This window comes from Sciurus vulgaris (assembly GCF_902686455.1).
Source record: "Sciurus vulgaris genome assembly, contig: HiC_scaffold_565_arrow_ctg1, whole genome shotgun sequence".
Classification (NCBI taxonomy): domain Eukaryota; kingdom Metazoa; phylum Chordata; class Mammalia; order Rodentia; family Sciuridae; genus Sciurus; species Sciurus vulgaris.
In genome coordinates this window covers 146495-218583 of record NW_027632460.1, presented here as the reverse complement: position 1 = coordinate 218583, position 72089 = coordinate 146495, and the positions used below count along the sequence as shown (strand labels likewise).

The following is a 72089-nucleotide window of genomic DNA, read 5'->3' as shown; positions in this document are numbered from 1 at the left end:
CTCAATTTGGTTTCTAACATTCTAATAATAACCTCAATGCCACTGGTGAAACTCACTTAATATCCTCACTCTGGCCCCTGACATTGACAAAATATCATCACTGTGGATTCTGACACTCACAAAATACCCTCAGTGTGGGCATGTAATTAACAAAGTGTTCTAACTTGGCCTCTGACACATAAGATCCTCATTTTGACATTTGAACTCATATAATATCCTCACTGTGGCCTATGACACTCACCTAATATTCTCACAGTGGCCTGTTAAATTCATATAATATGTACAATATGATGTCTTACACTTACATAATACTGTCATTTTGTCCTCTGACACTCATGTAATTCCAAGTTCACAGGGTCAATGATGCTCAAATAGTATCCTCACTGGGGACTCTGATTTTCTTATAATATCCTCACTGTGCCTATGACACTCATAATATCCTCAATGTGGCCTCTGATGTTAACATGATATGTTTACTGTTGCCACTGACACTCAAATAATTTCCTCACTGTGACCTCTGACAATTACATATATCCTTACGTGGCCACTAACATCTATATAATAACCCCATGCACCATCTTTATTCTTTCAATTTTTTAATTTGTTCTTTGTTGTTGTACATGACAGTAGAATGCATTTAGTCCTACAATAAAACATGGAGAATAACTACCCATATTTGTGGTTGTACAGGATGTGGTGTTACATGATTATGTATTCATATGTGAACATAGGAAATTGATGTCCATGTCATTCTGTCTTTCCCATTCCAATTCTTTCTCCCTTCCCCCCACTCAACTGTGTGTAATCCGGCGAAGCTCACCCCCACCTGTTGTGAGTCTGCATCCACATGTCAGATAAACTATTTTTCCTTTCATTTGGAGGGATTGGCTTATTTCACTTAGCATGATAGACTCCAGTTTCATCCATTTACATGCAAATGCCATAATATATTTTTATGATAAGTGACATTCCATTGTGTATATGTGCCATAGTTTCATTATCCATACATTTGTTAAAGAGTACCTCAGTTGGTTCCATATCTTATCTATTGGCAATTGAGTTGCTGTAAATATTGATGTGGCTGCATCACTATAGTATGCTGATCTTAAAGTTTCTGTGTATATGCCAAGTAATGGGTTAACTGTGTCAAATAGTGGTTCCATTCCAATTTTCTGTGGAATCTCATACTGTTTTCTAGAGTGGTTTCACCAAATACTCTTACCATGCCTCTGACCCTCACATAATAACCTTACATGACCTTTGAAAATAATATAATATCCTAACATGTCTTCTGAATCTCATATAATATTGTCACTCTGGCCTCTGACCCTCACGTCGCACCTTCACTTTTACTGCTGAAACTTACATAATATACTTACTTTGAACTCTGAACCTCAGATAATATGAACACTGTGGCAACTGCCACTCAAATTTCTGGGACCTCTGACACTTGTAAAATACCCTCACTTTGAATTAATATACTCAAAATATACGCTCACTCTAACCTCTGATACCCACATAATACTCTTTGTCTGCTGAAACTTCCATAATACCCTCACTGTAGTATCTGATATTAATACAATATCCTCATTGTGGCCACTGAAACTCATCTAATTACCTCACTATAGTCTTTGACAATCACATAATATCATCACTTTTACCACTGACACTTACATAATATTCTGACTGTGACAAATGTCCCTCACTAAATATCTTCCCTAAGTCCTTTGACACTCACATAATAACCTCACTGTGATCTCTAACAATCACATACTCAGACATAATACCCTCATTGTGACCTCTGACATTCACATAATGTCCTCGATGTGGTATTGACACTGCCATAATATCTTCGTTGTGACTTCGGACAATCACATAGTATCCTCTTTATGTCCTTTGACACTCAAAAAATACATGATGTCCTCTGACAAGAACATAATACCATCATATTGGACTCTGACACTCATATTTTGCTCATGGTGACCTCTGTAAGTCACATAATACCTGCAGTATGACGTGAGACACTAACATCATGCCCACAATTTGGCCTCTGTGATTGAAATAATGTTCTTACTGTGGCCTCTGAAACTCATGTAATATTCTCGCTGGGTCTCTGAAATTCATAATAAATTTGATATTGTCTCTGAAACTCTCATAATGTCCTCACTGTGACCTCTGAAACTAATACTATCCTGTGATCACTGAAACTGTTATACTACCCTCACTTTGGACTCTGGCACTCACATAATGTACTCAGTGTCAATTCTGATACATAATATCTACACTATAACCTCTGACACTCATATAATACACACCCTATCATCCCTGACACAAACATAATATCCTCCATGTGTCCTCTGAAATTAATATATATTTACATCACCTCTGAATCTCAATTAATACCCTCACTGTAACATCTGACACTCACATGATATCTTCACTTCATCTCTGACATTCATATAATAATTTTCTTGTGGCCACTCATATACTATCCTCACTGTACATAACAATGACAAAATATACTCTCTGTAGTCTCTGACATTCACATAATACCCTCATTGTGACCTCAGAATTTACATAATATCATCACTGTGACCCTTTACACTTACATAATACCCTGGCTGTGGTATCTGATATTAATACAATATCCTCATAATGCATATTTCCATAATGCATTCACATAGCCACTGACATTCACATAATAGCATCAATATGACCCTTGACACTCACATAATTCCCTCACTGTGAGCAAAGACACAGAAACTGACATATTTCACCCACTGTGAACTCTGGCCCTCAAAAAGTATCCTCATTGTGACCCATCACTCATAAAATATACTAAATGTGACCTCTAACAGTAACATATCCTTACTCATATAATACCCTCATTGTGACCTATGACACTCACATACTATCCTCACTATGGTCCCTGATGTTGACATTCTGTGAAATTCACAGAATATCCTCACTATGCCCTCTGATTCTCTCATAATATACTCAGATTGGCCTCTGAGATTGACAAAATATCCTGATACTCATATATTATCATCGCATTGACCTCTGATAGTTACATAATATCCTCATGTGTACTCTGATATTTAAAGAATATCCTAAGACCTCTGACACTCATATAATACCCTAACTATTCCCTTTGAAACTTACATAATATCCTCACTTGGCCTGTAACACTAACATAATATCCTCACATTGCCTCTGACTTTCATTTAAGAAACTCTGCGTGGCTTTTTACATTTACATAATACCTTCACTGACATCTGAAATTCACATAATATTCTACTGACAACTCACACTCACATAATAACCTCAATATGACCTATGAAACTCACATTGTTTCCTATGACCTCTGAAACTCATTATTCTCACTGTATTCTTTGATATAATACACTCACTGTGGCCGCTGACACTTTCACAGTACCCACACTGTGACTATAGACATAGATAATACCCTCATTGTGTCCTGGGCACCATGGAGAGGATGGTGGCTCCACATTCCAGGATGGCAGCAAAGATGGAGACAGAATCAGGGGAAGCCCTGGCACACTACAAGATGGCATTCCTATGCTGGCAGGAACTCACAGCTGCATAGATACCAACTCTTGTTTTTTCCCATTTTGAAAATTGTAGCCACCCTAGTGAGTAAAAAGATGTTTCTCATTTTTGTCTGTCATTTCGCTCTCTCTCTCCCTCTCTCCCTCTTTTTCTCTATTTCTCTCTCTCTCTCTCTCTTTGGCTTTATTTTTAATTGTTTTTGTTTATTTTTTGCACTGCAAAATGAACCAGGGAGGGTTGAACACTGAGGGACATCTTCATCCCTTTCTCTCTCTCCTCTCTCTCTCTTTTTTTTTTTTTTTTTTTTTTGCTTTGGGACATGGTCTCACATAATAGTTTGGCATACAGCATGTGCTCCACATGCCTGGTTGCTACAACAGATTTTGGATGACTAGAGCACAGGTATTTTTACACTAAAAGGTACAGTATACCTCAAGTAGAAGTTAAATAAGATATTTTTAAGAATAAAATGAAGAATGAAAGAAGATATATGTTTACAAATGAGATACAAAATCATGAAACTATAAAAATTAATAGAGGTAAGTTAAAACTGATGCAGATGTACAATAAAATTATACATATATTCATACTAGTGATGTAGATTACTTTCACTGACATCTGGACAAATTATTTAATAAATATTTTTTTCAGAGGTACAACTCTGTAAAAGATAATTATTCAATAAGTGTTGTAAAACTCTTAGATATTTTGTCATAACCTGACCCTTGTTTGTTCATTTTGTTTGCATAATTTCTATCATTTGAACATCAACACTGGTCAGCACTGGAGGACTGACCTTGCCATAGCCATTGACAACAGCACTGTGGATGCACACAGGATTGGGTCATTTCTATATGTCATGTTTATAAACACCAAAATGATGGAGTGTGCACAGTACAGGACAGCAAAACAACTGATGAGTAGCACAATGGTATGAGTGACCCTTTATTCTATGGAGCTTCTGAAAATACTTTAAGCTATGAAGAGGCATGGCCCACTTTTATGTCTGTAGAAGAGAATCATCATGTATCCATTAGAAAGAACCATTAGGCCCTCAAAGAAGAAATCTCTAACATCATGGTCAAAAAGAGGCCCCCATTGTTGTAGATCATGGGCAGAAAGGAACAGTAATCATTGACAAAAAGAAGACCAGGCTGGGTCTTATTTGTTGTGGTGACAGTAGAGGAAAGGGTGTTGCTATAAGTGGACATGGTGAGGATACATAAGAAAGTGATTAACCACAGGATGGATTTGTCGATTTAAATTTGAAGTTGCCCAACTAGGAGCCACTGGGGCTGGTGGTAATGGACTGAAATACCCTCAGGACACAGGTGGTGTAGATTCATGGTCCCCTCATGATCTTGTGCAGGAAGACAAGAACTTTGGATTTGAAATCACCTGGAATGACTTGTGCTTTACACAAATCTGGGGGTATCAAAAGCCCTGAGGTGAGGAGCATGAAGATGTGTGTTAGCATCAAGTGAGTGACCAGTGGGACAGTGATCCAGGCTTGAAACCCACAAGGTCAGAGGTAATGTGGGAGGCAAGGTAGAAAGGTGTTTGCTGAGGTCCCAATGCACAATTGGGGACAGAAGGCATTTCTTAGGGCAGTATGTCTGGCATGTTTGTTCATGCTCACAGGGATGTTGAAATAAATGGTGTGTTTCTGAAAAGAAAAACAGAAGTTTTAAGAGTTGTAATATTTTTATTGACGTGTTCTATCTTCATCTCACCCTTTTAAATCCCTAGAAACATGAAATTATTTAAATATTTGTGTGTAAATAGGACAGTGTCTGATTTTCCATTGCAATGTCAATTCTAGGGCTGGGTCATGGCTGGTGGTAGAACACTGGCAATAAGGCGCTGTCAGAGTTCACAAAAAGCACTATTGTCTTTCCAGGCACTGAAGTAAATAAGTAAATGAAAATTTTATTCAGCACCAATCATTCCTCGAAATCATGATTTTGTACATCAGGACAACCTGAGTTGCCATTGTCAGACCCTTCTCCCTGAGTCTGTGCTTCCCACTCTGTATTCCATTATATCATAAATTACATTATTTAATGGAGAATTTTACTTTTCCATGTTCCCTGTAGGCATACTTTATGTGGACACATCCTGTTTCCAAAAACTTGGAAACAATTCATGTAAATTTAATGAGAACATGGTTTGCCAATGAGAACATGGTCATGCCAATTCATGTAAATTTAATGAGAACATGGTTTTTAGAAAAAGGATAAAGGTTTATAGCTCTGCTATCAAGAGAATACTGGGCAAACTCCAGTTCCAGAGGCTGTAGTTCTGTTCATTATGGAAATGGAGGTCTTTTAAAGATGTATTTTAAAAATCTCTTTCCAGTTGTGTGCTTGCAGGTCATCCCAGTTGTACCTGTTGGTGTGTTGAAATTCATTTGTTAATTTGACAGATAGTCACTTCCTATATCTTCTGGGAACACCTTATTTATGTGGAGCACAGATAACTCAGGAGAATCTTGTTTCCTGCCCCCAGGTTAGGAAGGAGGACAGAGAGAAGAGAAAAGAAAAACATGTCCCTTTTAAAATAAGCAGCAAGAGCTATATTCACAAGATAAAGTGGACCAAAGAAATCGGATGTTAGCATGCAAAAAAGGGAGAAAGACTCTGAGGGAACAAGTAAATAAAAGGAAAAGAGATCAAGAAAAGTAAAGAAATAAAAACAAATTTTTTCAATAAGGTGAAAAAAGAAAATCTACAGTATAACAGTCATATAGTAATGAAGCCTCCCAGTCTTCAGTAGCCCGATGCATGAGAGGTAACAATGAGCTTCAAGCCTCCAGCAGGCGTCTCAGGATGGGATTTGCCCCACCTAAATATCAGAGCAATGGCTTCCAGGATTATCCAAGAGGGCCGCTCTGGCTTCCAAATGTGATGGCAAATGGGGAGCTGGAGCTTGGGGTGTGGACGTTGTCAGCTGAAGGTCCTGGAGGCGGGGTTCAGTTGGTCAGGCAGGGGTTCTAGAAGTCGGGTGTGTTTGGTGTGGTTGCAGGATCCTGGAGGCCGGGTGGAATCAGTCTGTCTGGGGCCCCGGTGATAGGGCGCAGTCAGTGGTCTGGGGGTGCTGGTTGCAGGGAGCAGTTAGTTGATGTGAGAGCCCCAGAGGCAGGGAGTGATCGGTCAGGCTGAGGGATCCTGGATATGGGGCTCAGTCAGTCCAGCCAGGGGTCCTACGGGGCCTGGCTCTTGTCTCAAAACTGTTGCTGCCACGTGTAATCAAACCTGCAGGTACTGTAACAGTGAACTTCCAGGCAACAGCAGGCAGCTGGTGCTCCACTGGCGGTCAGCAGTTTGCTGACTCTTGTTGGACTATCAGGAGGTGAATCTCATGCATTGGGTGAAGGATAGGTGTAAGGCAGGCGATGGACAGGCAAGAAGCAGGCAAATGGTGGATGATAGACACCTGACAGTGAGCAATCTGCACTCAAAAAAGGCTCGATATGCTGGCAGACTGCAGGTGATCACAGCAGACAAATGGGGTAAACAGCAGGGGATCGATAAGCAGCAAAAACTGCCTCATCAAGAAACAGATATCCTCTGCTTGAAACCAGAGCTACCGAGTGACAAGGAAAGCAGCCTCCCTCTAGTCCACCATCTTGGATCTCTCAGTCTTCCCTTTGCCCCAAAGGTTTCCACATACCCCTCACAGTGCCATCTTGCTCAAATTGGTCAGTCTTACCCAGCAGAAACCAGCCTTCCCCTCACACTGCATTCTTGTTCAGCTGGGTCAGACTTCCTGTCACACAAGCAGGTTGTCACAGGTTCCAAACAATGCCTGCTTGCTTACTGTAGATCAGTCTTCCTTGCACATCGGCTGATTTCCACCAGCCTTTCATAGTGCAAGCTTGCTCAGCTGGGTCAGATTTTCTCAGCACCACAGCATTTCCCCACAAACCAAAGCATTCCTTCATGCTCACTGTGGACCCAATTCCCAGCTCCCATCAAATGTTCTCTTGTGAATCAGACTGCTTGCTTAATCATGATGGTTCAGTTTTTCAGCACCCAAGCATGTATCCCCAGCCCTCTTATACAGCTGGGTCAGTCTTCCCTGCACCTCAGCAGTTGTCCACGTGGCCATCACAATGCCTGCTTATTGGGCTGTATCAGTCTTCCTTGCACCTCAGCAATGTGTCATGTGTCACAACCTATGAAAAATGCCTGCAGGCTCAGGTTGCTCAGTCTTTTCTACTTAGGGTTCCACAAGCCCTTCCCACTGCCTGATTGCTCAATGTGGGTCAGTTTTCATTGCACCCAGTAGGTTTCCAGTGACAACTCACAGTGCCTCCTTGGTCAAATATATCTTCCTTGTACCCATCCACACGTCCATATGTCCCCACATTGTCTCCTTTTTGAGCTGGTTCAGTATTCTCTACTACCCAGCAGATTGTCATATGTCCAAAAAATTGTGTGTGTGCTCTCTGTGTGTTAGTTTAGCTTGCACCTCAGTAGGTTTCTGTGAGTCCATCACACTGCTTACTAATATTGGTCAGTCTTTTCTGCACCACAGTAGCTTACCACAGACCCTAACACTGCCTGTTTACTCAATTTGGTTCAGTCTTCCAAGCATCCTAACTGATTTCCACAGGCCACTCACACCACCCAGTTTCTTACTAAGGTGAGTATTTCATCTACCCCAGCATTTTCCCCATGCCCCTAAACATTACTCCTTGCTCATTAGTCTGTCTTTACAGAACCCCAACAAATACATACATGACCTTCAGACTGCCTGCTTACTCACTGTGGGCTGATCTTCACTATACCCCTGTACATATCCAAAGGACCCTCACAATGACTCATTGCTAAGTAGGGTCATTCTTCCCCATACCCCAGCAGTAATCTGCATGTCCTTACATTGCTGGGCTGCTCACTGTGGTCCCTTTCCCTTCACTCCAGCAAGTTTCCACACCCTGTGCAATCTTCCTTCTTGTCCCCCTGGATCAGTCTTCCCTACTTGCAAACAGGTTGCCCCAGTATTCTTGCACTGCCTGCTTGCTCACTGAGGGTCACGAATCCTTGAACACAAGTTGATTTCCACTGGCCACTCACACTGCCCACTGCTCAGCTGAGTCAGACATCCCTGCACTCCACCAGGTTTTCCCATGCTCCTAACACTGCCTCCTTGCTCACTGTGGGTCAGTTTACACTCCACCCCAGCAGGTGTCCCCACACCCCTCACACTAATTGCTAACTTGTTAGGGGTCCCTTTCTGAACACCCGAGAAGATTCACCCAGGTATCTCTCAGTGCCTGTTTGTTCACCAAGGTCAGTATTTCCTGCACCCCTGCCTGTTTCCCCATGCCCCTCAAATTGCATGCTTGCTCACTGTGTCAGTGGATCCCGCACATTAGCAGTGTCTGCAAGGCCATCTCACTGCCGCTTGAGCAGCTGCATCAGTTTCCCCACACCTCAGGAGGTTGACACAAGCTCTGAAAGCTGCCTGCTGGCTCAGTCAGGCCAATCTTTCCTTCAGCACGTTAGGGTTCCACCGGCCTGTCAAAATGCCTGCTAATTCAACTCTGGGTCAGTCTTCTACTCCACCTAGAAGTTTTTCAACCCTCCACACACAGCAGGTTCAGTCTTTCCTGGATGCCAGCAGGTGTTGGGACACCCCACACGCTGCCTGCCTACTTATCCTCAGGCTTTCTTCTCTTAATTCCAGTGGGTGTATGCCACCTCTTGACTCTGATCAAGTTGGTCATTCTTCCTCCAACTCTGCCAGGTTTCCCCATTCCTCTCATACTTCCAGCTTGCATACTGTGTGTCTGTCTTCACTGCACCAGAGCAGGTTGCTGCTGGATCTTAACACTGCCTGCTTGCTCAGCTGGGTCCATCTTACCTGTACACCAAATGTGTCCACACACCATTCACACTGCCAGCTTGCTCTCTGGAGGTCAGTATTCCCTGCCTCCTGCAGGTTTCCACAGACTTCACATACTACCTGCTTTCTCAGCTGTATCTTGCTTCCTGAACCCCAGGAGGAATCTGTACCCCACCCCCCACCGCCTGGTTGCTCACTGCAGCCCAGGCTTCCCTTGAGCCAGTCGGTTCCAGTTTCCACACATGCCTTCCACTGCCAACTTGCTTAAATGGGTCAGACTTATCTGATCCCCAGCAGAAACCTGCCTGCTCCTGACACTGCATTCTCCTTCAGATAGGTCAGTATTCTCTGAATGCAACCAGGTTGCCATAGGTTCCACACACTCCCTGCTTGCTTACTGTGGGCCACTCTTCCTTGCCCACCAGCTGATTCCCACTAGTCATTAACACTACCTGCTTGTGCAGCTGGGTCAGTCTTTTCTTCACTGCATCATTTCCCCCCCCCAAACCTAATTTTTCCTGCGTGCTCACTGTGGTCTGTTTTCCCTATACTCAAGATATGTTTGAGTTACCATCAGACTGCCTGCTTAACAACTGTGGGGAATTTTCCTACACCTGAGCACATATCCCTGGCACTTCCTGCTTGTTGAGCTGCATCAGTCTTCCCTTCACCCTAGGAGGTTGCAATAGACTCCAAAACCTGCCTGCTGGTTCAGCTGGGTCAGTCTAAAAGCCTAGGAGGTTTCTACAGGCCGCTCACACTGCCTACTTTCTCACATTGGCCTGTTTTCCCTACATGCCAGCAGGTTTCCAATGGAAACACACATGCTCCTTTGGTCCAATGTTACTCTTCCCTGCACCACTCCAGATGTTCCCTCACCCCCACAATGCCTGCTTTTACAGCTGGGTCAGTGTTCTCTGCTATCCAGCAGGTGTTCATATGCCCCACAAACTGCCTGCTTGCTCAATGTATGTCAGTTGTCTGTGCACCACAGTAGGGTTTCTGTGAGTAAGTTACACTGCCTACTTACTCCCTGCAGGTCAGTTTTCCCTGAACTCCAGCACCTTCCCACAGACCCTAACTCTGTCTGCTTGTTCACTTTGGGTCAGTCTTCAAATTACACTAGCAGTTTTCCATAGGTCAGTCACACAGCTCTCTTGCTCAGCTGGGTCAGTCTCTCCCGAAGTCACCCATTTAAGCCACACCCATAAATATTTTTTCTTGCTCCTTGGAGTCTTTCTTCACTGATCTCTGCAGATGGATGTGCACACCTCACACTGCCTGCTTGCTCACTTCTGGTCAGTCTTCCTGCACCCCAGCTCATCTCCACAGGCCCATCACACTGGCAGCTTGCTCAGTTGGGTCAGTCTTCCCTGCACCACAGCAAGAGTCTGCATGCCCCTCACTTTTCCAGCTTGCTCACTCTGGTTCAGTCTTCCCTGCACCTCAGCAGGTTGCATTGGGCCCCTAACAAATGATTGCTTGCACACTGTGGGTTAATCTTTCCTGTACCCCAGTATGTGTCCACATGCCACCCAATGTGCCAGCTTGCTCACTGTGTTCAGCCTTCCAAGCACCCCAACTGGTGTCTGCATGCCCCTCCCTTTGCCTTTTTGTTCAGCTGGATCAGTCTTCCCTACATGCAAGGAGGCAGCCTCAGGCTCCTCACACTGCCTGCTTGTTCTCTGTGAGTCTATCTTCTCTGCATCTCAGCTGGTTTCCATTTTTTCTAACATTGCTTGCTTGTTCACCTGAGTTAGTCTTTGCTGCACCCCAACAGTGTCTGTAAACCCCACACACTACCGACTTACTTGTGTTTGGTGAGTGGCACCTGCACCCCAGTGGGTGCCATAGGCCCTTTACCCTGCTCGTTTTCTCAGTTGAGTCAGTCTTGCCTGAACCCCAAACTGTTTACACACCCCTCACACATGCAGTTGACTCACTGGGGTTCAGATTTCCCTGCACCCTAGGATTCCCCAAACCACTACAGTGTCATCCCGCTCACCATGGGTCAGTCTTCCCTGCACCCAGCAGGTTTCCTCTGACCCCTCACGCTGCCTGCTTGCTCACTCTGGGTATGGCTTCCTTCCCCTCAACAGGTTTCCGTGTTTGCAGAACACTCCCTACTAACTCAGCTGGGTTACTCTTCCTTTTCACCCAGCAGGTATTCATACACTGCACATTTTTCATGCTTGCTCATGGTGGCTTAGTCTTCCCTGCATGCCAGCAGATTTCCAATGACAACTCACACTGCCTCCTTGCCCAACTGTGTCAGTCTTCCCTGAACCAATTCTGATGTCCACAGGCCCCCCACAAGCCCTGTCTAATAAGCTGGGTCAGATTTCCTGTTTCCCAGCAGGTGACTGCATGCTCCACAAACTGCTCGCTCATTGTGGTCAGCCTTCCTTGCACCCCAACAGTTTCTGCACCCCCTGCACACTTCTTTCATGTCCCCCTTGGTCAGTCTTTCCTACACACAAGCAGGTTGCCCCAGGATTCTCATACTGCCTGCTTCCTCAATGTGGGTCACTCTTCCTTGCACAGCAGCTGATTTCCACTGTCCACTCACACTGCCCGCTTGCTTCTGGGTCAGCAACCTCATTGCTGAGGCTGCCCTTGAACTAGCAGTCTTCCTGCTTCAGCCATCTGAGCTGCTAGGATTATAGGCATGCACCACCATACCCAGACAAAATGCATCTTATTCTACTTTGGGATAATAATTGCATTCCTGGAAGATTCTAAGTAAATACTTTGCATTGGATATATAATATTGAGCAAAGGACCAGGCTTAGATAATGATCAACAGGCAGAAAGAAAGATCATCTTACAACATGGAACATCTAGCATTCTCTATACTTCTTGCTAAATGTCAGTAGGAGCTCCCCTTTCCAATAATTATGGCAATAAAAGATTCCCTATAAAATTCAAGCCTACCCTAGGAATAAGGACCATGAGATGGGGCCTTATGAGACATAGGAAGGAGTTTGGATTTTATTCCAATTTCCATGGAAAGTCACACAAAGATTTTCTTTGGAAAATAACATAAACTATTTTGCACTGTAAGTTTTCCATGTACAAATTGATTGTAGTAGGGCCAAGAGTGTTGGCAGAACATTGCAAGCAGCTGCATTGATCCCTAGACAGCAAAAGAGACTTCCAAAGAGCTAGAACAATAAAGTCACTCACTCTACCTCCCACACACACATGCACAGATAATGATTGGATCATCTAATCCAAATGTGTATTGCTAGTTATGCAAATGTTTGCATTTTACAGTGGCTAATATTCCATTAACAATATTATAGATATAACATATATATATATATGTATGTGTATATAAAATACATGATGATGAAACACTGGTTCACAAAGCATTATAGCAATATGTTGTGAAACATGAAGGAACATCAATTGAGTCTGAGAACACCTGTTTGGAGTAGTGCTGAAGTGGGAAGAATCTATAAATGTTCTGTGATACACCAGAAAATTATTACTGAAAACATCAGAAATATTTTAATGTAGGTGATCAATCTAAATTAGAAGAGCTTTTTTGTGGAGTTATATTTATGAAAACAGTGAACAAAAATATAAACAAATCAAATTCTATTAAAAACTCCAATTTTGGTATATGAGAAAAAAATTTTTTGAATTAATCATACTCATTTATCAAAGCATGAAGATGTACTTCTTTATGAGTTTTGAATTATTTCCCATTGCAGAATACAGATATAATAATCTTACAATGTAAATGTAGTAATTAATGTTTGGATTAAGAGCAGACTACATAAAGCAGTTCTTGGGCTCATGTTCTCAATAAAAATGACAGATCATTTCATTAATCAATTTTTATTGGTCACCTACATCATAGGCACTTAGATTTTTGTTTAGAAATATTTTCATGTTTTCTAAGGTAATTTGATAAACATTTTTTAAAATAAAAAACAGGTTTATTGAAGGATATTTTTTATACTCTACATCTTCTAGTATTTTTAAATTTGAAGGGGTTTACAGTGAACTTTGAAATATATATATATGCATATATTTGTATGTATCAGGATTCAAAGTTTCAGGAAAGCTTTCCAGAAATTGCCCTGGGAGGAAGTACAGGAGGAAGGATTTGAACACCGATCCAGATCCCTTGGACTCAAAGCTGTTTCTCTCTCCCTAAGTTGAGTGTCTCAAGTGACAGAAGCTGACATCTAGAATAAATGTGGAACCATTCCATCTTAAAGCTAGATCCATGTCACAACTCATTAGTATTACAGTCTTGCTAATGCAAATATTACAATGTTTTACTGTCATATGAGGATGGGCTTCAAAGAAATATCTTAGTGTTGCTACATTTACTGCCTTATGCTTAAGTAGAATCACACACATTACAAATATTAAATTGGCTTATTTTGTCTCCTTCCCCTGAAAAGGACCTGTGCTAATTTAAATTTCTAAATATATTTAGGCAAATGAGGGGGTGGGGTAGAAAAATTGGTAGGGAAGTGAGTTAATGGATTTTATTTGATATCAGTGAGTTATTAAAACACAATGACTAGGGAGGGCGGAATGTTCTGTGTATTTAGGCAGAGACCCAGGGCAAAGTGGCTGCCAGTTCACCCAGTTGCAGAGCATGCAGAGAAGTAGCATAGAATTCCACATCCTGACCAGCTTAGATAAAAGGACACCTCACAAATAAATCCCTGCCTACAAAGTAATAAACATGAATGTTTATGCCAGAAAGGGAAGGATGGTGGGATGGTGAAGAATATCCTGGCTGCCAATTCCATGTTGACAGGATTATCTGCATGTCCTTCAGCAGATGATGTGGAAAGTGGGTGGCAGAGCTGAAGAGCAGCTTGAATCCTTTGGCATATGGTGGGAGTTGTGGGTGTGAGACCAGGTGTGGCATTCAAGGTAGAACAACCCAGGACCAAACCAGAAATAAAGAAATGACTTTAGGGTTTTCTTTGTCTTTCTTTTTGTGTGTGTGGAGCTGGGGGTGGAACTTGGGGCCTGGCACATGCCAGGAAACTGCCACACCACTGAGGTCCACTCTGAACCATGAAATGATTTTAATATTGGAAATAACAAAGGTAAGAGATGTCCTAACAAGCAGCTGGTCTGTAAGTAAGGGGTGCTGTAGAATGTAGTATAAATGAAAATCAGTATTTATTAGCACTCTGAAAGTGTACTTATTTAACAAAGCACTGCCTGTTCCCTCCCTCCCTTCACAATAATGCTTTTCACTATTGTTGTAATTTAGAAAGTTCTATTGGGGGTGTTGAGGGGGCTGTATTCCATGTCCCACAGACACTGAGAACCCAGTACCTCCATGTACTGAGTGCTCACTAGGCCTCTAGGTCATTGTCACCACTGCAGCCAAACCACTATTGAGCGCACACCATATGGCTCAGGACCAGGTATTCGATGTGCCTCACACCAGTCCAGCCACACAATGACCTATGAGAGGGTGACTATTATTTTTCCATTTTACAGATGAGGCTGAAACACAGGCATTGATTCATTTGCCTGAGATAGTGCAGCTAGAAAGTGGTAGTACTGGCATTAAAAGGCTAGTGTGTATAATTGAAGTGCCTGCTCTGAATAATCACATCTGCAACATAATTATAAATCTGTGGGCTGGGATGGAAGCCAGGTGTAGGCACATATTCTTCAGTCTCTATCTGACCCAAGACCAAGGGAAAGTTGAAATGTCCTCATTGTGGCTACCTCTAGAATGACAAGGAGCTCCAGTGTGACTTCTTTCTTTTCTTTTTGATTCCCTTTCTTTTCCATTTTTGAAACTTAGTCTATGGGAATAAAGAGAGTGATGGCACTTTATCTTTTGGATCAAGTTTTTTTTTGTTTTTTGTTTTTTTTTTCTCTTTTTGTACTGGGGATTGAACTCAGTGGTACTCCACTGCTGAACCACATCCCCAGCCCTTTTTTGTACTTTATTTAAAGAAAGGGTCTCACTGAGTCGCTTAGCTTCTCACCTCTGCTGAGGCTGACTTTGAACTAGAGATCCACCTGCCTCAGCCTCCTGAGCCACTCAGGATCACAGGCCTGCACCACCACACCCAACAAGGTTTTTTGTTTTTCTTTTTCTTTCCTTTATTTTCTTTTTTATCCTCTCTCCCCTTCTATTTCTCTCTCTCCCTCTCTCTCTTTCTTTCTTTTTTATTGATTGTCAGCTTTTCACAAAGTATTCCTTAAAAACATCACTCCCAAGCTTTTAAATGTAACAGGCCCCTGTCTTTTAATTATCATACAAAATTTAGGCAGAATAGATTATGGCCTTTTGTATTCTGTTGCTGACACTGAGCTTTCAGATCTCCAAAGAGATTTTTCAGTTCCAGGTCTTGGAAACCGTAGGCCACAGGTTGCCTTTTGGCAACAGCAGCCTTCAAAGTGACTCAAGAATTACAAAACTGTACCCGATACACATTTTTCAGACTCGGTAAAAATAATCTTTAAAGAAAAATATCTATAGTTCATACAATCCCAGTTGTCCCAGAAGATAAAGAGGTGTAAATGTAACAAAGAAGTCCATTTCCCCTGTGGTGGGCAGCCCCTCTTCTGTGCTGGGTGACAGGGTGTGGTAATGGGACCCCAATGTGGTACATTTGCAAGGCACTTGGCAAATTACTTGTTTCCTAAATCCTGCTAGTAGAAGAAAATGCAGGCAATAAATTAAAGAATATTTTAGGAAATATCTATGGTTCTAAGGGACTCTACTGTTATTACACCACCCAAGAAACACCAAATATTCCAAGTCCATGGTCCCAGGAACTGGCAATGCTTTTCAGAAATTTATGGTTCTTTCAACAGCTGCTAGAAACCCAATGAGCTTTGGAGGATCAGGGGTTGTCCCTGCACCTCGGAGCTACTGAGCCGAAGATTTTGTCTGCTCTCACCGTCTGTCTCTCCTGCTATTTTCCCAGAAGCTCTTACTGTCTCCCATTCATTCTTGCTCAGTGTGTCTTTCTTTGGGGTATTATTATGGACATGCTAATATATCTGGCAAAGCAACTAAGGAGGGCTTTTGGTTTGTTTTGTTGTGAGAAGCTGGGAGGAAACCCAGGGCTCATGTGAGCGCTCTACCACTGAGCTACATCCTTCGCTGCAGCCTGGACAGCCTGGAATACTTTTTTTTTTTCTTTTTTAAATTGTAGATGGACACAATACCTTTATTTATTTTTATGTGGTGCTGAGGATCAAACCCAGTGCCTCACACGTGCCAGGTGAGTGCTCCACCACTGAGCCCCAGCCCCAGCCCCACCCTGGAAATTCTTCATCAGGGTGCTTCATCCAGCTCATTTTTCTCTCCCCACACCTGCTTCCTTTTTCTTGACTTCCTTTCATTTAATGAGGTATTACAGTCTCACTTAGCTGAAATAGAAATTCTTCAGAAATCCTTCCAAATCCCGGGGTATAGGGAATTTTTTTTTTTTTTTTAAGACACAATCAATACAACTTTAATTTGGTCATGTTTATCAATTATCATACAGATTCTTCTTTAATTTTTTCTACAAACAAACAGGGGAAAGGCAAAAACAGTAAAATAAGGAAGAGCTGGAATAAAAAAAGGTTATCTGTTAAGCTAAGAGTCTCATTTTGGGTATTTCTTTTTTCACTTTTTTTTTTTTTTTTTTAATAAAATTGACATCAGCTGGGTGAGATGGCACATGCCTGTAATTCCAGAGGCATGGAGGCTGAGACAGGAGGAACCCGAGTTCAAAACCAGTTTCAGCAACGTCAAAGAGTTAAGCAACTCAGCGAGACCCTGTCTCTAAATAAAATACAAAATAAGGCTGGGGATGTGGCTCAGTGATTGAGTGCCTGAGTTCAATCCCCAGTACCCAAAAATTAAAAAAAGAGATAATCTTTTAAATATTATTTGTGTGCACATATGTGGGCTATTTTTGTTACATAACATTTTATCATAAATGTTTCCTTATATGTAAACAAAGGTGTAAGGCTTAAATTTTGTCAATTTGAATACTGTTATTTAACACAACTAAAAAGCACAAACCATAAAATTGGAAGTAATCTTCAAGATCATGGAGCCTCATTTTACAGGAACAAAACAGGAACACAGAGTCTCATGGCTGGAGACTGTAGCACATCTCTGCTCAGTCATATGGTCCCCACCATGATGTGTTTGTTGCCTAACCACTGAAGCAACTGAGCAAATCAACCAGGGACTCAAAACATTACAACTGTAAGCGAAAATTAAAAGGTGATTATCTCAGACATTTTGTCATAGTAACAATTAGAGTGTAAGAAACCTTCAAATGAAACATGTATTTATTGCAAAGGATCCTTTTCATAACATATTGGAAAGATCCTTTTGAGAAACCACTTTTTTGACACTATATAACATGAAACTAAGCATATTAATCCCTTTACTTTGGATGTTAAGAAGCTTAGGATATTATCTTCCAATTCTTGAAGCTCTGAGTATGCATTTCTCTTCCTCTTATCTCTAGCTTCCATTCTCCTGTCTTTTTCTTTCACTTGAATTCCTTTTCATTTCAATCTTCCAAGTTACAAGTTATCTTAGCTTATTCTCATTTTGAATGAGTACCCACCTTCAGTAGCTTCCTGAGAAAGGGCAAAGGCTGTATATGACAAAACAAATATATAAGAAAGCATCAAACTGGAAAACACTAACATCATTTCCTCTAAAATCAGGAATGAGACATGGCTGCTTACCCACCACTCCTATTAAATGCAGTACTTGACATTTTAGCCATAGCAATTAGACAAGAAATAAAAACATACAAATAGGAAAGGAAGTCAAATTATCCCTTTTTGCTGACAGTTCTATACACGGAAAATCTTAAGGGCCACATCAGAAGTTGACTAGTATGGCTATTTTAACACTAATTCTCCCAGGACACAAACATGGGGGAGGTCTTTCCATCTCATAATGGCTTCTTCAATTTCTTTCCAGGTTTGTTCTATTTTTGTCTGAAGTAAATAAGATCATTTTCCTAATTTCAACAAGTTCATTAATAATAGTGTTTAGAAAAGCTACTGATTGTGGGCTGGGGAGATAGCTCAGTTGGTAGAGTGCTCGCCTTGCAAGCACAAGGCCCTGAGTTCAATCCCCAGCACCGCAAAAAAAAAAAAAAAAAAGAAAAGCTACTGATTTTCCTAAGTTAATTCTGTATCCAGTTATCTACATAACTTCAACTGTTTTGAATTGTTTAAGACTAGTTTTGTGACTTAATATATGGTCTGAGAAAGACTCATATGTTGATGAAAATAACCATGTACTCTGCAGCTGTTGGGTGGAATATTCTATAAATGTCTATAATTGAACTGATATTTGATTTTTTTTTTTTCCTGGATGGTCCAGTCAATGGTCAGAATAGGGTACTGAAGTCACCCACTATTACTGTTTTGGGCCTATCTCTTCATGTCTAGTAGCATTTGTTCATCTTCTGGTTGTTTTGAATATTCTGTTCAATCATTCACCTTGCATACTTAATAGTTCATGATATTGATAATGTTTGATTCGTCCCTATTTCTCATTTGCGTATCTACTCTTCTAATCAGATTTATTCTTTTACATGTTGTTATGATTGTTCTTATGATCGTTCTTCCTCTTCTTGTAAGACTCCCATAAGTATGTTTTGTAATGTAGGTCTAGTGGTCCTGAAGTCCCTTAGTTCATGATTATCTTGGAAGGTCTTTATTTATCTATCAATTCTAAAGGAATTGTTGAATACAATACTCTTGGTTGACAATTTGTCTTGCAGGACTTCAAATACATGGATCCACGGCCTCCTGGCATTTAGAGTTCCTTCTGAGAACTCTGTAGTTAGTCTAATGTTTCTGCCTTAAATGTGACTTAACACTTCTCTTTTGCTGCTTTTAATATTCTTTGTTCATCCAGTATGTTTGACAATTTAACTGTAATGTGTGTCAAGGATGAGTTCCTTTCTCATCACATCTATCTGGGGTTCTGAAAATGCTTCATGTTATGTGGATGTCCATGTCCTTCTTAAGATTTGGGAAATCTGGTGCTATTATTTCATTAAATAGGTTTCTTATGCCTCCAACCCGTAGCTCTTCTCCCTTGGGTATGCCAATGAACTGGATATTTGATCTTTTACTGTTGTCCCAAATCTCCTGTATGGCTATACCATGCTTCCTCAATTTTATTTCTCTACTTCTGACTGAGCATAACATTTCAAAAGTCTCATCTTCATTATCTGTTATTCTTTCTTTTACTTTATTCACTCTAATGGTGAGAATTCCAACTGAATTTTCTATCTGACCTATTGAGTTCTTCAGATCTTTCTTGAATTGTTTTGTTAACTCATCCAGCTGTTTCTCTTCTCTCTGATTTCATTTACTGCTTTTAACATCATTCTTCTGAAAGATTCTCTGTGTAGCAGTTCATCCATTTTGATATCTTTGGAATCTGTTACTGGAGAGTTATGAACTTTTGGAGGTGTCCTATTTTGTTTAATCACATTTTGTGTGCTTCTAGGTTGAGATTTGCCAATCTGTTCAGTTGAACTCTCTTCCACTTTTATGTGATGGCCTTCTTAGTGAGTGGCCTTCTATTGATGATATGTTCTATGATGTTAAATTATTGTGTAATATTGAGTTTATTTCCAATTAAACTCTAGTGTAATGCCCCAGGGTTTCTTAGGGGGTCTGAACATAATGCATGCCATATTGGAGTCTGAGGTACCCACTATCTGTGCAGGTCTCACAAGAGTGAGAACCCTCTCAAAATTTAGGCAGGTGTAGTATAGGCAGCAAGTACATGGAGGTACACCCTCTGGAAATCCCTACTAGGTGGTGGAAGTTTCTACAGGCACTGTTGATATTGGCTCTATTACACAAAAGCAATTCTGATGCTGATTACTCCAATTATGGTGAAGGGCCTTAAGTTCCTGTTTTATGGAAAAGTCAAGGATGAAAATCACAGCTTCCCCTCTGTGGTACTCACATCCAGTCTTGCCAGGAATGCACAATCTAACATGAGTGTGACTGATGCAGAGATGTGGTGTCCACAACAGTTGTATTGTTTCTCTCTGCTGTTACTGTTAGAGTGTCCATCCAGGAACAGAGCTTCAGACTTCCGCTTGAGGGCACATCACTGACTAGGAGCTTTTGACCTTTATATTCTTTTAAGTTGAAATATCCACCAAGATTTGACCAGAACTTGGCTGCGGTTAGAACTGGGTACAATTCCTCAGCGGGGCTGGGAGTATAGCTCGGTGACAGAGCACCTGCCCAAGGCGCATGCAGTCCGGGCTCCATTTGCAGTGGGACCTACGTGATTCACAGCATGTCCCCCAAGGCTACCTCCACTCCGCAGCTGACTTTTCAGTCTCCTCAGCCAACCCGGGGAAACTGCCCGAACTAAAATTAGAAACCAGCGAGGTGCACGCTCACGTGCGTGCGGCCCCGGGAATTTTTAAAAGACACAGATGATAGAAGATCAATGAAGGAATTTCCCACCGTCCTCTCTCCAACCCCAGGGTGAATTGATGGCTGTCACTGACTCTCCATGGCTTTCTTTTCCATTCGTCTTCCTTTTCGGACCCAAGCTCTTCTGGGTTCTTGGGTGGCTTAATTTTTGTCTCTTCACTACTGTGGTGCTGTCCCTCCTTACCTCAATTCTCCTGGAACCTTCAGTGTCTTCTGTATTGACCTCAGAGGCTTCAGCGTCCACCAGGCTACGCCATAATCATTCATTCATTCTGCGCCGAGTGCCTGGCGCCATCTAGTGGTGCAGAGATGAACGTCAACACTCTACCACTCCCAGCTGTCCTCTTGGTTCCTTGAGTTTTCTCTCCTCCAGTGACTTTCACAATTCTGCTACATATCAGCACCCCTTGTGAAGGTTTGGCAAGCAGTCGATTATCTTTGAGGTTCTTGCATTCCCAGATGTCTCTGAGGGAAAGTCGCAGTGGATGGCTGTGGCTGCTCACAGTGAATGTGCCCTTTGCTCTCATCCCTTCTGCCTTGGAGACCCTACTTTGACTCTTAGCCTGGACAATAGGCAACCAGTGCAATGATGGGCATTTGTCTGACAGAACTTCCCTAGGACTACCTTGTCCATCCTCAACCCTAGGGACTTGACCACAGTTTCCTTTTGTCTGATCCCCAGTTCCAGCCTATATAACTCTGGGGATTGAATTCCCTTCAAGGCCTGTCACCTGATCTCAGCTGCATTCACAGATGCTGGGCCGTGCTTTGGCTTATTACCAGTGGGCTACCGGGTGTTCACAGCTCCTGATTTAACACAGCTTTCCTTCTTCACACATCTCTGCAAGTCACCAGAGTATCCTCCATCTTCTCACCAATAAATTTCTACATCAAATCACTCTACTTCCATTTCTTTCAGTCCAGACATTCAAACCTTTGCCATTTGCCTTTGGAAAATCCCTCAAAAATTTTAAAGGTCCTTAATATTCCTAGTTATTAAGTTGAAATCTTTTCTAGATTCTCATTCTTCTCTGTCCCGTGGTGGTCATGCTGATGAAAACTTCCATTTGAAACTATTCCCTTGGCTTCTGCAATGACTCTTTCTTGCTCTGTCAGATCCTTCCTGCTTCTTCTGTGATGGCTTCACTACAGGTTCTCTCCTGGGCCCTGGTTGGCTTAGTCTCAATCATATAGGAGCTAAAATCATAGGGGAAAATAAAAAATTCCATTCCTGAATACCTTGTTTTCTTCCTTTCATAAGCTCCTGGGGGACAGGATTTCCCACTGTGTTCATCAAATACTTTAAAGGTACAGGGGCCTTCATCAAGTGCCTGGTGAACCAAGCTCCTTTGTGTTCTTTCCAGCCAGATATTTTTATTTTTTAAATATTTCTTTAGATGTTGATAGGCCTGTTTTATTCATTTATGTGGTGCTGAGAATTGAAGACTGCCTCACACAAGCTAGGCAAGTGCTCTACCATGGAGCCATAATCCCAGCCACCCCAGCCAGATTTAATTAGCTGTACACCATATGCTGAGGGGTTCTAATTGCTTTGCATTGATGAACACAATCTCCATTACGTAGGCTTTTTGCCTCCTTTTCACACCTGAGGAAACAGGTGCAGAAAGATTGAGAAACTTGCTGGTGGTCAAATTCTATTAAAGAACAGATTGAGGCTGTAGTTGAAGGGTCCTCCAATTATTATTATTATTTCCTTTGGTGCCAGGGGATTGAACCCAGTGGTGCTCTGTCACTGAGTTACATCCCCAGCCCTTTTAACTTAATTTTATTTTCAGACAGGATCTAAGTTGCCCAAGCTGCCCTTGAACTCTTGATCCTCCTGCCTCAGTCTCCCAAGATACTGGGATTACAGGTGTGTAACTGCCTGGCAGTTATATTTCTAAGATATTTTATACGTATTTTTATCTAAATGATCCTCACCTCAATTTTGTGATAAGGACATGACTACGTTATCTCTGCTTAACAAGCGAGGAAAAACTCCACAGACGTGTCTAGGCAAAGATGGACATGAGCTTGTCGAAACCCAGGTCTTCAGGCCGGGCTTCCTCCTGCTGTACTGATGAATTGGGAGGCAAGAGTGAGTACAAACTTTTGTTTGCTCACAGTGTGGGATGTTGCATTTTTAGGGATGGGGAGGGTGCATTTTTTTCTTTTAAGCTGGCTTTAAAATGGAAAGCGAAAAAGCCTTACAATTTTAGGTCTGGTACACCTCTAGGAAAGAAAGAAAATTTGAAGAAGAAAGAGTGGCATCTACCTGGCCAGGAAAGAATGTAAGAGCCTCAAATCTGTGTCCCTCATGGACAAAATCATTCTCTTTTTCCTTTGGGAAGGGGTTGGAAACATCCCAAACATGAGAACTGCAAAATTGGTAGTTTCCTCTTGTTGCTGTGAGTTCTCAGCACCTTCCCCCGCCCCACCCTCCATAACAGCCTCATCACCCTTAGCTTCATTTGAGGTTGGAAACAGTTCCTTCTATTGATTGAATGGCACCAATAACTGCCCCTTCTGGATTTCTGCACATTGAGAGATGTGTACATTTAGATTCTGCTACTTTTCTCTCAATTTTTTGAGTTCTACCTGTCTTGTCTTCTCTGACTTCAAGGATCTTTGCTCTTTACACGCTTCCTCTTCATTAGTAATTTAGTTGATTTGTTTTAATTGGCAGAGAATATCTGAGGGGAAAAAAAAAAAACCTTTCAAAAGAATAGCAGATCTTACCCTAAAATCTAATACATAAAGAATGGAAATCACCAATTTTTAATCAAACTAAGCAATAATGGCAGGTTTATTTAAAATTTCCATTAGAGAAAACCCACTTGTTTTGGAATAAATGTACTCAATGTATGAAAGCATAAGTGTATAAAAATATAACAAGAAAATAAAACCACAGTACGAAAAAATTCAAAAAGTTTGAAATGGATTTAAACAGGGATGTTCTTTAAAATTCTTCAAATATTTAACAGTTAGTAGGTTTGACAAACAATTTGTTTGAAAATGAAAGCCTATTTCTGTACTGTAAACTCCATAAAACTGCCTGTTAAATTCAAACACGACATAACTGGTATTGAAATACATAGGCTGTCAATTTCAGAATATCAGGGATAACTCATTTGCTCTCACAGTTATTTGGATTAACCAGCTGCATTATGCTTTTTGGGGAGAGGATGGAATGCATAAAGAAAAAAAGAACATAAAATCTCTAAAAAAATCCAAACAGCCAAACTCAGACATCAGTTTTTTTAAGGCAACAATTTTACAGTATATTCTACATTTGCCATTGTCACTTCCCCCTTTCCTCCCCACCTCAAATACTCCTGAATTCACTTGTATAATCAACTGTTACTTTAAAATATTCTGTACAAATATATTTAGCAAAGAACATATGCCTAACATCATTCTGACAGTAGTATGGTCATTATACAATTTTAGAAAGATTACTATGTAGATCATAAAGATTTACCTTTACTTAAAACAAAAACCATAACTAAACAAATAGTTTTAAAATTAAGAAAACCATGAAAGAAGATTTGACATGGGCTCTAGCCCTGATAAAAACACACTTCAGAAAGACCACCCGTCAATGCTAAATTTCTGCCAAACGCAAAAGATGACCCTAAAGTGCCAAACGCAAAAGAACCTCTTAGGACCACTCTTTTCTGATAATGTTACTGGCTATCTTGCCTATAACTAGACACAGAGTCCTGCTAAAAGTCTGCATTTTAGTTATTTTGCAAGGGAATGTTACAATGCAAACTGGACAGGTTCTTGATATCAACAGCATGTCATCAAGGGTTTTTGAATTTTTGAATCCAACATTTGGTCACAGAGGTCAAGTATTATCAAGGCTCCTTTGTCGGCTCTCCATCGGGTCTGACTCATCCATCCTCGAGGACATGCCAGGCTCAATGCTTTTCAGAGTTAGAAGCCTTGGGCCACTTAAGACACTGATGAAATAGGACTATGAGGTGAACCCATCTGGGTGAGAACTTGATCCAGCCACCGCAGGGGACCATGCAAATGAATCTCAATCCAGCAGGGGGTGCTAGTGACATCCTGGCGCTGGTATTCTGCTCCCCAGCCCTGGAAAAAAAAAAAAACAGCAGTGTCATTTAGCTTGATTAACTCAATGTTCACCTTATTAAGTAAAAGGAGTTCACCTAATCAGGGACTGACCGAAGCGACAGACCATTCCCACAAAAAGCATGCACACACACACACACACCATCTGGCAGGTGAACTGTGGTAGATGGTGCTGGTCAACTGAAGTTCACCCACCAACTCCAGATTAAGAATCAACAGCTAAGGTACCTATCTTTGAGCAAGGGCCTTAATAAATTTTGAACTATATGAAAAGTACAAGCTATACTAGAACACTAAAACAACAAAAACCTGACTAATCAAAAATAATTTCCACTGAGATGAACTCTTATTTTTACAAAAAGATTATGCACTTATCATTGAACCAAAAGTAATGAGTGTTACAAGCCTAAAAGTACTAGAACAATCATAAAAGTACTAAAAAGAAAGAAGTGAATATATTTACTCAATTGCTCTTATAGGATAAACATTTAAATCATATGATTAAATACATAATATATTCTAATGGTATTACAGTAGCTAAAATAGTGCTATCTGCCTAAGGAAGAGGCTATTGAAGGTTATTGCTATTGACGTTTAACACAAGTACTCCTATGTTCCAATAATATTTTCTTAGAAATTCACATTCTGGTTAAGGTTTAAAACTCCCTAGATCAGTAAGTCTGCTACGACTGACATATATAAAGAGGGAGGACACAGACATCATGATGTGCCAACAAGGCACACCCAAATGCACTAAACCCAACCTAGGCAGTCGGAGCTCACTCACCTTCACAAAGCTCATGCGTATAAGACATACTTTTGTGAGCTCATAGACGGTCTTGAAACCATGGTTCACAGACTGTGCCAACAACTGAGCAAATTCTTGGTTGTTAAAAATTTTCAAGCTGCACCCACTAGGGATCTTGCAGACAGTCGTGGGGTGAAATCCATGATGGTAGTTGCAGTTCCGACTTTGCACAAAGACACTACTGTCACTGAGGCATTCGGCATACACCTCCCCTCCAACATAGTACAGATGCACTCCTGTGGGAAGACAGACCACTTAGCTACTGCCATCTTTTTACAGTTGAAAGGCATCTGTGCAACCTAGACATAGAAGCATATATTTATGTGGATTTCAACTTGGCAGCATAGGCAGGTATTCTCTGAGTCCTGCACAACTGATAGAATCTTAGTTAATACAATATACACATGTCATTAAGAGCACTGAAGAGGTTTCTACAAAGTAAAAGAACAAGTATAAAAACATAACAAAGTACAAAAATTCCATTTTGGGTTTTTTATGGGGGCTACTGGGGGTTGAGCCCAAGTATGCCTTATCACTGAGCCATATCCTCTGCCCCACCAACTTTTCAAATTTTGAGACAGGGTCTTGGTAAGTGGCACAGGGCCTTGCTAAGTTGCTGAAGCTGGCCTTGAACTTGCAGCTTTTGTGCTTCAGGCTCCCAAGTCACTGGGGTAACAGGCAGGTGCCACTGTACACAGTTCATTTTGATAAGTCATTAATGACCTACTTAGCCATGGCTGAACATATATTCTCACTCTAAAAATATTGTACAATAACACTTGGGCTTTGTGGTGGTAACTTCTATGTATTCAACATATGTCTCTTGCATTTATTTTGCAGCAGAATATAGAGAAGGGAGACTAAAAAAAGTAGAACTAGAAAACTAGAGGTAGAAGAAACACTGCTGAGAACTGAGATAGAAGAGACAGTAAAATTTTTTTGAACTAAAAAGTGGCATGCTGTGTAAAATGATAGCTCACCAAACTACCACCTACTGCAAACTTCTTCCTGTGAGACCCAGAGTACTAGAAGTGTAGGAAATTGACACAATGCAGTCTTTAAAAGAAGAAAGAGGAGGGGAAGGCACCCCCAATAAACTCCCATGCCATTAAGGGAGATTACATATGCCACCCAGCAGTCACAGCTTGTGTGGCTTTAAACAAGCCATCTTTCAGGTAGATGCATGGCTTAGACACTGTACTGTGACTGTCCCATCTGAAATACTAAGTGTTGTGTTTACATGTACACTCAAGGCAGAAGACGTCTGTGACAAACAGCTGCTGAGGTAGAAACCCATCTTTCACCTGATGCAGTAGAAACTTAAGAGAAAGACATTCATTCCCAATAAGAAAAATGATAAATTTCATCTTGCAAAAGTTAGAAAGTAATCAAAAATATAAATAAGCAGAAAATGTTACTCCATTAGTGACATGGAGAAAATGATTTTTAATAGTCTAAAACACCATATTCAGTTCTGGGTATCATTAAGCTTTCTTTACAATCATTTATGCTTGGGTATGGAGCTAACCATTTACTTTACAGTTCTCCCATGAGCAGACCATTGTGTTTATGCTGATTTTCTGCTGCTATAACAATGCCATGATAAGTGTCTCTGGACAATTTGTAATAACATCCTTACTAGAGATTCCTGGATGTTAAAGCACTAGATCAAAGACTTTGAATCACTTCGCCAAATGACTTTCCAGGATGCTTGGATCAATTTGCACCCTCACCACCATTGTGTAAGTGCCTTCCTTGTTTGACCCAGGCAGAACTGAATCTGAGCTTCAACAAAAGCCAACATTTTCTAATGGATTGCTGAAACGTGGTGTAACAGTTTTAATCTGTGGGAGGCTGCATATGTGGCCCTCTGTGCTTCTCCCCTAAACTCACTGTCCATGTTCTTACCTCTTTATCCTACCATGGTTCTAGCTTTCTTATTTTTTTTTTAAAGAGCTGTGCAAATAGAGGTAGAAAATTAATAATTTATCTCTTATTTCCCTGTTAATTTTTTGTATTTTAATTTGGTTCATAATATATTTTTTACCCTAAGGATGTTTGAAATACTTTTTTCAAATCTACTATGTTGCTTTTTATGCTTAGAAAAATTTTTTTTACCTCTTTGATCAAATACATTTTCTTCTCACCTTTTAATTGTTTGCCTTTGAAAAAATACTCAGTAATCCATTTGCATGTATGGTACAGGGTCAGGATCCTCCACTTCCCAACAGCTGACTGTGTTACTGAGAACTGTCAGAAGACTCTCTTGATTTGATATGCTTCCCAATGACCTTAAATTTTTTATGCAGTCTGAGTTTATTCTGTTTTGTTTATGATTTTCTCATTGTTTTGTAACATTTTACTAACCCTGGTGTCAACAATTTCCTTATATTCCATTAAATCTTTTAGCTACCTACTCTCATTTTTTATTCTTCCGGGTAATATGCAAAACATATTATTCAAATCTTGGAAAACATCACATTGTAGTTTAATTTGCTTTAAACTACAAATTAAGGTAGGAAAAGCAAATACCCTAAAATGCTTTCACAATATTAAGCCTTCCCTTTAAGAAACACAGACTGCCTGTTTATTTGAATTTCCTTTCTCTTTTGGTAAAGCTTTACTATCTTTATATAATACTCAGTACAGTTCACATTATTTTCAATAAATTTATTTTTTTCTGTTGCTAGTAGGACTGAAACTTTACCCTTGCTTATACTTTTTAACTAGATATTGCCAGATTAAGGGAATCTAACCATTAAAAAATTGGTTCTCCAGGGGCTCCTAGGTAAACATTTTCTTGTGAACAGACACAGTGCTCATCCATGATATAAGCACAGGTGAGGGAGAAGGACAGTGTGCTTTTGACAGGACTGTGAATTAATACGGGCTTTCTGGAAATCATTTGACAAAACATATCAAGAGTTTTTGGCCTACTAATTTCACTTCAAGAACGTACCTCTCATCATCTGCAAGTCATGATAATCTTGGCGAACGGCCAGCATCTGAAATTCTGAGCACACTACTCAGGGCTTCTGGAACAACTTTAAGTAATGGCATTCCCAGAATTCTTATTTTCTTCCTAATTTTCTAAGAGGAAATTGTACTATGGCTTTTTTACTACTTTGCGGGAATAGTCACCATAGAATTTAATGAAAAGTAAGTCCTTCCATCCCAAATGCAGAATGTGTTTAAAAATCACAAGGTTTACAGACCATACAAAGTTAACTATGTATGTTATAAACCTAACATCTAGCATTCCATAATTAAAAGTGTTTAGGGATTTTTCCCCCATTTTAATCATCTTAAGGAAATATGTATCACTTCCTATTTAAGGATTGCTTGGTTCCCCACCTTTAGAATGTTAAAGCTCCATCTCAAATGCCTTTTAAATATCCATTAAATAATCTTTCTATCTGGCCCACTGTTTTAAATTTGATTATTCTTTTTAAACATTTAGCTTTGAAAACAATTTCAAATTTATAGAAAAGTCTGAAAAATATAAAAATAAATAAATAAAGCAACTGTATAGCCATCACCCGGACTAATCCACCGTGACACTCTGCTCCCTTTCCTTTATGGTCGGCACCTCCCTCCCCACAACACACTGACACAGGATTGCTTCAGCTACAGATGGAGAGGCAGCAGGTATACTCATATGTGCATGCTGTCTTTCTGAAATATCGCATCATGGTCCTTTATCCTTAAGTACTTAAATACGTACTTCCCAACCAAGACAGCTTCACATAATTGTTAGCAATGACAGTGAATTTGACATTGATATGATACTTTCACCTGCGCTTATTTTTTTAAATTTATTTTTATTGTAAACAAATGGGATACATGTTGTTTCTGTTTGTACGTGGAGTAATGGCATACCATTTGCATATTCATACATTTACATAGAGTAATGATGTTTGATTCATTCTGTTGTTTTTTTCCTTCCTCCCCACCCCTCCCACCTCTCTTTTCCCTCTATACAGTCCCTCCATCCTCCATTCTGGCCCCCCTCCCACTCCCCACTACGTGTCATCATCCGTTTATCAGTGAGATTATTCGTCTTTTGGATTTTTGAGATGGGCTTATCTCACTTAACATGATATTCTCCAATTCCATCCATTTGCCTGCAAATGCCATAATTTTATTATTCTTTAGAGCTGAGTAATATTCCATTGTATATATACACCATGGTTTCTTTATCCATTCATCAATCGAAGGGCATCTAGGTTGGTTCCATAGTATAGCTATTGTGAATTGTGCAGCTATGAACATTGATGTGGCTGTATCTCTGTAATATGCTGATTTTAAGTCCTTTGGGTATAGGCCGAGGAGTGGGATAGCTGGGTCAAATGGTAGGTCCAGTCCAAGTTTTCTAAGGAATATCCACACTGCTTTCCAGAGTGGCTGCACTAACTTGCAGTCCCACCTGCAATGTATGAGTGTACCTTTTTCCCCACATCCTCGCCAACACCTATTGTTGCTTGTGTTCTTGATAATCGCCATTCTAATTGGGGTGAGATGGAATCTTAGTGTAGTTTTGATTTGCATTACTCTTATTACTAAAGATGGTGAACATTTTTTCATATGTTTGTTGATTGCTTGTAGATCTTCTGTGAAGCATCTGTTCATATCCTTAGCCCATTTGTTGATTGGGTTATTTGTATTCTCGGTGTAGAGTTTTTTGAGTTCTTTATATATTCTGTAAACTAGTGCTCTATCTGAAGTATGAGTGGCAAAGATATTCTCCCACTCTGTAGGCTCTCTCTTCACATTGCTGATAGTTTCCTTTGCTGAGAAAAAGCTATTTAGTTTGAATCTGTCCCAGTTATTGATTCTTGCTTTTATTTCTTGTGCTACAGGAGTCCTGTTAAGGAAGCCTGATCCTAAGACAACAAGGTGAAGATTTGGACCTACTTTTTCTTCTATAAGATGCAGGGTCTCTGGTCTGAATTCAAGGTCCTTGATCCATTGTGAGTTGATTTTTGTGCAGAGTGAGAGATAGGGGTTTAGTTTCATTCTGTTGCATATGGATTTCCAGTTTTCCCAGCACCATTTGTTGAAGAGGCTATCTTTTCTCCATTGCATATGTTTGGCCCCTTTGTCTAGTATGAGAAAATTGTATTTATTTGGGTTTTTGTCCATGTCCTCTATTCTGTACCATTGATCTACCTGTCTATTTTGGTACCAATACCATGCCGTTTTTGTAACTATTGCTTTGTAGTATTGTTGAAGTTCTGGTATTGTGATAACCTGTTTCATTCTTCCTGATAAGGATTGCTTTAGCTATTCTGGGTTTCTTTTTCTTCCAGATGAATTTCATGATTGCTTGCTCTATTTTTGTAAGGTACGTCACTGGGATTTTAATTGGAATTGCACTGAATCTGCATAGCACTTTTGGTAGTGTGGCCATTTTGACAATGTTAATTCTGCCTATCCAAGAACATGGGAGATCTTTCCATCTTCTAAGGTCTTCTTTAATTTCTTGCTTCAGTGTTTTGTAGTTTTCATTGTAGAGAGCTTTTACCTCTTTGGTTAGATTGATGCTCAAGTATTTTGTTTTTTTTTTGAGGCTACTGCAAATGGAGTTGTTTTCCTCATTTCCCTTTCAGCTGTTTCATCACTTGCTTATAAAAATGCTTTAGATTTATGCGTGTTGATTTTATAGCCTGCTATTTTGCTGAATTCATTGATGAGGTCTAGAAGTTTTCTGGAGGAGGTTTTTGGATCCTCTAAATATGAAATCATGTCATCCGCAAATAGTGACAGCTTAAGTTCGTCTTTTCCTATTCGTATCCCTTTAATTTCTTTAGTCTGCCTAATTGCTCTGGCTAGAGTTTCGAGGACAATGTTGAATAGAAGTGGTGAAAGAGGACATCCCTCTCTTGTTCCCATTTTGAAAGGGAATGTTTTCAGTTTTTCTCCATTAAGAATGATGTTGGCCATGGGCTTAACATAAATAGCCTTTACAATGTTCAGGTATGTTCCTACTATCCCTATTTTTTCTAGTGTTTTGAGCATGAAGGGGTGTTGTAATTTGTCGAACGCTTTTTCTGCATCAATTGAAATAATCATATGATTCTTATCCTTAAGTCTATTAACATGATGGATTATGTTTATTGATTTACAAATGTTGAACCATCCTTGCATTCCAGGAATGAACCCCACTTGATCATGGTGCACAATTTTCTTAATATGTTTTTGGATACGGTTTGCCAGTATTTTGTTAAGGATCTTTGCATCTATATTCATCAAGGATATTGGTCTAAAATTTTTTTTCCTTGATGGGTCTTTTCCTGGTTTGGGTATGAGGGTGATATTAGCTTCATAGAATGAGTTTGGTAGGGTACCCTCCTTTTCTATTTCCTGGAATACTTTGAGAAGTATTGGAATGAGTTCTTCTTTGAAGGTCTTGTAGAACTCAGATGAGAATCCATCTGGTCCTGGGCTTTTCTTGGATGGTAGATTTTTAATGGCTTCTTCTAGTTCATTGCTTGATATTGATCTGTTTAAATCGTGTATGTCCTCCTGGTTCAGTTTGGGAGGAGCATATGTCTCTAGAAATTTGTCAATGTCTTCGGTAGTTTCTATTTTGCTGGAATACAGTTTTTCAAAGTAGCTTCTCATTATGTTCTCTATCTCAGTGGTGTCTGTCGTGATATTTCCTTTTGCATCATGTATTTTAGTAATTTGAGACTCCTCTCTAGTCTTTGTTAGTGTGGCTAAGGGATTGTCTATTTTGTTTACTTTCTCAAAGAACCAACTTTTTGTTTTGTCAATTTTTTGAATAGTTTCTTTTGTTTCAATTTCATTGATTTCAGCTCTGATTTTAATAATTTCCTGTCTTCTACTACTTTTGCTGTTATTCTGTTCTTTTTCTAGGGCTTTGAGCTGAAATGTTAGGTCATTTAATTGTTGACATTTCATTCTTTTCTGGAATGCGCTCCATGCAATGAATTTTCCTCTTAGTACCGCTTTCATAGTGTCCCAGAGATTTTGATATGTTGTATCATTGTTCTCATTGACCTCTAAGAATTTTTTAATATCCTCCCTGGTGGTTTTTGTTATCCATGTTTCAGTCAATAGCATATTATGTAGTCTCCTAGTGTTGGAATAATTTCCCTTTTTTATTTTGTCATTGATATCTACTCTCAGTCCATTATGATCTGATAGAACACAAGGCAGTATCTCTATTTTTTTGCATTTCCAAAGGGCTGCTTTGTGGCATAACACATGGTCTATTTTTGAGAAGGTTCCATGTGCTCCTGAGAAGGTGGTGAATCCGCTCGATGATGGAATATTCTATATATGTCTATTCAGTCTAGGTTATTGATTGTGTTATTGAGTTCTATGGTTTCTTTGCTTGGATATTGTTTGGAAGATCTATCTAGTGGTGACAGCGGTGCATTAAAGTCACCCAGAATTATTGTGTTGTGGTGTATGTCATTCTTGAAATTGAGAAGGATTCGTTTGATGTACAGGGATGTACCATTGTTTGGAGCATAAATATTTACTATCGTTATGTCTTCCTGATCTATGGTTCCCTTAAGCAGTATAAAATGTCCTCCTTTATCCCTTCTGACTCACTTTGGCTTGAAGTCCACTTTATCTGATATAAGGATGGAAACCCCCGCTTTTTTACTGGGTCCATGTGCGTGGTAGGTTTTTTCCCATCCTTTCACCTTTAGTCTGTGGATGTCCTTTTCTATGAGATGAGTCTCTTGCAGGCAGCATATTGTTAGGTCTTTCTTTTTAATCCATTCTGCCAGTCTATGTCTTTTGATTGATGAGTTTAGGCCATTAACATTCAGGGTTATTATTGAGAAATAATTTGTATTCTCAGTCATTTGGGCTTATTTTTGGTTTTTAAGTTGGCTTGGTTTCTCCTTTGAATGGTTTTTCTCTAAGGTAGTTCCTCCCTTTGCTGACCTCCATTGTTGTTTTTCATTTCCTCCTCATGGATTATTTTGTTGAGAACATTCTGGAGTGCAGGCTTTCTATTTGTAAATTCTTTTAACTTTTGTTTATCATGGAAGGATTTTATTTTATCTTCAAATCTGAAGGTTATTTTTGCTGGGTATAGGATTCTTGGTTGGCAACCATGTTCTTTCAGAGTTTGCAATATGTTGGTCCAGGCCCTTCTAGCTTTTAGAGTCTGGGTTGAGAAGTCAGCTGCTATCCATATTGGCCTCCCCCTATATGTAATCTGATGCTTTTCTCTCGCGGCCTTCAAAATCCTATCTTTATTTTGACTGTTAATCATTTTCATTATAATGTGCCTTGGTTTGGTCTGTTGTGATTCTGTGCATTTGGTGTTCTGTAAGCCTCTTGTATTTCATTTTCCATTTCATTCTTCAGGTTTGGGAAAATTTTCTGCTATTATTTCATTGAATAGGTTGTTCATTCCTTTGGTTTGTATCTCTGTGCCTTCCTCAATCCCAATAATTCTTAAATTTGGTCTTTTCAGGATGTCCCATAGTTCTTGGAGATTCTGTTCATGATTTCTTACCATCTTCTCTGTTTGGGCAACTTTATTTTCAAGATTAAATATTTTTGTCTTCATTGTCAGAGGTTCTATCTTCCAAGTGGTCTAGTCTGTTGGTGATGCTGTCCATTGAGTTTTTTATTTGGTTTATTGTCTCCTTCATTTCAAGGATTTCTGTTTAGTTTATTTTTTTTAGAATCTCTATCTGTTGAAATGATCTTTTGCTTCCTGCAGGTGCTCTTTCAGCTTATTGGTATTATCATTCATTGCCTGCATTTGCTCTCTTATCTCATCCTTTGCTTCATGAATCATCTTAATCATGTATAATCTGAAGTCCTTTTCTGACATTTCTTCTAACATATTATCACTGGATTCCATTAATATAGAATCTAGATTTGTTTGGATCATTTTCTTCCCTTGTTTTTTCATGTTGTTCATGTATCTTCCCCTCTAGCAGTGCAGATCTGGGGTATTGCAGATTTCCCCCTATAGGTTTATAGTGGCCCTATAGGTTTCCAAAACCCTTTCTTTAAGGGGAGATCAATATTAGCAGTGCCCAAATCAGACACTATGCAATCCTAGACCAAATAGCCCCTATGGGGACAATAACAAAATTGTCATACTAAACAAAATGAGTTCAAATACTATCTTCGGTAAAACAAACAGGTTTGCATTAAGGTCTGCAGTTTCTAATGGAGGACAAAGAGGATGCAGAGGGATGTAGAAAGTGACTGCTAATGGGATAAGAAAAGAATATACAGAAGTTCTAGAAAACAGGAAGGGTGAGAGTGTAATCAAAAGAAATCACATGTTAGCATGCAAAAAAGGGAGAAAGAGACTCTGAGGGAACAAGTAAACCAAAGGAAAAGAAAGCAAGAAAAGTAAAGAAATAAAAAAATTTTTTTAAAAAGGAGAAAAAAAATCTAAAGTATTACAGTCATATACTAATGAAACCTCCCAGTGTTCAGTAGCCTGATGCATGAGAGGGACCTGACAATGAGCTTCGAGCCTCCAGCAGGCATCGCAGGATGGGTTTTGCCCCACCTAAAGATGGGAGATACAACTTCCAGGATTATCCAAGATGGCCACTCTGGCTTCCAAATGTGTTGGCAAATGGGGAGCTGCAGCTCAGGGGTGGACGTGGTTAGCTGCAGGTCCTGGTGACGGGATGCAGTTGTTCCGGCAAGGGTCCTGGAGGTCTGGTGTGTTTGGTGTGGTTTTGGGATCCTGGAGGCTGGGTGCAATCAGTCAGTCTGTGGTCCTGGTGATAGGGCGCAGTCAGTTGGTCTCGGGGTCCTGGCTGCAGGGAGCAGTCAGTCGATGTGAGGGCCCCAGAGGCAGGGAGTGATCAGTCGGACTGAGGGATCCTGGAGACGGGCCTCAGTCAGTTTGGCCAGGGTCCTATGGGGCCTGGCTGTTGTCTCAAAATGGCGGCAGCCACGTGTTATCAAACCTGCAGTTACTGTAACAGTGAACTTCCAGGCAGCAGCAGCAGGCAGCTGGTGCTCCACTGGCAGTTGGCAATCAGTTTGCTGACTGTTGTTGGACAATCAGGAGGTGAACCTGGAGCATTGGGTGATGGATAGTAGTAAGGCAGGCGATGGACAGGCAAAAAGACAGGCAAATGGCAGATGATAGACACCTGACAGTGAACAATCTGCTCTCAAAAAAGGCGTCGATATGCTGGTAGACTGCAGGTCATCACAGCAAATGGGTAAACAGCAGGGGATCGATAAGCAGCAAAAACTGCCTCACCGAGAAACAGATATCCTCTGCTTGAAACTGGCGTTATGGAGCGACAAGGAACACAACCTCCCTCCTGTCTGCCATCTTGGATCTCCCCCAGAATTGGCCTCACCTGCCCTTCTTATTTCAGTTTTGTGCTGTTCTCCATACTGTCATTTATAATAATATCCCCCTGTTCAGTACAGGATCATGTCTACTAACAGGTAGTATACACACCTATCATGTCTTTTAAGTACTTTTAATTTGGAACATTTCTACAATTTTCTTGTTTCTTTTCCACAAATATTTTGGAGAATAAGACTTTACTCTCCTTACTCTTTTACATATAGAGTACTTGTTACCGTGGGTTTCCCTGATGTTCCGGCAGAAAGGCCCAGGTTTGCATTATCAGCTGGCCTTGCCTAATGCTATGGTCTTGTCAGGGAATCACATCTGGAGGTATGTGGTATTTCTTGTCTTCACTGCTGATGACAATTTTCATCCGCCAGCCAAGATGGGGGATCGATTATGTAATTAAAAATACAAATTACTGTTTTTCCACTGTGCAATCACTTCCTTCTAGTGTCTTTGAGACTAGTAGGAAGTTTGTGGGGAGACACTTGGAAGACCATGCAAATATCCTAATTCTCATAAAAATTTCCCTTTATATTTAGCCTTCATTGAGGATTCTTGCTTGATTCACAATAGGATGCTTGCCAACTGCTGTTTCTTCAACTCTAGCTCTCACTCTACACCAACCATCCTTCTATTTCACTAGCTCATCTATTTATTATTGGCAAGGACACATGTCAGTATTGTTTTTGAGTGGTTTAAAATTCACTAGTGCATCTCATTATATTTGCCCTAGGTATCTGTAGGTTCTGAATTCAGATAGAATTAAAATAAATAAATAAGTAAATCTGCCTTTACTGAACATGTACAGACTTTCCTTTCTTGTCATGATTTCTTGAGCAGTCCAGCATACTATCTAGTTTCACAGCATTGAGCTACATTTGATTTAAAGTATACAGGAGGACAAACACTACACCAAGATAATTAAGTGCCCATGGGTTTTAGTACCCTCGAGGATCCTGAACAAGATACAACAAGGGACAACTGTATTTTGTGCTCACACTGAGAGCTGTGTGGCAGAAGCCTCTTCAAGTTGACTCCTGTGACTTGCCCCATAAGTGTTCTTTAGTTTCTGCTACAATGAGATGCTTCAGGCTCACCACGTCTGGCTGGGAGCTGGCCATTTCTCCAAGGATCCCCAGTTCTTTGGGAAACGGCACTGGAGGTTACAGTTGGGTCAGAGATGCACTGTTGCTACTTGAGTTTCTTGGCCCTTCCAGCCACATACATCAGAAACCACATGTGTGCAGACACGTATCCATAGATTTCCATATGAATGAGAACAAACACATGTGTGCATTTCCATGAATATATTATTAAGGTAATGATACATACTGATGCCACCCCCTAGTTCATGGGTCATCTCTTGCCCTCCTTCATGTTTCTGTGTGTGTCCCTCATTCCACAGTGAAAAATAGGCCCCCCCAATAGCTGCACTCATTCATGCACTTAATCTTATCATACATGTAAAAGTTACAGAACTGTCTCACTCATATCACCACTAAAAAATTGAATCTATTAAAAAGACATTTTATTCTATAGCAAAACAAGATAGCATAGTGCCCTGAAATATAATCTCGGCTAATTCACATCAATAGAATGGCAGTCAGGAGACCACATAGTCTTTAAATGGAAGAACTTCAAGATCCTACAAATTTTAGGAGTATTTTCAAAGTGCAGCAACTGAATATGATCTGGTGTTTGATACCTGAACAAATGGCCAAGTCTCCTCTGGGAGAACTGTGATAGGAAAGGTACACATCTGAAGGGTTCAAGTGAAGACTCACCTTTTCCAATGTGCCGCCTGGTCTTTTCAATAGTGGAATTCCGTTTAACACTGGAGAGCTGCCCAAGACAGAAACGGTTCTCACTGTGGGAAGGATCAGTGAAACCGTCCACCAACACACTTGTGGAGGAGGCATGGAACGCTTCGCCCACACGATTGTTGAGCTCATAGTAGACAATGGAACACCAGTGTTTTGGTTCCTCATAAGCAACTGCCTGAACATCTGTAAAACAGAAAAGGTTCCATCAACCGAAGTTTGTGCCTCGGGCTCTCAAAAACTGAAACTGCATCAGAAAACTGGCTCAGGATCATGGAAGAGCGACTGTGCTCACATGTAATCAAGTTTTCTCTGAGGTCTAAAGCAGGTACTTCTTAATGAGACATTTTCCTTTAAAAGGAAAACAAATTTCCTCCAATTGCCACCAGAAAGAAAGACTAGCAGCAGCATTTGCTGAATACTAACAATAAGCTACTTGCTTTTTAAAATGCAGTAAAGTTTTATTTACAAACAGGAGCAGATTCAATGGGATGTGGGCAAAAGTCTGCTGACTTCTGCTCTTAGGAAACCCACCGAAGAGGCCAACAAGAAAAGGCCAACATCCCTTCCTTGTGAAAATATTAGCTGATTGTAGACTTCCTCCACTGAGGAAAATTTTTAAAGTTTAAAATTCTTAAAGGAACATTCTTAAATCTGTGTCTACTTCCTGAAATTAGCCACAATGGGCACAGGGGCCACAGATCCTATTAGTGTGCACTACTGGGTCCATTCTCTCCTTCCATCCTGTTTTCCAAATTCCAAAACTGGTGAGGTTTGTGATTAACAAATCAGAGTTTTTATTTGTTGACTTATATGTTCCATAAAATGTTCTAGAGAGGATCAGGTATCATAAAACACAGAATCGGTAAAAAAAAAAAAAAAAAAAAATCCAAAAAATTTACTGCTTAATAGTTGTACATCCCAATTTATTACATTGCACATTTAAGGTTCACAGAAAAATTCAATGCAAGGTCCAGAGATTCTCTGTATGTCCTTGACCCTATGCATTCCTCCCATGCTATCCATGGCCCCCATTGAGGGGTATATTTGTTATGAATCTACATTGACACATAATTATCACCCTAACCCCAGAGTTAATATTTATAGGAGGTGTGTGTGGTACTGGAGATGGACCCAGAGCCTTGAGCGATCTTGACAAGCACTCTATCATTTACTACACCCCTAGCTCTTAGAGCTCACGCTTGGTATTCTTCCTTTTATGGGTCTGGACAAATGTACAGGAACACACAGCTGTCATCATAGTATCACAAAGATATCACCAAATTTAAGTACTTAAAAAATACACACAACTCTGACAAGGTCTGAGGCATCTCCTATTTTAATTTAAAAAGTGCTAATGAAATAAGCAGTCAGTTGCATTTTGACTTCAATTAAAATCTAGAAATCAAGTTGCACTTTAACTTCAATTTGCATAAATGTTATACAGATTGAACAACCTGTGCATGTGAGTGTGTGTGGGTGTGCCAGTGAAGCCCTCTGGGAGAGGCAGCTGGGGAAGGGTTCTTTCTATCCAGCAGTGTGGCTGTGCTTCCGACAGATGCTCAGGGTCCTCCCACACTTATTCACCCGAGCTCTGCTCTCTTAAGCCTACTCAGCTTGCCACTGTCAACCTGGAAGAAGGATGGCACTGTCCCCTCAGTAAGTGCTATGAATAATACAGGGTTGGAAGTAGAGATTCACCCTTCACCAAGGAAGGAAAGAAATGTCTAGTTCCACTTAGGTCTTTCAGGGTGAAAAGAGGAAAAATGTGTGCCTCAATTTCTTTTGGTAATAAAGTTAACAATAAATTCAGCAAGAAAGAATCAAATGCTATTAGTTTCAGTGAGTCATAAATAAGGTCTAGAAAAGATGGGGTTAGAATCTAGATTCTAACCACAAAAGAAACCTTTTTGAAGGCCAATTAGGTGAACTCTCCATCGTGAACACCAACTGTGGAACTCTGCTTTGCTGGTGCTGTGCCCATTGTGGCTCAGCTCCCCTCTGTCCACGTAAAAGCATCCTTTCACCACCAGTTCTAAAGGAGGAAGCACTGGAGAGCTGAAGAGACGAGTGAACAGCCACACTCAGGCCTCTGTTAGCTAAACAGTCAGTGTCCGCTCGTTAAATAAGAGGCACATGTGTTATCCACGGAATCTTTCCATCGGGCTTCTCTCCCTGAGCTCTACCTTTCTCTAGCAGTTATCTTTTTAAAGATTAATAAAATCTGAGAGAGAAAGCAATGTTTGGACATATCGACTTTAGACTCTACAAGGGCAGCAAGCAGCAACTCAGCTTACCTCCTCTGTTGATTTCTGAACACAGTGAAGGTGCTATCATACTTGTGTCCATTGGTTGAGAGCCATCCTGGGTCACAGGGTCCTCACGAGGCACATAAGCAGTTGGGGGAGTATCAGCTACGAAGTTTCAAAGAAGTTACATGCTTAACACACATATTTTTTTCTGTGCCAAGACTAAGACTTCAAGTTGCCAATTAACCTTCACATCAAAAGACTAGATACTACAGACACCAGTCTTGATGTACAATTTCTGAAGATTATTAGTATCTGAGAAACTCCTCCATTTTTAATGACAGTTCAGTAGGAGGAGAACCAACCACTACATGCCTGTCACAGAAGTTATCAGCCCATCCAGGACCACAGCATTCAATGAATCATTCATTTGTGCATTCCTTCATTTCTTCCTTCATTCATCATATGTGATTCAACATTATATGCAGTTTCCTGTTAACATTTGAAAGTTTCACCCAAGTTTTTAGCACTAATTATACAGAAGTTTTTTTTAAATATTTTTTTTTGGTTGTAGGTGAACATGATACCTTTACTTTATGTATTTTTATGTGGTGTCAAGGATCAAACCCAATACCTCTCACATGCTAGGCAAGCATTCTGCCACTAAGCCACAACCCCAGCCCCCAGAAGTCTTAGTAATTAAAAGTCTTATGGAACATGCTTTCCATCACTAATATCTGCTGCAGCCATCTCTCGGAACATTAGTGACTTCAGTGTCCTTAAGGCTCACAACATGGCATTACCACTGGCAGTTTTTTCTAAACTTCTGCAGAAACACATCCAAGTAAGCAGAGTCACCAGGTGGCTTGGACCATGCCATTTGAAAAAGCAATTAGAGCGGTGCTTCAGCCCACTCCCATACTGTCTGCCTGAAGAGTACCTGCACATTTTAGTTTCAACTACTGGATGGAAAACATCTGAAAGCTACAAGAGAATGATTAAGAAGGGAGGTTTGAGAATCTTTGCATTAAACCTATGGGCTTTTAGGAATTTACCAGCCAAGTTTCAATGAAGTCTATGAATTTAAAACTGTTAATTTTCCATCACTTTGAGCAACCTGTTAGGATCACCTTCTCCCTACTATTTAAATAAGCCCTAGTCTTAAAATCCTTAATAATGGGAAATAAATCATTTTATCACAGTTTTAATTCTAAAATCTTGTTTCAGAATCTACATATGTGCTCCCCTGAAGCGCTCACCACCAGCTGGCAAACCAGGGCAGTAACATGATTTCTGAAGCGACAATACTGGTCCAAGCCTGGTGTTTCCTTACTGTAAAATACAGGGCACCACGGCTTCCCACCCACAGCCCTTGTGGTCACTGGCTCTGGGGAGCCCACCACCTAGCACCATGACAGAGCCTTGGGAACAAACTTGACTTGAGGGAACTGTGCATGCTGGGAGAAGTCCTTGGGCAACTGTTCAATAGGAATAACCATCACTGCTCCTCCAGGGGTTCTCTGGGATGCTAACTGATGCTCCAGCTCAATCAGCCCAATGCCGCCACCATCCAGTGACTCAGGGTCCCAAGACATGATTACAGAGGTTGCATCTAGATGCCTTTCCTCATTTTTCCTTCTGCTTTACATTTAGCTTCTTCCCTGAAGCTCGATGGCTGTTTTACCTCAAGCCAGGAGTCAAGGAAGCCTCCTCTGAGCCTGAATCCCGTGGATTTCCACTGTCAAGCTGGGGGCAATTTCACTGGCCACCTACAGCATCAGCATGGCTAAGAGGGAGAAGCTCATTACAGCTGGTGGTCTAGGATTCCTCCTTTCTTATTCCTGCATTTCCTCTACTTGTCCTGTGTCTTATCCCTGACAGCCAAGGACAAAGTATAAGCTCAGGCAGTGATCTCCAGGTTTTTCTTTCAGGCTTGCCCGGTTGCCACTGATCTAAAGTGCTCTGAAAAGTGTCTCCTTACCACCAACCTGCCCACCAAATCCAAAAGGTTCTCAAGGGAGTGATGTGGACAGGGAATTACCAGATGTCAGTGCTTTGATCTTTAAACTAATATACCACCTTCATCCCAAGAATTTTGGATTGAAAAACCACAACGCAAAATAAACAGGCTTACAAAATAGGGTAGTAACAAGGGCTGGGTTGCGGCTCAGTGTAGAGCGCTCGCCTTGCACACATGAAGTCCTGGCTTCCACCCTCAGCGCCACATAAAAATAAAATGAAGGTACTGTGTTCACCTATAACTAAAATAAATAAATAAATAAATATAAAACTTCACACATTTTTATAAATAAATTATATATAATTCATATATAAAATAAATATATTTATTTGTATATATTTATATATATTAAAAATAGGGGAGTAACAACTACATAAAATGGAAGCAATATAAAGTATGAAACACTTTTCTTTTTCTTCAGTACTGCGGATTGAAAGTAGGGACACTTTACATCTCCAGATCTTTTTATTTTGCTAAGTTGTAGAGGCTGGCTTTGAAATCATGATTCTCCTCTCTCAGACTCCCAAGTAGCTGGAATTCCAGGTGTGTGCCACCCACTGGTTCACTTTTCAATTTTTAAAGGTCCAAGACTGATGCTGAGTTTAAATTTACTTAAAAACACTCTAAGTGGCCCAAAAAACATTTACCCATTTTCCCTTTCCCAAATGTTAATGAACTTCAAGTCTGTCTTTGATTCTCCTTGAGGTCTACTGGCAAGAAATTTGGTACTGTTTGTTTTCTGAGATTCTTGTTTATAATTTATAATTTGAAAAATACAATGTCCTCATTTATCATTTATTTTGATAACCATTACACAATCAGTTATTGTCTAAGAGGAAAATAATTGGTTTTTGCCTGTGCTAAGTTAAACAAGCAGATGGTTCCTGTGCTTCCACTGTAGTTCCTTTGTTGCTAAAGTATGTTTCTTGGGATTACATCACCACTAAAATGAATTTAATTAAATGGGGGTGTGATCCCTTAGGGATTATCTTATCTGTGGTGGAACTGGCAACAGGTTTTTTTTCCATGTCTGAAACGAAGTTAATCAAGGCTGTTTTTCGTAATGGCAATATGTGTTATGCACTATTTCTCTTTTTTCGAAATCAATAACAAAGAGTGTAATAATGCCACTCATAGAAGGATGCAGCTGTTTCCAAACTTATTTTCAAACAAATGAAAAACAGTTTTTATTTGAGCATCTGTGCCTGAAAAATGAAGCAAGACATTTGCTTCCTTGGCTGGAGCCTCCTCCTTCTGCCAGTGGCACAGAAAGCACCCAAGCTTGGGCCCAGATGCTGGGTGAGGCCTCCTCCCTGCCAGGTGGCCCATCTCCCTGGGGCCACTCCATCCTACCTGGCATCTGATAAAGGCTGCCTGGGTCTGAGCTGGTTGGAGAGTGATAGGTGCTGCTGCTGCTTCCAGGAGAATCTGGGTAACTGCTGATGGGAGAATGCAGGAACGGGTGGCTTGTAGGCTGCTGGAAAGAATCTGGAAAGGTGGCATTGAGTGGCATGTGAGGCTCCTCCTGTCCCAAGTTCCGGAACTGAGCTAGGAGGCTGTGCCGAGGACTGTATTCACTGTGTCTTGGAACCAGCACTGGAGGAAGAACTGGAAATGGAGAGGAAAAGAAGAGAAATAAAAATGAGAATAGCAAAGATCGATAAGCCCCTCACTAGAAAGCTGTACCATTATCTGTAAGTGACAGCAAACGATCTGAACCCAGCCCTGCTGCCGACTCAAAAGCACCATTCAAATGAAAATCCATTTTATACTTAGGAACAAATACAGTGTCTTTATACCCACAGATGACATGCCTGAGATCGGTAGCATGGACAAAATGCCCAAGGAGAGTTTGCAAAATACATTCTTTTAGGTTAAAAATTGTTAAGGTTCTCATTCTTATTTTCTCCACCCACTAAAAAAATCAAGCACAATTAAGAATATGTCACCACTGTTAAGTCCACCTCACGGCCCAGCTGGTAAGATTTTAGAGTTTATTGAATGATATGAATTATTCACCATGAATGTTTTAAATGACACATAAATTTGCTTTAAAATGAAAAGCAAAGTAAATAAAGCTGAGGAAGTAGACACAGTGAGCAGGAAAACATCCAGAGGCTGGGGAAGACGTCAGTCGCACAGGGGTGGGGCTCTGTGGGACACGACTCACACTGTGCTGTCCAAGAGGCAGCCCTCCATGAACACCTCTTTTCTGAGATGCTTAGTGAATTCACCGACAATCCTTGGCACCCCTTGATAGGCCAAGGAGGACACAGGATGAAAACTACATTCTGATAATTAAAAACTCAAGACATGAAGGCCCGAAAGGCAGGCACCTGAGAGAAGCAAAAGCAACTACTGTCCCTCCTAAAAGCTCCCTATAACACTAGGAACCTGAGGAGCTGAAAATGAGCATTCTCATCAGATTCTAGAAACCTCCAGGCAAAGCCACCATCATACAGCCATTCTAGAAGGGAAGGGCGGGGCGATGGTCAGTTACAGAGCCCTGACCAGGCTCCACCCCAAGTTTCCCACCAGGGTCACCAGATGGTTTCTCCTAATGCAAAGGCCTTTGGAAGCCCTCCTGCTCTTGTATCCTCAGTGGATAGGAGAAAAGCCCATTTCCAAACTGCAGGAGCAAAGAGATTATATTTAAAATCTATCACTGTTGGTAGTTAAAACTCAATGCATTTCCTTAAAGAAACAATATTTTGTGGTATTAGAAATCAGGTTGACTCCTGAGGAGTTTCCAGGGAACCTCATGATTTATTTTGCTTTTGGGGAAAATAAGCTCTTAATACTTAGATTATCACATATTTATGAGTTGAAAAATATGAAGTATTAAATTTCATGCTGTATCTTATGTTCCTATATAATCCCATAGCAGATTTGTTGATTTCCCTATTATCTGGTCCTTCAGAAATAAAGCTTTTGAGCATATTGTTTTACTTTTTTTTCAGCATATGATGGAATCTGCCCAAACCAAGTCATTAAAAAACTGATTTTTTTCTCCTTCTACTTTTCAATATCACCTGAAGTGCAAACTACTTTATCTTGTCAAAAAATTACTGATAAAGGCTTCTGAAATGCCAATAGAAACTTTACAAATGTGGAAAAAGTCCAATGAGTTAATTAAATTATCATCTAGCTACAGTTTCTTACGATTTTCACTCCAAGTCACTCTAACCCCCTAAACCACCTTCCACAAATGCAGAAACAGGTGTCAACCTGAGTCAATCTCCATCTCCTCTACTTTTCAGAGGACACCCCCTGCCAGCCTATTTTAGCAGCTCTTATTTTGCTCAGGAGACTTTGAGAACTTCCAGTTCCTACTTCCTGCAGGGAGGGGAGCCAGGGCAGAAGAATTCTCGTTTGCCACAGCAAAGGAGAAGTATTTCTGCTCCTGCAGTAACCTGATGTGTGGTGATCTGCTCAGCCAGAGATGAGCTCAATCAGCTTTTGAAGATGACCTGGGAACCGAGCCACCAAGGACAGCAAAGCAGCATGCTGCAGATGAACTTGACAAGGAAAATAACTTTTCCCCTCACCTGCTTTCTTTTGGTGTGGTGCTGGGGATTGGACCCAGGGCCTTGCACATGCTAAGCACATGCTTGGCCACTGACCTCCACTCCCAGGTCCTCACCTCTGATTGTTAGACGATTTTGTCATTGTTGGTGGAGGCACCTTTCAATAAACTCTGAATACTGAATTACTAGATATCTATAGTGAGATGCACAAATCTTCACATAAACAGAATGCACAACCCTCCACTGGCTTCTTTGCCTGTGAGATTCATCTAAGGTTGTGTTCCATTTTCTCACATGTATGTATTACAATTTATTTGATGACACAATATTATCTTCTGCCAATTAATTGTTTCCAGTTTGGAGTAATTATAATGAAGCTACTAGGATCATTCCTTTATTTAACTTATTTTGAAATAGTTTCAAATTTACAGAAAAATTACAAGAATGATATAAAGAACTCTTATAGATCCTTCAGATCCTCAACGATTTCTAACATTGGCTACTCTACCCTCTTCCCGGCTCCCCATTCACATGTACACACACATTCATTCTCCTCCTGAGTCATCTCAGAGCAGGGAGCCCAGATCCCCTCTACTTCTAAAAAAAATGTGAACTTCCACATGTAGGGCTAACAAAATAGCTGTTTTCAATTTGATTCTGCTGACACTGAGTTGTTTTACAGACTGTCTCTCCATTTGGGTCTCTGTTGTATTTCCTGATGATTAAACTCACAGGTTTTTGAAGGGAGGGGACATTCCTCTCTCCTGAGGGTCAGCCTCCAGAAGTCCGCCACCTCTGCGTGTGACCATGGCTGTCCATCTCTCCACGTGGTTAACATGTAGTCCAACTCATCCGCTGTCTAGAGTTATGATTCCTCCTTTTGTAATTAATAAAAACCAGTGGGAAATGCCTTAAGACTATGTGAATACCATTTCTCATCAAACTTCACCCCATGTGAAGCATCCATTTCTGCTTGAATCAATCTTTGTTATGATGACTGCAAAACAGTGATATTTAATGGTCACCCCTTGTCAGAACTCTGACCTAAGCACTTTCCCTTCTCCTATATTTACCTGCCCATTTACGACGGTCGATCATCCTATGGAGTCATGTATTCTTAGTCAACGGGCTATACTGTCACTCTTCTTATCTATTTTGATGTCCATACTATCTGAGAGTTGGCCATCAGGAGCCCACTCGAGCTGGTTTCTATGTACTTTTAACATGCTATAACTTTCTGAGTATTTATTTCATTTCTGGGAAAAGATATTCCATGCTTCACTCTTGCCATCTCTCCAGTTCTGGAATTCCCAGTCTCTTTCAGTTAGGAATGAGATTTAGAAACCAAAATCTGGGCTCTGTGTTCTGTAGGTCTACTGAAGTCACACAGATTCTAGGAGTGTGTGTCTTATGAATCCCAAGTTTATCCTGTTAGCTCCAAGTCCAATTCAACCACATGGGGATTTTATTTGTACTTCCTTAGTTCATATCAGCAGCCATACTTCATTTGCAAGACCCAGGACCACCAGTGCCATTGAGGAATATCCTCCTCAATTCTAAAATACACTTGAAAAGTTTTCAGAACCATTATATTTATACTATCTCTTTTTTTTATTTTTGGCAGGGCTGGGGATTGAACCCAGGGCCTTATGTTTGTGAGGCAAACACTCTACCAACTGAGCTACATCCCCAGTCCTGCCCCCATTATATGTATACTATCTTATAAATAACCCAAAGATGAACTTAGGGCTTATTTTCTCAATTGTTTTAATACATACAATTCATTCACAGTGTACTCCCCAACTCCCAGTGTTATTTTATTAAATTGAAATATTCTTTCTCTTCTTCTGATAGGTTTATTTATTTGAATGTTTGTTGCTGTCTTAGGAGTTTTGCTCTACAATGTAGATTCAATTTTACTTTTTAAATACATACAATGTTAACATGATTCTGAAAGTCAAAATAATATATTTGCTGGCCTGTGTCTTTTACTCAGTCCTCTATTCTAACCTCCTCATAGGATAGCCAACATTTTTTTCAGGTTTTTCTTTCCTGTGATTCTTCTTGGAGGTAAAGGGAAGCAGATAAATGTTTGATTTTTTATTTTCCTCTTTAACAGTAACAAAGAAAGGTAGCCTACTTTTCTCTTCTGCATTTTTCTCTTTCTACACCCTCGTAATGACTTCGTGTTATAGAGCTCTTACTCATTTGTTTCTGAAGTCAGCAACATCAGTTGACTGAACCCGTCCATGTCCGGGTGGTGAAGTAGTTCATGTTATCTTACCATTACCTGTGTGGCTGCACTGACTGTGCACATGTACACGCTGCTGCATTCCCAAGATGGGGGTGCTGGGTGAAGGGTCAATGCACGCATGATGTGACGGCTGAGCACCCCTTACAGGGGCAATCACATCCCACTGCCAGCAGTAACACATGAGCACCCTTCCCCACCATTCTCCAGAGACTCTGTCAAGCTTTGGATGTTTTTGACAATCTAGTGAGTGAAAAATATTTTCTACGAGCAATTTTAATTTACTTTTCCTATTGTAAATAATTACCATCTCCATGTATTTCAGTGTGTTAATATCTTCTGTCAAGTGTCTGCTTATGCTTTTTTGTCTGTTTTGATTTTTTCACCCTTCATTTAAAACCATGTATCCATGCACTAGAGATTGCCATATTAGCTAGTATCATATGTTCCAGGAATTTCACATGCCTGTCACGGGTTTCTTGACTTTTTATATGCCAACGTTAATTTCTGCTAGCCACACATGGACACTGCATTGCACGTGGATGTCTGCATCATATATAGTCTGTATACCCATACAACAGGGAGGAATCATGTATGCATTCTTCAATATACATAAAGCTTCAGGCACTTATTTATCTTCTGGTGTATGGAGTTTGGTTTTACTTACGAAGAATCTAATTTTACCTTTTTATACATCATTAGTCAATACCATTCATCAAGGGTTCATTTTGTCCTACTAATTGGAGACGCCACTTTTCTCATGGTCTCCATGTTTGGGTCCATCTCAAGACACTTCCTTCTGCTTCATTCTTTTTCTGTCTGCGCCCAGAACCATGGGCTCCATTACAGCAGTTCTGGTCTCCGACAGGGCTAGCCCTCTCGTGGTTCCAGCCAGTGTTTTGTGTATGCTTGTTTTCCCACATCGCTTTCATTATGACCTTGCATACTTCCTGAGAAGGAGGTCACTGTGTACCCTTACTGGGATCACGTCACGTTCATAACTTGACAGTGAACATCAACAACCTGAGGATGGTGAAGGCCTACTCGAGACCTAGGAAGGTCTGCTGGAGTCTCCTGCTGAGCCTCTTGTGTTCTGTGGGTACCGCCTGCATTAGTCTGCTAAGACTGCTGTCACAAAAACACCACAGCTGGAGTCTTCAACAACAAACTTCTTTCCTCACTGCTCTGGAGACTGAAAGCCTAAGATGAAGGTGCTGGCAGGCTGGTCTCACCTGAGGTCTCTCTGCTTGGCTTGCTGATGGCCATCTTCTCAGGGGGTACGCAAAGGCCCTCTTCCTAGTATTTCTCTGTGTTCTAACCCTCCTTCTTTTAAGGAGACTAGACAGATTGCGTTACAGCTTTCCCCTCATGTCCTCGATTTTCCTTAATCTTCCTTAAAGACCCTATCTCTAAAAACAGTCACCTTACATGGCACTTGGGGTACGGTCTTCAGCATGGATTCTGGAGGACTAAACAATTCAGTCCGTCAGGCCACACACAGGATGTGTGCACTCCTTGTTAAATTCACTACCCATTTTATATTTTCTGCTATTTTTGAAAATGTTTCTCCATTATATGTTCTAACTAGTAATCACACATACAAAGGTCACTGACATTTTCATGTTACCTGTGTGGTCTACTATCTGCCTGGATTATCTTGCTGAGTTAGTTTTATCACTGACTTTTATAGAAATGTTCGGGTGTATAATCACATCGCTGACACTGGACAGCTGATTTTTCTTCCTTTCCACTGTTTGCTCTTGTCTAATTGCATTGGCTCATCATGAGAGGAGAATGTGCAAAAAGCAAACTTCCCTGACTTGTCTTGATGCTGTAGTGTTTCACCCTTAAAAACGATGCTGACTTTAGGATGGAGATGTACCTACCCATTCCACAGTTGAGTATTTTTACAGCATGGGGCTGGGTGGGTGTTGGCACCCTAGTATGAACATGATTGAATGTCACACACTATTCTAACAAAATTATAAATTTCTCAGAAAAGGTGAGAGTTAAAATATAAAACTATACCCTACAAACCAGGAGACCTATTTAGAAGTGAGGAGACAATGTCCCAACTTGACGTTCAGGGGATGACCAAGTCCCACAAAGGCCACATTGATGTTGCTGCCACAGTATTACCTACCATCCCAAAGCACACTGAGCACAGGACACCATGCCGCAGAGTGGGGTGCTCAGAGGGCTGACTTCCTCCCGAGGTCACACAGGACAGTCAGGCCAGGCTTCAGGGGAAGGTGATGGGTGCTTATCAGGAGTCTCCAGGAGACCCAGGAGACTAAGACGAGGACCTTGTCTTGGGGTCTCAGCACTGCTATATTCTTTGTGGTATGTTTAAATCATGGATGAACAGAATAAATTCCAGAATGTTTCTGGACAAATTAAAGTTAAGGCTAATCATTTAAAGGAAAAAATCCAGTCTAGTTTAATAAATTCCATGACAACAAGTACCTATCTCCCTGATGCTGCACAATACAAGAATCATTATAGAAATCTGATTTGTGCCATCTGAAGACATTTTTAAATAGGATGCTTATCTGGAGCAGTCCCACTCTGTACCTGTTGTCTGGTTTCATTAGTAATAGAGGACCACTGTCAATCCCAAAAGTGCCCCAGCTTGGTCAATAAATAATGTGGTCATCCTTAATAATAGCAATGATGGATGAAATTCAGGAAAGAGATGGGTCTGGAAGAGCTGCCAGCCAGGGAAGAAGTAAGAGTGTGCTAGAGAAGGACTCATGGATGCAAGGTCTGCTGGGCTAACAGGCCAGGCACCTCTTCCTGCTAGAATCCTGAAGGGTGATACCACAGCTCACCTGGGTGACTCTCCCCCTAAGCTGCTCCTATCATTTTGGCAATATATCCATTTTCCATGGTGGGGAAAGGAATGAAGTAGCATCCAGACTACCCAGGCTGAAGCGCTTTCTGCGTGCAATTCTTAGTTCCTGGGTGAGAGATTAACTAACCTAAGGAACCAGGATTTGCCAACGTGGCCTGACTCAGATCAGACCTAGGAAGGAAAAGAGGGTGTGGGACACCTTCCTCATACATTCTTTCTGCTTGAGGCTATTCCTTTCTTATGGGAAACAGGGATATGAGGATGATGACTCTTCTGGAACCATCTCCAGCTTCTTAGAGCACTATTATCTCAGTGCCATGAGGTCACTCATACCTGGTAACATCGAAGAATGAGGCATCCCTTTTAGGAAAAGCTGAGCCACTGGTTAATTTGAATTTTAAGAATCCCCTTTAAAAAAGGAATGGAGTGTTGAAACACCCTACAACTAAAGGTAAATAAATATCTCCATGAAGTGGCCTCATCTGTCCTGAATTTCTTCAAGAACTTTATTCCACATTCACAGCTGGCAAATAGCCCTCTACTATGCACAAGCTCCCCCACTGATTTACATCAGCAGGGTCCTTGGATTCCTGTTCCAGTTACTACTAGTGATCTACTCTGTCCTTAATTATTCTGCTGATCAAACCATCTCAGATTTAGCCAGGGACCTCTGCTTCCAGCTGGCCTCAAGGACTGCCCCATCATCTGCCTCTTAATACCTCACTTTAAAATTAGCTGTTCTTTTTCCTAGTTCATAGTCACAGGGTTTGCATTCCAAAAGCATTTATCCCTAGCCATTTTCTAACTTAACTATCTTAAATTAAAAATCTATGCACTACACCACTATCCACTGGGAAAAGTACCAGGTGCTTACAGAAAAAAACATCACTGACAACTGGCTGTCTACATATATGACCTGTTTCAGTCACTTGGTGTTTCAAGAAGGCATTAGTATGCATGCCCCCCCCACACACGTATCAATGATGAGACTGAAACAGGATATGTGTGTATGGATGTAGGTCTGCATTAATATATGTGTGTGTATACACAGGTGTGTGTGTGTGTGTATATATACATATATATATATGATATAAATATGGAGTGAGACAGGACATATACCCTTTATGATGATAGAGAAATATAAAGAAAAACTATACAAGGCCAGTTTCACTGTTATGTATATGTGTGTGTGTGTGTGTGTGTGTGTGTGTGTGTGTGTGTGTATATATATATATATATATATATATATATATATATCTCCACTACACCACCATCCACACACACACATCCATGGTATTATACACATACATCCATGTACATTTATTTTTAATTTACAAGAAGCTGCCCAAACACCCCTCATAAAGATGTGCTCTTCTTTTGCCTTATTCCATGTGCATCTCCACAGAGGTGGGCAGACAGTAAGCAGCGAAGTTACTGTTGACTACAGGCACCAGGCTGCAACCTCTTAAGACATGGGTGGCTTCCTGTGAGAGTGAACTAAGAACTGCAGCATCTCCTGCAGAGCTGCCCTAGCCTGAGGCAGTGCTGCTGCGGAAAATAAACGTGAGCTTCCATCCAGAACATGTGCTCAGATTCCAGAGCATAAATGTACCATTTAAAGAACTGGGGGAAAAACTGCCAGCCTTCTTTGACCTAAATTGCGGGGGCGCCTAGCACATAAAACTCATGCCAGGGAAGTGTGCCTGGCACATAAAGACCCATGCCAGAGGTTGGTAATCTTCCTCTGGAGGATGATAGCAAGGACTCGTCATAAGTTGGGTGCTGCCAAGGCCTTCCCTGGAAGACGATAGCAAGGACTCGTCGTAAGTTGAGTAAAGCTGGAGCCCCTTCCTCAGAGTGTTAATCTCTCTTCCTTTTTTGTTTTTCACCAGAACTCACAATATTACGCTGATCAATCATGTTTAATAAAGTTCTTCGGTTGAAGGATGATGGGAACACAAACAGTTCATATGAGTCAACCCAATTCCAGTAAAATAAAGTTCATTTGTTTACACAAAGCACTAATATTCCTATAGGGAATGGTGGACATTCTGAAGCAATATGTCTTGTGATGTTTTTGTTAACTTTTACAAGATTCCCAGACATCTAGTTACATATAAGTGATTCCCTTAGCTTCAGTGATCAACATATTTATTACATCTGGTTTCTTCTACAAAGTAATAGGCCTCCCACAGAAATACATTATATTTAGTTCAAAAGAGAAGTCTTAGTTCTTTTAGATAAAGATTTTTTACTTTGAAAATAATAACTTGGTTCTTATTAGTATAATATGGTTTAACATAGCATAGACATGTAATTATAGTCACAAAAAATTAATAACAAATTACTAGAAGTTATAATTAATCTTAGCGGTAAGAGATTAAATAGAAGTTAAACTTTAAAGAAAAACAAGTGGTGTACATCAACTTGCTTTTGTAAGTTTCGGGTCAAAAAAAGTTCATTGTAGGGAAATGTTGAGTAAGCTGAATGTGCCAGATGGCGCTAATGGACTAACTGTGCAGACCTAACTTCTGTTATCTATTAATAAACTTCTAAGAACTTCCTTCTTCATATGAAATCATAAATATTTTTAGTGAAAAGTGTAAGGGTATATAAACTGTTAGAAAATTCAATAAACTTGTCAGCATCCTAACATTGACCTGAGTCTGTGTGGTTGCTGTCCATCGCCGACGCTGCGCCGTCTAATCACTCGGGGCTTTTGTATTTCAGGCCATCAAGGACCCCTGGACTCTGCTGCTTGGGCTGGTCCCCGGCACTAAATCTTTTTATTTAGTCCAGGGAACACATTTCCAGACTCTCTGAAGTTACAGTTACTTCTGGCCCATAGCAGTTTGATGACCTCAGAACTGCACTGGAGCTTTGCAGTCTGGCTTCAGGCTAAGGGTCACAGGAGGGCAATCGAGATTATGAGGGAGGAATAGGCAAGCAGCAAGGTTTCTCAGTCTACCTTCCAAATACAGGGAAGAGCTGCCAAGCCACAGACTCTGGATCACACCAAGTGAGGGGAGGCGAGCTTGTGGCTTGTCAAACTAGTCGACACCAGGAGCTAACCACTGTACTAATCCCCAGCTCGGCTGGCACATCACCAAACTGGCGATCTTCAGATCCACTTAGATGTTTAACACAGTGCTAATGGAATCTGTCTCATAGCTGCTCAAGTCCCCCAGCTGTGCTTTTTAAAACAAATATCCTTGTTTTACTTCCCCATCTCTTCCCCAAACAAATCTCATTTTCCCCCAAATCTGGGCAAAGGCCTGCTGATCTGGCTAATTCATGATTATTAGTCATGATTCCAACGTTTTGAAAAGAATATTTTCATTCTAAAATGAAAAATGTCAAGGGGGTAGGGCATACATTTTGGGGAAAGAAATATCCAGTCTTTTCTCTGAGCCTTTCAAAATCCAGTACCAAGGAGGCTAAAAGTAACACCAAGACAAGCAGCCTGAGATCATTACATAAGACAATACCCCATCTATGTCTTTCCCTTTGGCAAGGGTCCATCAAGGTCACAGGGCACTCCCCACATGAGGCAAGTCACCTGTGACTTCTCTACTACCCCAGCCACACATAAAAACCCCCAAAACCTGCAAATAAATCAAACTGAATAAATCACTATTGAAATTCACACGAGGTTAATAAGCCAAAACACATAACTCACAAAGTCCCAAATACTATTTCTCCCAAACCCAGTCATGATAAATTAGCTAGATGATGATGATGATGGTGGTGGTGGTGATGACGATCGGTATTGGGGCTGAACCCAGGGGTGCCCCACCACTGAGGTACACCGCAGCCTTTGTGTTCAGACAGCATCCTGTTAAGCTGCCTAGGCTGGTATTGGTCTTGTGATCCTCTGCTTCAGCCTCCTGAGTACCTGGGATTACAGGAGTGTGTCACAGCTCCCAGCCAGGTTACTTATTAAAAAAAAAAAAAAAAAAACTGTTTTCATACAATTGCAATCAGTGTACACACTTCTTTCATATATTACAAAAAGTATTTTTTCTGTGATTTTCAAAATTTCTCTTTTTCTTCAGCCATATTTTTAATCTTTAGTAGTTGGTAGCTGGCTGGTGGATTTGGCCCTATGAACATCTATGAACAAAATATGGGAGACAATTAACTTACAAAAGGAAAGGTTTTTTGGCCCATGGATTTCCTCTGGAGTTAGAGTCCCTGACCAGTATGCCCGTCAGGCCTTTGTTGAGATGGAAGTGCAGGGAAGAACAGAGCCCACCTGAGGAGCCCGGGGTCGGAGTGAGTGAGGAGACAGCCATCCCAGGATCTCCTTCAGGGCATGGAAGGGGAATGACCTGAGAGACCTGAAGTCATCCCACCAGGCCCACCTCTTAAAGGGTCTCGCACCTCCCAAGCAGAGTGACACGGGGACCTAGTCTTTAACACATGGGCCTTTGGTGTCAGTGTCCCAACCATAGTGTACAGTCAGGGCAGACGCAGTATTGTTTGCAAGATTTTTCAATCAGCAGTCAATGCAGAAGGTCAACTGCACATAGGAATCTATCAACAGCCCGGTAACTGTAAGGAGCCCAGATCTTCCCAAATTCCTTGGTCAACCTTTTAATTTACATTTGTTTTCCTTGGTCTACTTCATTAATAACACTTTCCTACCTTCTATGGCTACCTATACATTGATTTAAATTCTTGGTACAGCAAAACATAGACACACGAACACCACCATATACACTGGAACACACAAGTCCAGCTGTGTGAGAACAGAGTTTTGTTGGTGCCCTCAGGCTTGTATGTGAGGTGCACCTCTGTTATTCAACTCAGCACACTGCTGGAGACACACGCCAGGCTTCCTTAAGCAGGCACAGTTCCTGAGGTGTCATCTTTGTGGTATGAATGAATAAAGAGAAATTGTGATCTATGTAAACACATACCTCATTTTAACTTTTAGTTAATGCTAATTAATCCCAAATTTTCAAAATACTTTTAATGAACACAGTTGCAATCTCATTTACGATATTAACCATCAGACCCTGAGCTGCCAGCACTCAAGCTTTATGGAAAAGTCAATATTTTCTCCCTACCCTCCAAATGCACACAGAGCCCCTCAACCCTTGGGTGTGGAAATGCATTTGATATCCTAACCTAACCTAACATCCTAGCTCAGCGACACAGACCCTGCAGAGTATTAGAGTGTCTCCCCCATGACCATGTGGCTGACTGTGAGCTGAGCTCTATGCTCTGCCCAGCACCAGGAATGTATCCTACTGCACATCACCAGCAAAGGAAAACATCAAAACCAAAAATTAGAAGTAGTTTTGCTGAATGTGTCCTGCCTTTGCACTAACATGAGGTACAACCTGTCATAAGGAAAAGCCCAGGTGGCTGAGCTGTGAGTTGAACTAGCTGCCTTTTCATGTAACGCCATCTTTTTAAATTGAGTAACCAGACTCACAGGCCGTCGCGAGAAGAGAGAAACTCAGCTCACCTTTACACCACAATCTGAACAGTGCCACTGAAACAGAGAAGGCCGCCCTCAGCCCATCCCTTTCAGCCACACCCACTTCCTTCTCCTACCCAGCAACAAAAAATCTGTTCTCCATTTCTATAATTTCAAGACTTTGTCTTCAAGATAAAATCTGCCAAGTCATGAATTACAGGGTGACTGAAGTATCAAAATCAAAACCTGCCTTCAGTCAACAGGTGAGGAGGCTGTCAGGTATATGGTAATTTTAAACAGCTGGCAGCTATCATGTTAAAAAGAAAGGCACCTGGAAGCCAACCCTAGGGTGTTACTATAAAGATGGAAACTGAAATTACAGAATGTTAAGTTCAGGCTTCTACAGTGTTTCAAGCTGATTAAGTTCAAAGTGCAAATGACAATGGTCAAGAACCATGTGGAAAACATAAAAGGCCAAAGCTAGGAAAGCTCCAGTAAGGCACTTCAGTAGTAGCAGATAGCAACAGAATGGTCTTCTCAATAACAGTCAGATGACTGACAACCAGCACTGGCATTTACTTTGTTAAAGAATAAGAAATCCTCCATTTAATTCAACCACTAATAAGTAGCCTTGGTCCCAAAGCTACTTAAAGCCCAGGAGAACAGCCACCTGCCACCCACAGCAGGGTCAGGGTCTTCAGACGCTCCTGGAACGTTCTGTGTCCTCCACGTGTCCACACACACACGGTTAAGAAAATGCCTAACATTTTCTACTTTCCCAAAGATGTATTTGTCAGTGATGGTCAAAGAGGCACCTTTCCACCACACCATTCCTCATGCTCCACCCCTGTTACTAACAGCCATGAATCTAAGCCTCCGCAAAGTGTTTCCATAACTCAGTTTCCCCACATGATTATTTTACACTATTTTATTTGTAACAAAATATATGTCGTAAGTTGAGGAAAAACTACAATTGCTTAAATAAATGTAAAAATTTTTGGTCAAAGAAACTGAGGGCAAAAGATACCTAAAAGAACAATGGCAAAACTTGCATTTGAGACAAATTAAAAAACCATGTTTGTCTTTCTCCCCCACTTTCCTACCCACTTGAAGATGCCTTATAACATCAGCACACTAATCTTAATGAATACTGGCAGAAGGAAAAATCTGGAAAGAACAAGTCAATTTTATATTTGTCTCCAAACACACAAAATTCAAAATGTTGCATGACCAACTCTATAGTATCTCTTCCCAGTACTAGACAACATCGCCCAGCCAGCTGGGTCTGACGCCTTCCCTGGACACTCAGGCAGGGGATATCAGAGTCACAGCAAAGCATGACTGTACTGCATGATGCACCCATGGAATCTCAGAAAGTTGAAGGTAAGGAGGGAGAAAGCAATGGAGGGTACCAGAGGCTCAAGGGGGACAGGGGAAGAAGACAGTTTCCCTTAGACAGGAAGAACAGTTCTGTGATCTCCTGCACAGCACAGCAACCACAGTTAATAACATACATTTCAAAATCAATAATGAAGTGGATTTTAAATCTCACTACAAAAAATGACAATGATGGGAAGTGATGGACATGTTAATTAGGGCTTGATTTTTCCACAATGTACACGTGTGGAAACATCACATTGTATAAAAACATATATAATTATTATTTATTGATTTAAAAATTTGCATTTTAATACATTCTGAGATGATGCTACTGCCATCAGTAAGCAGACCACAATTTGAAAATTACTACTCTAAACTTTCTAGATACTCAAGATTTCTGTTGGGTTTTTCTGAAGAGTTGCTGGTAATTCTCTTCAAGTTTGAGAGACTAATAAACTAAGTATCTTATGCTTAAATTGCTATACTCCTGTTCAAAATAGGTTTTCAAGTAATTTCATTGTACAGTAGTGCATTTTCAGCTTAGAATGCCACACTCCCTTTTTCCTGTTTTACAAAAACATACCCAGGTGTGCTCCAGGAGAGGAAGGGTGGATCTAGCCTGGCTTTTAACCAGGTACAGGGGCTACTTTAAAGCAGCCTCTGGGAAAAAAGCCATCTGTTCCAAGTTTCACGCCAGGGACTAATATGACAAAGTAAAATCTTGATATGTTCAAATTAAATAGATCTAAGCCTCAGTCCCAAAAACTTTTCTAGAACTGTTTTATGCATGGCTCCCAAAACTTTTAGGTAAAGAGAAGTGAAATGACTTTTGTGGAACTGCAAAATGCCTATTTTAGTAAGTTTCCCACCTCCTCCTTATCAAACTTTTTATTATACCACGTAAATTACCAAGAGTAACAAAATCACCTCAGTATCAGTTTTACTTCTGATCTTCATCAGCACTGAAACGACCAAAGGACAGTGGATGGTAAGATAATACATATGAACAGTAAATTCATCTCTAAATGACGGGCAAATGACCATACGGACAAGTCAAAACCAGCACTTTCATTCTACAGTAAACATCTATTGGACAATGCAAGTCACTGAAAATAGAGACATTCTCATGGCCTCCGCCCTCGTGAGGCTTTGATCACCGTCTTATGGAGAAACCCAAGGGTGATCCCAGCAGTGCAGAGCACTAGGAGGAAACCCAGGCTGCTGTGACGCAGGCATGACCTACCTGGGCTGCAGAGAAGGTGTGAAGAGGCTGCCCAAGAAATGGACATCCATTAAAGTCAGATGCCAAGGACAGAGTGAGCTGAACAGAGAGGGAGGAGGGAGGTGTGAAAGCAGAGGAAAAGAGCACCAGGTGTCCCCACAGAGCACACCATACACAGACATGAAGAGCAGGAAAGGAAGCTGGGAGGGAAGGCAGGACACACTGTGCAGAGCTCCAGCAAGAGTGGGGAGCAGGAGGGTGACCGGACCCTACCTGTATCCTGCAGCACAGGAACCCAAGGGTGACCAGCAGGAGGGAGGCAACCACCTCCTCCAGTGCTCGCTGAAAGCTGGAGGCTGGGACCAGGTAGCGGGTAGGGCACACACCCAGAGCTTTCCAGTAGTGGATCCTGGCTTCAGAACACTTTTCAGGTCAAAACAGCTCTCCTTTCCACATGTCTGACACACAGGCCTCTTAATCTATGAGAGTCTGAGTTTCATGGCATGTTCATGACTAGAATCTTCCCTTGGTAGCCTGGAAAGTCACCATAGGAATCAAAACACACTGACCTAAATATTTGCACATCTTATTTAGACCCTACTTTTCATTCTCTCAAACTCTTAGCTCCATTTTAACTCCTAACTAAAGAGGACCATGTGATTCTATGTTAATCTTTGTGTTTTTGTAAAAAAAATTCCAGCATATCTGGTATAACGAGCAGTAAAGAATATTTACATTTGAACTCATAGGGAGAATCTGGCAATGTTGTTTGGAAAAAAGCAACCGCCTTCTTAGCACAGAACAACTGTAACAATGCAACCTTCAAAGATATGATAAAAATGGCCACCTAAAAATACATCTGTGAGAAGATGTGAAGAAAACTTAAAGAATATTAAATAATAATATGCTCCAGAGCATAATTATGTCAATCCTCCCCAGATGGTATCAATGAAATTTCAATAAACACTCAGAGGGTTCTTCATAGACAAGGTAATCCTAAAATGGATCATCTAGAATCACAAAAATACAATGTTGAATGAATGCAATAAGTTGTTGCAAAAGGAAATGCTAATATTATATAGCATTCTAAAGCACACAACATAAGTGTGTGTTGTCATGGATTTATACATATATCACACCAGTACAAAATATGCACAAGAATGATAAACATCAAATTCAGAATAGTGGTCAGAGACCAAGGACAAGGGTTTCAGTTGTATGTAGACTATTACCAAACAGAGTGGTAAATACAAAGGAGTTTATAAATTATTCCCTAGTCTTTAAATACTCTTTATATACCTTTTATAAAACAATATTTTGGAATATTTTTACTGGAAAACCATATTATTACATGATTTGACTCAGTAGTTTCCAAACACCAATCGATGACTATGCCAGCAATATCTGAAGTACTTGTTAAAACAGATTACCAGCTATCCCAGGGTCAGGAATTCTAGGAGGGGAACCCTTTGATTCTACCGTGCATTCACCTTTAGGAACCATTCTAGATCATTAGCTATTAATTAGCCATTCCATCAACAAAACTGGCCCCACACTGACAATGAGATACTAAAATGCTTCAATATCAAATCTCTTTCAATTGACCCAATTGGAGTCTGTTTATTGGCAGACTCCAATAAACAGTTAAAAAAGCAAATGCAGGAAGCAAAAGATCATTTCAACAAAGAGACAGATATTCTGAAAAAAAAAAAAAAAACTTGAAATGAAGGAAACAATAAACTAAATTAAAAACTCAACAGAAAGCATCACCAACAGACTAGATCACTTGGAAGAAAGAACCTCAGACAATGAAGACAAAATATTTAATCTTGAAAATAAAGTTGACCAAACAGAAACAATGGAAAGAAATCAAGAACAGAACCTCCAAGAAGTGTGGAATATCATAAAAACTCCAAATTCAACAATTTTTGGAATTGAGGAAGGCACAACATAAAAACCAAAGGAATTAACGACCTATTCAATGAAATAATATCAGAACATTTAACAAATCTGAAGAATGGAAGGAAAAATCATACACAAGAGGCTTACAGAACACCAAATGTACAAAATCACAACAGATCCACAAGAAGGCACATTATAATGAAGATGCCTAACATCCAAAATAAAGATAGAATTTTAAAGGCTGCAAGAGAAATGCACCAGTTTACATAGAGGGGAAAACCAATACAGATATCAGCAGATTGTTCAGCCAAGACCCTAAAAGCTAGAAGGGCCCAAAAACAACATATTTCAAGGTCTAAAAGAACATGGATGCCAACCAAGTATCTTTTACCTAGCAAAACTAACCTTCAGATTTGATGACAAAATAAAATCCTTCGATGAAAAACAAAAGTTAAAATAATTTACAAATACAAAGCCTGCATTCAGAACATACTCAGCAAAATATTCCATGAGGAGGAAACGAAGAACAACAATGTCAGTCCAAAGGGAGGAACTACTCTAAAGGAAAAGCTAATCAAAGGAAAAACCAAGTTGAGTTCAAAACCAAAAATAAGCCAAAATGTCCAGGAATACAAATCATATCTCAATGATAACCCAGAATATTAATGGCCTAAACACAAAAATCAAAAGACATGGACTGGCAGACTGGATTAAAAAAAAAAAAAAAAAAAGACTCAATAAATATGCTGCGTTCAAGAGACTCACGTCAGAGGAAAAGACACCTGCAGACGAAAGGTGAAAAAGGACAGGGAAAAACATACCATGCACATGGAATCAGTAAAAAAGCGAAGGTGTCTATCCTTGTGTCAGATAAGGTAGACTTCAAGCCAAAGTTAGTCAAGAGGGATAAAGAAGGACATTTCTTACTGCTTAAGGGAACCATGAACCTGCAAGACATAACAATTGTAAATATTTATGCCCCAAGCAATGGAGTGTCAATGTATGTCAAACAAATCCTTCTCAATTCCAGGAACCAAATAGATCACAGCACAATAATACTAGGTGACTTTAACACATCGGTCTCACCACTGGATATATCTTGCAAACAAAGACTGGACAAAGAAACCACAGAACTCAATAACACAATCAATAATTTAGACTTAGCAGACATATATAGAATTTTCCATCCATCAATGAGCAAAAACACTTTCTTCTCAGCAGCACATGGATTCTTCTCTAAAACAGACTATATATTATGCTACAAAGCAGCCCTTAGTAAACACAAAATAACAGAGATACTACCTTGTATTCTATCAGATCATAATGGAAAGAAATTAGAAATTAATGATATAGTGAAATCATCGGAGACTAAATAATGCGCTACTAAATGAAGCATGGATAACAGAAGACATCAGGGAGGAGATTAAAAAAAATTCTTAGAGGTAAACAAGAACAACAATACGACATATCAAAAACTCTGGGACGCTATGAAACCAGTACTAAGCAGAAAATTCACTGCATGGAGCACATTCAATAAAAGAATAAAAGTCAACAAATAAATGACCTAACATTACATCTCAAAACCCTAGAAAAAGAAAACAACACCACCAAAAGTAGTACAAGACAGGAAATAATTAAAATCAGAGCTGAAATCAATGAAACTGAAGCTAAAGAAACAATTCAAAAACTGACAAAACCAAAAGTAGGTTCTTTGAAAAAGTAAACAATACTGACATAAATCCTTAGCCACACTAATGAGAGAAAACTCCAATTACTAAAATTCAAGATGAAAAAGGAAATATCATGACAGACACCACTGCAGTGCATCACAGAATTAGAAGCTCCTTTGAAAATCTGTACTCCAACAAAACAGAAAATCTCAAAGACATCCACAAATTTCTAGAGACATATGATCCTCCCAAACTCAATCAGGACATACACAATTTAAATGGATCAATTTCAAGCAATGCAATAGACCAAAAGCCTACGAACCAAGAAAAGCCTGGGGCGAGAGGGAATCTCAGCCGAGTTTTACAAGAACTTCAAAGAAGTAATATCAATATTCCTCAAAGTATTCCATGGAATAAACAAGGAGGGAACCCTTACAAATTAATTCTATGAAGCTAGTATCACCCTGACACCAAAACCAGACAAAAACCCATCAAGGAAAGAAAACTTCAGAACGATATCCCTGATGAACACAGATGCAAAAACCCTTAACAAAATTCTGGCAAATCTCATATGAAAACATACTAAGAAGATAATGCACCATGACCAAGTAGGGTTCATCCAGGAATGCAAGGTTGGATCAACAACCAGAAATCAATAAATGTAATTCATTACGTGGGTAGACTTAAAATTAAGAATCATATGATTATTTCAATAGGGGCAGAAAAAGTGTTTAATATAATACAGCACCCCTTCATGAACAAAATACTAGAAAAAAATAAGGACTGTAGGAATATACCTCAACATTGTGAAGGCTATCTATGCTAAGCCCATGGCCAACAGCATTCTAAATGAAGAAAAACTGAAATCATTCCCTCTAAAAAATGGAACATGGCAGGGATGGCCTGTTTCAACATTTCTATTCAACATTGTCCTTGAAACACTAGTCAGAACAATTAGACAGACCAAAGAAATTAAAAGGATACAAATAGAAAAAGAAGAACTCAAGCTATCACTATTTGCCAATGACATGATTCTATATTTAGAGGATCCAAAACACCCCACCAGGAAACTTCCAGAACAAATGAATTCAGCAAAATAGCAGGATATAAAATCAACATGCATAAATCTAATGCATTTCTATTCAAAAGTGATGAATCCTCTGAAAGAGAAATTAGGAAAACTACTCCATTCACAATAGCCTTAAATAAAATCAAATAATTCGAAATCAATCTAACAAAAGAGGTGAGAGAACTCTAATAAAAATTACAGAACACTAAAGAAAGAAATTAAAGAAAACCTTAAAAGATGGAAAGATCTCCCATGTTATTGGATAGGCAGAATTAATGTTGTCAAAATGGCCATACTACCAAAGGTGCTATGCAGATGCATTGCAATTCCAATTAAAATCCCAATGATGTACCTCATAGAAATAGAGAAAGCAATCATGAAATTCATCTGGAAAAATAAGAGAACTGGAATAACCAAAGCTATCCTCAGCAGGAAGAGTGATGCAGGAGGTATCACAATACCTGACCTTAAACTGTACTATAGACCAATAGTAACAAAAATGGCATGGTATTGGCACCAAAACAGATGGGCAGATCAGTGATACAGAATAGAAGACACAGAGACAAACCCACATAAATACAATTATCTCATACTAGATAAAGGTGCCAATAACTTACAATGAATAAAATATAACCTTTTCAATAAATGGTACAGAAATCCCTAAGCATTAAAATGAAAATTAAAACACTATCTCTTACCCTGCACAAGATTCAACTCAAAATTGATCAAGGACCTGGGTATTAGACTGGAGATCCTTCACCAAACAGAAGAAAAAGTAGGCCCAAATCCCCTGCATGTTTGCTTAGGAACAGACTTCCTTAACAAGATCCCCATAACACAAGAAATGAAAGCAAGAATCGATAAATGGGATGGATTCAAACGAAAAAGTTTTTTTTTCTCAGCAAAGGAAACAATAATGTGAATAGAGAAAATCTTTTTCCATGTACACTTCAGACAGGGCACTAATCTCCAAAATTTATCAAGAACTTAAAAAGTGTTATACCAAAAACACAAAGAACCCAATCAGTAAATGGACTAAAGACCTGGGCAGACACTTGACATAAGAAGATATACAAGTGATCCACAAATACATGAAAAAGTGTCCAACCTCTCTAGTAATTAGATAAATGCAAATCAAAACAACCTAATAGTTCATCTCATTCTAATTAGAATGGCTATTACCAAGAACACAAGCAATGATAGGTGTTGGTGTGGATGTGAGGAAAAAGGCACACTCATCCACGCTGATGGAGTTGCAAATGGGTGCAGCTACTCTGGAAAGCAGTATGGAGATTCCTCAGGAAACCTGGAACAGATCCACCATTTGGCCCAGTTATCCCACCCTTAGGTTAATAACCAAAGTACTTAAAATTAGCATACTACAGTAATGCAGCCACACCTATGTATATACCACCTCAATTCACAATAGCTAGATTGTGGAACCAATCTAGATGTCCTTCAGTGGATGAATGGATAAAGAAACTGTAGTATCAAATGACCTAAATCAGCATACTACAGTGATACAGCACATCAATGTTCATAGCTGCTCAATTCACAATAGCCAGTTTGTGGAACCAACCTAGATGCCCTTCAATTGATGAATGGATAAAGAAACAGTGATATACACACCATGGAATATTACTCAGCCAAAAGAATAATAGAAATATGGCATTTGCTAGTAAATAGATGGAGTTGGAGAATATCATGCTAAGTGAAATAAGCCAATCAAAAAACCAAAGGCCAAATATTTTCTCTGATAAGTGGATAATGATATATAATGGGGCTTGGGGTAGGATGTGGGGTAAGAGAAGAATGGAGAAACTGGATTGTGTAGAGCAAAATGAGAGTAGGGGAGGGAGTGGGAGAAGGAAAGATAGCAGAAAGAGACAGTGTTACCCTCTGTATATGTATGATTACCTGAATGGAGTGAACCTACATTGTGTACAACCAGAGAAATGAAAATTTGTACCCCATTTGTGTACAAATAATAAAAATACAGTCTGTAAAAATTTGAAAAAATAAAAAAATAAAAACAAAAACCATAGTCATCTATCCATGGGAGACTGGTGCCAGGACTCTCCCCAGATTCTATAATCTGTGGATGCTCAATTCCTTTATATAAAATGGTGTAGGATTTGCATCTAACTTACACAGATCCTCCTTCACACTGTAAATCATCTCTGATTACTTACAAAACCTAATACAATGCAAGTGCTACATAAACAGTTGTTATACTCTATTGTTTAGAGAATAATGGAAATAAAATTATCTATACATGTTCAGTAGAGATGTATTTTTTTTCTGAATATTTTCAATCCTCAGCTGGTTCTACATATGAATGCAGAATCCACAGGTATGGAAGGTCAGTTGGATATTCTTTACCTCCAAAAAGGGACACACATGTAAAAATAGGATCTTATAATCTTATAACAGTAACAAATGATGTCACAGCCTAATTCCTTCATATCCTCCACTAGAGATGGTAAGTCCTGTTCTCATAGACAAAGTGGTAAGTCCCAACTGCCACCATGATGTACTTCCCTCGTGTACATCGATGGCAAGCAACAGCATGTTACTTCCTAATTTTCTCCTCTTGTGATATATTTCAGCTAGATTTGTCTACAGAAATGTACAGAACAAAGTGAAGCAAAAAATAAATCCAGAAATGCAACATTTACTAAAAATTAGTGGTACTGGTACTGCAGTGACAGTTTTCACAGCCTGTTTCCAACAGAACTGATTAAAGAGTTCTAAGCTGTTAAAACATATGGAACAGTCATGGGCTGCTACGGTTTGGATTGGGAATGCACCCCAAAGGCCACGTGTTAAGGGCTGTTCCCCAGAGTGGCATTATTGGCAGGTGGTGGGACCTTTAACAGGTGGGCCTACTGAAGGTCTTTCAGTCCTTGAGGGCATGCCCTTGAGGAGCAGAGTGGAACCCCAGCTTCCATACTGGAGAGGAGCTTTGATCTGCCACGCATGTCATGCCATTATGTGCTGCTTTGCCACAGGCCCAAAAGCAAGGAATTCAACTGATCATGAACTGAAACTCCTTAAACTGTGGCCCAAACAGACCTTCTCTCCTTATGAGTTGATTATCTCAGGTGCTGTTTCAGTGAGAGAGCCAGTGGACTAACCCATGGGCTCACGTTGTCTTTCTCTCACACAAACACACGCACACAAGTTGCCTCGATACTTTGGAATTACAACCAAAGAGAAAAATTCTGCTGTTTCTAAGCCTGAATCTGCTGCTTGGCACATAAAGGGATCAACACAGAAAGACACACTCACCAGGGCTTTCTATGCGCTTGTAGTGGTAGGGATTGATGCAGACTTCCTTCTGCTTGAAGCCAAAAGGGAACTTGCAGCACTCCAGGGGCTTCAGCTCATGGTGGCTCTGAAGATCTGGCCAGCGCCACACGCGGCAGTAAATGACGTGAGGCAGGGCCTTCCTGTTGGAGACCTGCAGCCTGCCGTCCAGCGGGCGGGGGATGGTGACACAGTGACTGGGCTGCCCGGGGCAGCTCAGGGCCTTCTCCAGCTCCTCCATGGCTCCCTTCTTCTTCTTCAGTTTTTTCACCAATGCAGCAACAGCCTTTTCTGACCATTTTTCTTCTTCGTCACACTGTTTCCACCCGAGAAGTCTCTTCACGGCTGGACTTGTGAAGGAAAACAAACTCGTCATAATGACGGTGCTGGATACACACTCCCGGATGCGGTGAAATACAGGGGTCTCCCCATGTAAAGGGGCAGCAAAGGAGATCACGGTTTATTTACATAGGATTCTCTGTAGCTTCTTAGCAGTCCTAACGGGTAGAAATCACTATTGCAGCTGTTCTAGAACGTGATCCAAAGTCAGCACCTAGAAAAAAAAAAAAGGGGGAGATGTTTAGAATCACACAACCATAATTAACTTAATTACTATGTGACAGGTGACTATTTTAAGTACTTTTATGTACACAAGGTACCTGGCTTACAGTGATTCAACTTTATAGCTTTTCTATTATGCAATGATTTTACTGGGATGGAGCCCTGTCCTAAGTCATGGAGCATCTGTCCCAGTTTGCCAAGGACTGAATGGCATTCCCCTGAAATTCACATACCAAAGCTCCAGCCCCTGGTGGGACTCTGGATGTGGGCCTCTAAGGAAGTATTTAGGAGCAAATAAAGTCAGTAGGCTGGCACCATACTCCAACAGGATTGATGGTCTTGTAAGAGGAAGAAGGAGATCCCCAACACCTGTGCCCAAGAACTGCGGAAGGGCTGTGTGAGCGAAGAGCATGAAGGCAGCCATCTGCAAGCCAGGTAGACAGCCCTCACCAGAAGACTGTCCAGACCCTCCATCCTGCACTTGCCAGCCTCCAGAAGTGAGAGAAAATAAATTTCTGTTTAAACCACCCAGTTTAAGGTATGGAGACCAGTGCAGAACTGTACATAATATTAAATCCTTTTAAAATCCTTTGAGACAGGTGATGGAACTGCTGCCATTTTGCAGATGAGTAAACTAAGGCAGTATAAAAGTTGTATGTCATTTTTTTTAATGTAAGCATTGGGATAGAAACAAGTAACACCTTACTGTAAATAAATCCAAATTCTCAACTGATACTGTGATGTCTCTACTGAGATTCATTTGTAACCCCTAAAATATACATACCTCAATCAGCAAAAACTGAACTCAATGAAAGCAGTAAAAATACATCAATCTGAACACCTCTGATTTATTTAAGCTATATGAACTTAGCCTGTTAGGCTGTTTTCAGTAAACACGTCTGTCCACAGGAAATAGGGCAAGTGATGTAGGACATTAATCCTTGCTTTCACACTGACATGAAATGGCACTGCCATTAAAAAGATGAAGCACACACTGACATGCTATGCCAAAGCCTACAGTCAAATTGTCTCACTGAGCTTTCCATCTAAGCTGCTCCAGATGAAGACAGAAGAGCTGAGGCAGGTTAGGAGACTCACTTTGACTAAGATGGGGTAGCAGCTAGTACCAGACTCACCACTTCCAAAAACACCACCAAATCAGAAAACAAAATGTCCAGCTTTTTAGAGGCACCACAGAAAAACTAAGAAAAATTTTAAAAGAGTTAAGAAATTTTTTAAAAAATTTAAAGAGCTAAGATCCTAGAGAGAAGGAATAAGCAAAGAAGTGAGCTGAATACCTTCTCTTCTTTTCCTCTCCAGGCATTTGCCAAAGCTGTTTTAGAGAGCTAGGAGGGAAGCAGAAAGCAGCTATAAAGAAGCTAAGAAACTAAGGAGGGCCCCCAGCAGCCCAGTAATGCTCTGATTTAAAAACCTGTGGGTGAGTGTTGACCAGGAAAGAGGAGTCCTGGTGAATACTCTGGCTTCCGGCAGAGTCTCCTGCAGGTGAAGGCTCAGTGCAAAGCCAAAACAGAACAGGAGCAGTCTGCACAGCACCAGAAGCCCAGAATGATCCTCAACCCTGACTGGGTCAAGGTGATGAACGTCACCCTCTAACAGCTGGACAAAGAAATGCAATACACCTCCTGAGGGAGAAGACATCATCTTCAGCCTCTACAAGGTTTTATTCACAATGTACAGCATCAACCAAAAGCTACCCAGGCATCCAGGAGGCAGGAACAGATGATCAAAACAAACAGAAAAGAAACTGACCTGAAAGGCCAACAAATTTCACAGTGAAACTGCCAAATACAGAGTTGAAAATGTCAAAAATTATTGACTGATATGCCAAGGAAAAAGAAGACAAGAGTGAGAATTTTAAGAGAACTCCAATTCATAAAAAACAAATCAATTAAAAATTCTAGAACTGAAAAATAACTAGTGAAGACTTTAAACAGGAAGACTTAAGGTTACCAAAAAAAAAAAAAAAAGTTCGTGATCTGAGAGAACAATAAAAAAATGTCTTGAGTTTAAGAGGGAAAATAAGAAAATAAAGAGACATAATGGATGCATTAAAAAGGTCTAGCAATCCAAGGGTTTTCCAAAATTGATAGTAGACTCTAGTCATAGATGTGTGAAACAAAAGTACAAGTCTATGTGTTTCAATGTGTCATCTCACAGTAAAATACCTAAAAAATTAAGATAAAACTCTTTAAAAGACATTATATTTCAAATAAGGTTGAGAGCTATCATTTCAACAGAAACAATGGAAATAAGACAATGAAAGGACATCTTTAGCATGGCAAATGTAAATAAATAGTAGGTGACTTAAAACTGGATTCCAGCAGACTAGATCTAAAAGAAACACGTAAGTTCTTTGGGCAGAAGGGAAAAGAATTAAGAAAGAAGTAAGGAACTACTGAAAATAATGAGGATCTCCAAAAGGGTAAATAAAGGTGAAGTCTAAAACAAATACTGATTTCACACAACAATAATATAAATATTTTGTGTTATTTAAATATATGTAGAATTAAAAAGCAAAAAAGCAAAACAAACAAGAAAGCAAAACAAGTTAAATAAAGTCAGTGCTCTAAGTTTCTTGTATTCTCTAGACCATGGTAAAGCATTATTTATTATTGCCACTAAAAGTTATAAATTCAAGAGGAGAATGAAGGAATGGGAGGGAGGATAGGTAAGGAAAGACAGTGATTGCATCTGACCTAACTTTACTATGTACATATATTAATACACCACAGTAAATCTCACCACATCCAAAAGAATGGGGTCCTAATTAGAATAAGATATATTCCATGCTTGCATAATTATGTCAAAATGGATTCTGCTGTCATGTGTGTTAACTAAAGAAAAAACAATTAAAGAAGGGAGGGCTGGAGTTGTGGCTCAGTAGTAGAGCACTTGCCTAATGTGGAAGGCACTAGGTTCAATTCTCAGTGCTGCATATAAATAAATGAATAAAATAAAGGTCCATCAACAACTAGAAAAACATTTTAAAAAATAAAATGTATAAAAATGAGGGAGCTAGGGATATGGTTCGGTGGCAAAGTGTCTCCATGTTCAATCCCCAGTGCCAAAAAATAAATAAATAAATAATAATAATCCAAGCGTCAAGAGAAAAAGGGAACAAATAATAGATGACAAATAGAAAATAGTTATGATTTAGTTCCAATTCCCAAAGTATCAATGATTACTTAAATACAAACAGACTAAACTACAGCAACTGCAAGGTGGAACTGGGTGGGGAACACCACTTCACGGTGCTGTCCTCACAAGAGACACAGATTAAACATAAGGACACAGGAAGATTGAAAGCCAAAGAGGATGGAAAAAGCTACCTAATGTATATTCTAACCAAAAAGCTGGCACAGCGAGTTATCCATTCAGAGAAAATAAAACTTTAAGGCATCTCACCCGAGACTGAAAGGGGGAGGGTACAACATTTCATATGTTAAGGGTTGACCCACCACGTAGTCATCTCAACCTCCAGTTTATATGCAAGTGATAATGGCCTCCATAAACACAAAGCGAAACCTGAAAGATTTAAAATGACAAACAAGCCCACAATCCAGGAGGGAGATTAAAATATTAACTGAGAAAACAAGCAAACAAAAATTGACACATATAGAAGAGAGACATGATTGAAGAATTGTTCAACTTCAAGTTCACAGATCACTGTTAGGGTTTAGATATCTGATGTCCTCCACAAAAACTGATGTGTGAGACACTGCAAGACAGTTTAGAGGTGAAATGACTGGTTAATGAGAGCTTTGACCCAATTAGTGCATTAATCTGCTGATAGGGATTAATTTGGTGGTTAACCGTTGGCAGGTAGGTTGTGGCTGGAGGAGGTGGGTTGCTGGGGGTGCACCTCCGAGGTATGTTCTATCCTGGTGATCAAGCTTCGTCCCTCTCTGCCTCCTGGCTGTCATGTTCTGAGCTGCTTTCCTTCTCCACACCTTTCCACCACGATGCTCTGCATCACCTTGGGCCCAAAGCAATAGAATTAGCCATCTATGAACTGACATTTTTGAAACTGTGAGCCCCAAATAAGCTTTTCCTCTTCTAAAACTGTTTTTGTCATGTCTTTTGGTCACAGTGATAATAAAATTGACTAAAACAATCACTGTACCCCACAACTGTAGAATACAAAATATTTTCAAATACACACGGAATACTTGCCCAAGTTGACCACATATCAAGCAAATCACAACATGCATCAAAGAAGTAAAATCATTTAATTACTAAGATTCATTAATTTTTTTCTCTTTTTTTTGGTATCAGGAATTGAACCCAGGGACCCTTAACCACTGAGGCACATCCCCATCTTTTTTTATGTTTCATTTAGAGACAGAGTCTTACTAAGTTGCTTAGGGGCTCCCTAAGTTGCTGAGGCTTGTTTTGAACTCATAATCCTCCTGCCTCAGGCTCCCAAGTTACTGGGATTACAGGTGTGCACCACTGTACCAGGCTCCTTTAATCTTAATTTAAGAAACCAACGAAAATATTATCATTGAAAACAACCACACTTTTTAACCTATGAGTCAAGGAAGATATTACAGTGGAGACAAAATATTTTTAACTGAATGAGTATAAAAATGACACATCAAAAATTGTAGGTTGTGAATTGAGCTGTTATTAGAGGGAAGTTGCAGCTTAAATGCATACATTAGGGGGAAAAACTTTTCAGTAT

The 72089-nt window shown here is 40.2% G+C and overlaps 1 protein-coding gene and 1 long non-coding RNA gene across 2 annotated transcripts; one reads left to right on the top strand and one right to left on the bottom strand.

Moving 5' to 3' along the window:
- The first annotated feature begins 22124 nt into the window (after positions 1 to 22124).
- On the top strand, positions 22125 to 23151 carry LOC306652741. Its single transcript, XR_013761524.1, has 2 exons — positions 22125 to 22744; positions 23091 to 23151. It is a non-coding gene; the product is annotated as an uncharacterized lncRNA (long non-coding RNA).
- A 1435-nt stretch (positions 23152 to 24586) lies between these two features.
- LOC306652743 (mothers against decapentaplegic homolog 1-like) lies at positions 24587 to 67271 on the bottom strand. Its single transcript, XM_079125475.1, has 6 exons — positions 66806 to 67271; positions 43565 to 43819; positions 40240 to 40356; positions 37907 to 38128; positions 25760 to 26016; positions 24587 to 24972 (listed from the first exon to the last, which is right to left on the bottom strand). The coding sequence occupies exons 1-6, from the start codon at positions 67197 to 67199 to the stop codon at positions 24829 to 24831; spliced, it is 1389 nt and encodes a 462-aa protein (XP_078981601.1). The 5' UTR covers positions 67200 to 67271; the 3' UTR covers positions 24587 to 24828.
- Between the last annotated feature and the right edge of the window lie 4818 nt (positions 67272 to 72089).

Coding starts and splice junctions, on each gene's coding strand:
- LOC306652743 (XM_079125475.1), bottom strand. CDS start 67,199: ATGACGAGTTTGTTTTCCTTCACAAGTCCAGCCGTGAAGAGACTTCTC. Junction 43,820..66,805: donor CAAGCGCATAGAAAGCCCTG/GTGAGTGTGTCT, acceptor CTCCATTTCCAG/TTCTTCCTCCAGTGCTGGTT. Junction 26,017..37,906: donor CAGGCGGCACATTGGAAAAG/GTGAGTCTTCAC, acceptor GTCTTCCCACAG/GAGTGCATCTGTACTATGTT.